Source organism: Pyxicephalus adspersus, chromosome 9 (genome assembly GCF_032062135.1).
Source record: "Pyxicephalus adspersus chromosome 9, UCB_Pads_2.0, whole genome shotgun sequence".
Lineage (NCBI taxonomy): Eukaryota > Metazoa > Chordata > Amphibia > Anura > Pyxicephalidae > Pyxicephalus > Pyxicephalus adspersus.
Genome location: NC_092866.1, coordinates 27,869,605 through 27,932,048, shown reverse-complemented (window position 1 = coordinate 27,932,048; position 62,444 = coordinate 27,869,605). Strand labels below are relative to the sequence as shown.

Below are 62,444 nucleotides of genomic sequence, written 5' to 3'. Positions count from 1 at the left end.
AGTTCCTCACATTTTTTTGCAATCTTTTTGTTCAACCCATTGAATTTAAGCTTAAAGTCTGCATCTGAGTTGTTTCATTTAAAATGAATTGTCGTAACGAACAGAACTAAAATTGGAAAAAAGTTGTCTCTGTCCAAATATTTATGGACCTAACAGTAGCTACATTTCTTCTTATTACACTTGATTATCATTTTTTTTTAAGTTCTATTATACCACTGTATCACACAGAATAATCTGATGCACAAATGAAAAAAAAAATTAACATGAAAGACTTTCATATCCCATTAACAAACCAGTATAATTTATTTTTTGCAGAATTATTTTTTTTTAAACATTTAAACATCGTGCTTCTCCTGCCCCCACTCCCCATCCTTTTTTATTGTAGAGAATATCACATTCCTGTCTTATAGTGACTGATCAAACAAACTCAGTACTGACGTAAGCATGCGAGTCACGCCTAGTTACACGTCCAGACACATTAAATGTGGCCTGCAGTATCATCATTTTTTTCCAACACGTTTAATTGGGAAGCATTGGGTCAGAATTTACATCATAGTTAGGGAATACATACTTTTGGTTTTGATTGTATGATGTGTAATTTGCTGTTCTGTAAAAGATTTGCAGTGCTGATCTAATTGGAGGCATATACTAAACACCACTTTACCAGTGTTTAAACCTAACACTCATGCACTTACCCCCTTACTCTTTAAAGGACAAAAAAGTCTTAAAGAATTTTTAAAGGATTTAATATATTTGTGCTTAGATTACACATGGAAGTATACAAACTGACATTTTTTTACTGTGATTCAGCACTGTGACAAATAATCACTTCCTCTTAAGCACAGTTTATAAGCTGCTATGAAGAAAAAATACCAGACTGCCCTTTGCTCCTGGAGCTCACATGCCGAGCTTACAACTAGGAATCTGTTGCCACTTTTTCCCCTGACTACTAGGTAATACATGTATCAAGCAGGGGCAGCATATGCAACCAATATCCCTAAATACAAATAAGTACTAATATGTATTAATATATGTAAGCATGCTTTAACTCACTGATAGCAAAACATGATATAAGCACATTTGGATGCTTAATGAGTCTTATTTTATGTACTTTAGACCAGATCCATTCCATGTTTTTGGATCACCCAGGTTAACTGATGAAAGGGTATCCTCTCCAGCCTTGGAGAGCTTTATTAAATCAGGCCCATAGTGTCCATAAGTATCCTCTCTTTTGTAATGTTGAAAACTAATAAAAAAGATTGAAAGAAAACTTTGTAAAGTCATCTTTTGCTGCAACTAAATGTGCAGATATTTTGTTGTCTACCCCTACTAGCTTATCACATTTAGCCCTTGAGATAGTGGCCCAATTCACCTTTAGGTTTGATAAGATGTGTTGGTGTACAACAATCTACAATTTATGCTACAGATTCCCACAAGTCTGGGCCTTGGCCTTTCTAAGGCTTTAAATGTTCCCTTTATACCACTCCAATGTACCATTATCTATATGTCCAGAGTCCCGCCGGATGGCAAGTCTTTGTACCAGTCTCAAATCCTCACCATAGGAATGATGTTCCCAGGGTAATCGGAAGTGTTCTGTTTCTACTATACATGGTATTTCCTATGATAGTCAAAAAGTTCAGTTGTACTCTCAGCTGACTAGGTAAACTTCTTTGCATTTGGAGAGTCCTCCAGACGATTTTGGACAATTTCAAAATAATTTTCTTTGTTTTCTTTTTCACAAATCAACAGCTTTTTTCCTGATAGTCTTTATAATGTCCTGCTCAGAGCTTGAAGTGATCCTTTAGCCAGAGGCCTTTTAGAACAGGTCTATTGACACAGGTATACCGAGATCAAGTAATTCTTTGATTGCACACTGGTGGAACCCAGTCAGCAAATTTCACGTTTTCTGAATTTCATTGATTAGACCAGATTTTAATGCATGCGCTCACAACTTTTTTCCAAACCACTTCCACAATATAGATTATTTATGTGTATTAACATATATAAATGTATATATGTTAACACATTACAATACACAGATATGAATCATCAGCATTGTGCTGCTGTACAATGGGACAAGATATGTGGATTGTTGTACAGGTGTTTTTGAAATATTTATTATTGTGTCAATAGTTCTAGGGTAAGGGTAGCCAGTACTTATTCACTAAGGTGAAGGGGCAACTGGAGCTGGAGGACATCTATTAAGGGCTTTTAGATTCCAATGACCCCTCTCATGGACTCTCCCCACAAGTATATGAGGAAAGGTTGTGGGGTGGAGTTCAGAGCCTGATGTGGACAGGAGGTAACACTTGCATACTACATCCCCTTTTTATAGTAAATCCACATCCTATGTCTATGTCTATGTCTCTGTCTCTTCTGGACAAGAAGGGAGTGGAAAATCTACTACCTTTGTGTCTAAAAGGACACAGCAACATTTACAGATTTTAAGACACGCACCAAATATGTCTTTTAAAAGATTTGCTTATGTTGACGTTGAGGCCATATGGAAAAACCCACTCTCTCATGAACTGTATTTTTTTTTCCACCATTGGTAAATGTCTTCCATGGCAGTGCTCTGCAACCTTCAAAGAATGTTTGCAGAATATTTGACTAATGTTACACAGGCAAGTATTCTCAATACTAATCAAGACCTTTTCAGTGCTTGTTTAAAATGTATTCAACTAGAATAAAAAATCATGCATTTTATATTTTCGTTTTTGGGTTTTGATAAAATGTATTCATGTAGAGTTTACTAGGGGAAGGATAGAGAAACGAACGTGTATACAATACTGATGAAAGAGTTGTGAAAGGTCAACTGTCCTTAAGGAAAACTATAGAATGTGTGTATTAAAATTTGAACCAACGGTTTTTACATTCTCAATTGCACAAAAAAATATTGCGGACACAGATTCTCTAAATGAAATGTTGTCCTAATCTGTTGCCCATGGAAACTGCAATCCTTTATAAACAAGCAAATTTCTTGTCTTACCAATTGTATTCACAAAACTTCCTTTACAGAGTGATTTAGGAACCATTGCTTGTGACCAGTTTTATAAAGTATTAAACATTAATAAATAAACAGACAAATTGTTTGGCTTAAATACAATAGTTTATTGCTTTCTAATTTAATTGGTTAAAAAAATACATATTTAACTTGTGCAAAAATGTAAATATAGGAAAATAACTATTTTTGGAAACAGCACCTTTACTAATTTCAAGCTTTTCCCCTAAGTGTTCGGCATTCACGCATTTTATTTACAATATCCACATAGATACAGAATCCTAAGGCTTAGTCTACACGGACGTTTTCCCTAGCGTTTAACCTGAGGCTTTAAAAGCCCATGTTTGAAATGCTCATGCATTGTAATTGGCTAATCTACACCAGGACGTTTCCCTTGAGGCACGTTTATGAACGTTATCTATAACGCTGCTTGCAAAGTTTAAAAATGCCAAAAACGCAGGAAAACGCGGGCAAATGCTTCAACTGATTTCAATAAAGGCGTTTTCCTGCGTTTATAAGCGCTTCAAATGTAAACCTGGTAAAAACGCAGGAAAACGCGGCATAGACATTTTCCAGCGTTTTAAAGGTGAGCTTTAAAATGCTAATAAAGTTGCATAAAAGCGCATATGAACGCAGTAGTAAAGTTTACATGCGTTTTTCAAAACATCTGTGCAGACCCAGCCTAAATGTTGCAAAAATGTCAAACACACATTACTCTAAAGCATCTTGCCCTACTCTAAAAATCCACCACCATTTCATTTTTAATTAATTCTCTCAGGTTTTATAAAAAGAAAAAAGAATGGATTCTCCTATTTTCCAGCTCTTCTCACAGAGTATTTGCCTTTCTGTAGCTGAGAAACATAGATCTTTGTCTTGCTGCTGTCTCCTCGCCTCAGCCAAACTTCTCCTGTACTTACTGCAGTAATCACAGCTCTGCAAAATAAAATTATATATACATTTTTATTTTTTTATCCTAATTCCTACAAGGTCCTTCTAAAGAAGGTAATCTATTTTTAAATCTGCAATATTGAAGGACTAAATGCCCTTAGCTTGGAAGAAAGCTTGACCCAAGTGGTCTAAAGTAAATGTTTACAATACCAGGCTAAGCCCATGTACATGGGGCTTAAAGTGGAACTAAACTTCCACTTTGAAAAATCCATGATCAGGCAGATGTTTATTGCAAAAAGGAATACGCAATGTCTCTTCTGCAATAATTATTCTTACCTGCCTGATCACTGCCCAGCTGTCAAATTTTTGTGAGCTGGGCATGTGCATCCTGGCTTCACTTTTGCATGCTAAGAATCGATGAACTCTTGTGTAGGCATGTCAGCTTCATCAATCCGGCACGGCCAATCAAGATGGCCACAAATCATCTCCAGGAAAAAGAGAAGAAGCAAGATGGCAGCACCTTGCTATGGAACAAGGATGGGCGAGTATCATGGGTTCACTTAGTTCTGCTTTAACTTCCATTGTCTTTCCCAAAGACAGTGAAAAGGCAGTGAAATAATACTAATACATAAACATTTTTGCTTTCTTCCACTGGACCAAGCCTGGTCATATATAAAAAACACACACTCTGTGAATAGGCAAATAGGTGGTGGAAGGAGGCTTGCAGTTGAATAAAACAGCAAATGACACAGAAAAAGTGACCAGAAAAGAGATCATTTCCTTACTGTGATGGTGGTTCATCTTTCATGTCAAGAATAATGGCTTCTCCTTTGGTGAAGCTCTCTCCTTCATAATATAGGCAGCCATCTTCACAACGAGCACTGAAATGCTGCTTCTCAACCTTTACACCTAAAGGCAAACAGCAAAAAAGAAATTTTGAATATAATTTTAGAATGCAGGCACTTACAAAAAAAAGTATGTCAAGAACTTACCTTCAGATTTCCTCTTCTGAGGAGAAACTGCTGCTTTAGCCTGTATTAATCCAAAATTAAAAAACAAAAGAAAAAAAAAGTAAACATTTTATCAAAACCTTCAATATATCTAATACAATATGAGGTATATATGTAGTGAGCTCAATTGCCCTTTGTCTGCATACAGGGAGCTATTTATGAGCTATTGAAAAGCACAATCAAGCCAACAGGAGAGTAAATTCCTAATGAATATGCTGCTGGTCCATTATTATCCAATTAATAGATTGTTGGTCTGCTTATGTGCACTACAACTGCAGTAGAGAGACAGCAATAAAAGGATACCAAGACCTGCTGCACAAACCTACAAATCCTTTGCATACAAATTCCCATATCTAGCTTTTAACTGTCTCTCACTTTGTTAAAGCATAAACATGAATATAGTTAAAACACAACATTTTTACATGGAAGCAAGCTTTCCTGAACAAAAAACAGTACTAAAGAAGAAAAGCTGAAAACTGTCAAATACCTTTTTGATAGCAGTCCAGTCTTCAAGGATATCCAAATCCCGTAACATATAAACAATATATGGACCTAATGGTTATGTCAAGGAGAATTGAAGACTAACAATAAGTGAGCTTTAAAATAAACCAGCACTTCACTCCTGTCAATTTATACTTGCCCATAGGCAGGCCACACGTTATCTTTAAATCAGAGGGTTTTATCAACTATTAAAATCACAACAGAACTATAAACATTAAAAACACATTATGCATAGGAGAATACTTTCCAGTTCATACAGTAAGTCAGCTCAAAAAAACAATCTATAAAAACTGGACATAAACCCATGTATCTGAAAATGCTATTTATTGTTAGGAATCATACCATCTACCGATCTCTATACAGCCAGCCATCAACAAAACACCTCATCCACAAGATATGAATTTGAAGTTTAGTGTGTAGCCAATCCAGAGTTTCAAGCAATGGACTTCCTTTTCCATTCTAAATCCGCCTCGGTGAATATTATCTCTTTAAACTTTCTACTTATATGATATACATGCAAAAGAGAAAAGGAAAAACAAAGCCTTGAAATTACTCTATCACTCTATCACTTAAAATTTGTTGTCAAGCTTTACTTGAACCATAGATTAACTCTGCAAAAGCATTGTAAAGCAAGAGGAAATAGTAGAGGGTAGACCTTTGTAAAACATTCGATTACTTAACCCACAACAAATTCTAATAAACAAGCACCAAGAAAGTAGGTTTTAGTCCAAGCATAGGTTGCACCTATACAAAGTTGGCATCAGCCATCTGGGAGAAAGCAAGATGAATGAATTGTAAGGAGGATTGAGGTTATCTCTAAAAGTTGTAGCAAAAATGCCCACATTTTATTACTCATGAGTTCGCATTTGTGCACAATAGTAACTATGTAGTTCTGAAATAATGTCTCATTTTTAACCACAATTACTGGAAGCCTGACACAATTTTGAGACCATAAAGTGTATAAACTAACACATGATCCTAGAACTAACTTCTAACCCTCTCTCACTCAGTTGTCAAATAGCAGAATTAATTTTGCCAGTAGAATACCAGCCATTTAATAAATAAAAAACACGGTATATAACAAGCAGATAGAAATGTGTTATTGTGAAATAGACATAGTATGTCACTTCTGCAATAAAAAAAAAAACTGAAACAGCCAAATACACAGGATAAATTCATATATGCTGTTATATATATATCTCCCATATATACACACACACTAGCGGATTACCCGGCGTTGCCCGGGTATTTATTTTGTGCAATTTTATATTTTATCAGATAAAGCTATAGTGATTTTCTTGTCTATGGTGACATTTAATTTCCTTTAATTGCTTTCGGCCAATTGCCTTACATTTTCCCAAAGGCATTATTACAGGTCAATAAACTAGCAAAAAAAAAAATCCAAAAATAGTCCAAAAAAAAAAGTATGTAAAAATTTAAGCAAAAGGGACACTGTCACTGAGCAATACATACACACATACATGCAAATATACCTCTGACATATGTCTGAGTCTGAGTCATATGTCTAGCAAGTTTGGTTTAAATGTCTTCTTGAAATTTCGAGTGATGGTGGAACATACACACATACATCTAGTTTTATATACCGGTATATAGATTTATATAGCTCCGACATTTACCATAGTGCTGTACAACAAAACACTGAGCTGGACCCATCAATTTCTGTACAAAGGAGTCCCCCCACAGTCTCTGTACTAATGTCCTCCCACAGTCACACACTATTATCATACATTTATATACCTCTGACATATACCACAGCGCTGTACAAAGATCAGTGGTGTCATATGTGTAGCAAGTGTGGTTGAAATGTATCCATGCATTTCCTAGTGATGACATACACACATCCAAATATAGCTCTGACATATAGCACAGCGCTGTACAAAGATGACTAGTGAACTCACATGAGTCTCAGTCATATGTATGGCAAGTTTGGTTGAAATGTCTCGCTGCGTTTTCGAGTGATGGTCGAACATACACACATACATTCATACATACATCCAATTTTAAATATATAGATTTATATAGTTCTGACATATACCATAGTGCTGTACAATGAAACACTGAGCTAGACCCATCAGTCTCTGTACAGAGGAGCCGACACTCTAATGTCCCCCCCCAGTCACACCCTATTATTATACATTTATATACGTCCGACGTATTCCAAAGCGCAGCAGTACAAAGATCAGCAGTGTCATATGTTCAGCAAGTTTGGTTTAAATATCTCTATGTGTTTCCGAGTGATAGTGGAACATACCAAGTTTTGTTGAAATGTCTACATGCGCCGGGAAAAGGGGACACTTCCTCTCCTCCGTATGCGTTGCGGAGGAAAAGGATTTCCCTTCAGGGGCGTTCCTGGTGGGAGCCAGAGCCATCAGCACGGGACTCGAGAGAGTCCCTCGCTGATAGGAGTCCCACGTGTTCCCAGGTGCTTACACGTGGGACACGGGAATGGATACAAAAGCAGTAACAGAGAGCCAGGAAAAAAGAGGTAAAGTAAGTTTAAAAAGAAGTTATATGAACTAATGATGCATAATTTATCAGATGAATAATATATGATTAGTTACCAATCATATATTAATCATCTGATATTTATATAGCGCCATCATATTACACAGCGCTGTACAAAGTCGATAGTCATGTCACTAACTGTCCCTCAAGGGTGCTTACAAAAAAAGGTCATTTTTTGGGGGGAAGCCAATTAACTTTTAAAAAATAAAGAAATGAAACATAGAAGTGAAACCTGCCAGTAGCTGCAGCAATTCCCACCTTCGGCTTATACTCGAGTCAATCAATTTTTCCTGTTTTCCAAGGTAAAAATAGGTACCTCGGCTTATACACTATATATTATATACTATACATATATAGTATATAGTATATATATATAGTATATTATATACTATACTTATACACTTATATACTATACAGTATATACTGTACACACATACAATTTTTTTTTATATATATATATAGATATATATGCCTGCTATTGGGATACTAATTTTTGTGATTCATATGACTGAGCAAATAAGTTTATTTTAGTGTTCCCTGATTTACATTACAGCTTTTTAGGTAAACCCTCTCCCAAAGTAAAGTGCAGCTGCTGATTTACCCTCCTTTAGGCATACCAAGTAGAGAGGTAACGCAGGAACTGCAGTTTGAAACCATAAAATTGGTGAGCATTCTATCTCAACCATTTTACTCATGGGAAACCCTTGAAAATGTTTCAAAATGTTCTAATAAACAGTTTGTGGTACATAAGTGACCAGTGAGGAAGAGGAAGAGGAATAGGAATAAATATTTAGATATAGCTAACAGAAATAATATTAATTGTTTACGGTTAAAAACAGTTAGAAAAACACTAAAATTTGCACTAATGCAAAGTGGCAACACTAACTTTTCATTAATGTTCAATGCAAACTTTTAACTTTGATAAAGGTGTTTAGGGGCAAACTTTAACAGTGTGTTCAAATGTGTTTTGGCCAATAACAAAACTCCAGAGCAGGACTGAATCTGAAAAAAGGTTGGGAGAAGCTTCTTAGGCTACATACAGACACTAGATGATTGATGCCTTGTGAAGAACAACCATGAATGTCTCAAGTACAAATCTACTGTGTGTACAGGCAGAAACCACAAATAAGTGGGGACAATAGCTGTTTTTGTCCTATGGAGGATGCAAACAAAACAAAAATGGGAACAAAAATTAACATGTTTTTCACATTAAATGTAGACAAAAACAAAATTTTACTTTTAAGGCTGAAAGCCACAATATGGTAAAAGATGATAATTGTTTAGATACACAAAGTTTGACTTTAAATAAAGGATACCAGAAACCAGTGGAACTTTACGCTTCTTCTCTGAACGAAACGGATCCCACTTTTTTCGACTTCTTTTAGATCTTAATTCTTCATCCCACCACTCTGAAAAAAAAAGAATGGGGTTTTATTAAAGGAAACTTATGCTCTTACTAAAAATTCTCAATTAAGCTACCCCGGCCACATAGAATTTTCTATAACATGTTGGATAGAGAAAGAAAGAGACCTGGGATTTAAAAGGGATTGTGACTTAGTTTATAGAAATACTGACCTTTATTTAAAAAAAAATGCATTTGTATTTGGTGGGCTCAGAAGGCAATGGCGGCAGTAAGCCTGACAAACTAATATAACAGCTGACATCTGGTAGTCCTGTTAAGTAGAGATAGGCATAAGGGCCACAAAACACTTTGATTTAGTGCATGTGTGACCCTGTAAGAGAATTATTTGTAGGTGTAGCTGAGGTTTGGAGGCATGCAATATCACATTTCTATGCCGAAGAGTGAGGAAGTACCACATAATTGCGGCTGATACTGTTGGGATGCGAACTGTAAAGAATAATGTCCTGAACACTCACTTAAAGAAGAGCGGATATGTTGCTGTGTGATATTTTCTGATATTTGTCCATCTTTGAACAACCTTAGTCTGATGCTTTACAATGAAACTTTAATCAGAAGCTGAACAGCAGGCTATCATATACTTAAGAAGACAAATAATTATTGGTAGTAAACTGGTAAAGGTGCTTTCTATTTAATGTAACACTGATAATCATCTTCAATATCTGTCTAACTGTATAGTGGTTTTCCATCATTTGGACATACCATTTAAATAAGCAAATACATTTTCCCCAACACTTCTATAGGTATAGTAAACCATACCAAACTAGTATGAAAGTAATCAAAGTGTAACGAACCTGTAGCACCAGATTCTGTTAATTCTGGACAATATGGAAAAAAAACAGGGTCCGCTAGAACAGCGTTTGGCAACCGAGAAAATTTTGTCAGTCCCGGTGCGCCCTCCATCGGGGTCCGGAGACTCATATGGATCACAGGCTCAGGACGGGTTGTATCTCTGAACACAACCCGCCCCCTCTTCCATCCCAGGTTCAGACCTGTGATGGGTGAGTGGGCGGGTTCTTGCATAATGATGTAACTCTGGGGGAAGTTCCTACCCCTTTAAGTGGCACACGGCTCCCCACGCATGTGTGGTCTGGAATTCGTACATTTAGTGGTGCGCTCCAAAAGGTTGCAACCACTGAGCAAGATTATTTAAATTGCTCTTTTGGTGTTATTTTAGGTATCAAACAGCTATTCAAATTGTATTGATACATTGAAGGTTTTAATTTGACTTAATAGGTACAACAGACAAACAAGTATATGCCTCTTTATATAAATTTTTTAACCAAAGTATTCTTTCCTTTTTTTTTTGCAGACAGTTGGAAACAGCAGTTTTTGCAAATGTTACATGCAGTAGTCAGGGGTGGTTTGCTACCCCAGATGCCTCCATAAAATTGAATTGGAACTACTTATCACTTCAACATTTCTAACTCATTATAAATTGTGCAAAGAATTTTGCTGTTCTGCTTACACCATAGCAATAAGCAAGGTAAATAGTACAGGTGACTGAATTATAGTAGATGGAGTGATGGGTGCTCACTATATTTTGATAGGTACTTTCCCATCAATGACTGGTATAACACTACCTATAGATGTTCAGATGTAATGTTCATCTATAATGCTGGCAAAGAGCAAAGTTTTATTACTACAAAAAATTGTATTGTTTTCTGCATACCTGAAGAGATGTCTATGCTTTGACGATCTTCCTCCAGTCTTTGTATCCGCTCTAAAAGTTCACATTGCATGTTGTCAAATAGAAGAACTTTTTCACTCTGTAGACATAAAACAAAAAAGTATAGCTCTGAATTCATATTTGCTTTTAGTATCAGCAAAAGGTATGCAACATCCATACAAATGAGGTCAGATGTTTGCATACACCTAGGGCAAAGTCTTTAAAACCAGTAGGTGTTACTCTTTATCTACAAATCAGCCACTATACAAGAGCTGTACCCATAGTCATGTACAGCACTGTACTTTGGGTACGAATGTCATTAAACGGCTGATTTTTAGTTAGCAGGAACACCTAGTGGACGCATCCTGATTGACACAAATAAAAAATTATTCCACATTGCAAAGCTCCTAAAAATAATCTAGGTATGCTTACTTTGCCATAAGAAAAAGGATTCATTCGCTGTGTACTAAACAGGTGCACACTTTACATTAATAAAAAAAAAACAAAACAAAAAAAAAAAAAACAATATCATATAATTAAAATGACTTGCCTCTAAATGTTGCTTAGCTCCCTGAACCTCACATTCATAGCGGTGTTTTATAACATCCAGGCAAAATCCCTTATAAATTCCTACAAAGGGGAAAAAACATGTATTTAATTTTTTTAAAGCTAAAAATAGGTTTTGGAATCAGACTCTTATATCATACAAAAAATTGCAAATAGGCATATTTTATATAATAAATGAGGACAGCACATGTAAGTTGTTTTAGGACCAAAATGGAGTGGAGGGAATCTCCCTTTCATTGGAAAGATATCCTTAGTCTACGAGAAAAAAATATATAAATAAATACACTGGCAGTGATGTTAAGCCTCCCTTATGATATCCCCAAAAATTGTGTTGATTTTAGATGGATCTTATAAGAATCTCCACTAGAGATGAAATGGAATGTCGTGGTATTTCAAGTACTGATTTGTTTCCAGACGGGATGTTCCACAAATACATGAACACGATAATACTGTTGGGAGAAATAATTCCTGGCATTACCATAGCATTTCACCATCAAGCAAATGTCTTATCCTAAAAAACATTTCTAACCAAGTCATAAACATAAAGCAAACATACCTATTTTAACTTCAAAACAAGGTGTATATTTAGCGCCTGCAAATGAAGGCTACATATAGGGCACTATCAGGAAAATAAGTACTTTTCAGTGCCTGAAGAAATGTTCTTAGCAATTGAGCAATTGGAAATTGAACATTAGCTCATCCTTTTTAATTAGAAAAAATTAACAAACCTTTCACTGCATTTGTGTTGAGCCAACAAGAAGACCCTGGTGATTCAAAAACACATACAGGGATGACCAGATTACAGGTTCATGACAATCTTTTACTGCAAAGGCACCATCATCTCTATTAAAAAAGAAATGTTATTTTCTCTCAAAGTCTCTCAAACAAATTGCTGAAGCCAAGAAAAGGCATGGATTAAAAAGTGACCTTCAAAAAAAAAGTTAGGACTGCTTTTAGGAGGTCCTTGTATCCAGATTCCTGTGTCTTTAAATGGCCAGAAACAACAAAGAAGCAAGAGAAGACAAGGGACTGTGCGAGTTTATAAAGGGAGGCAAATTGGACATTTGCAAAGTGCAGTAACCAATAGAAATAACCTGAAAGTTTCATTCATTCATTTAATTTTCATTATAAAACAAATGACTGATTGCAATAATTTTCTGTACTTTGAAAGCTGCTTTTACAAAACAAGTAGATTTTTTGAGTATTAGCTGGCTGGAGTTCTGGGCCTTTTTACAAGAGAGAAATCAGCAAACACTCCAGAAAAAAATGAAAATATGCAATTTAATAAAACAAGTTTCAACTGCAAAACACACCTTCAAGTCCCATGCACAACATATTTATTTCGTGAAAGAGAAGCTACAATTTTAAGGATTTACCTGCAACTTCAATGCGGATCTTCATGTTCTTCTGTAGGTCAGCTAGAGGGTTAATATATTCCATAGCTCTACCAGAAGTTACCTCTTCCAATTTGGCTTTAAACTGGTTCAATCTTTCCTTGAATAACCTATAGCAGCACAGGCACAGAGACAAAGGAGGTATGCATAATGATAATTTGCACTTTCCCTGTAAAGTAAATAAGAAAAAAAACACCAAGGTTCTTTCTGTACATTACCAGACAGAAAACACTAGATACAAGCAGTTGTGGTGACTGCAGCACTTACTTTTCTTTAAGCTCCGAAAAATGTTTTTCTAATTGACACATTTCATCAAGACACTCATTTCTGCGTCGTTCACAATCCAAATCATCCATGTCTGCCAAAAGATGTAAAGAATAAGAACACAGGTCAACAAAAAGTTAGTTTTGATAATCATCAGAAACCACAGCGAACTTTTTTAAATCAGTTTTTCAAGCAGATTTCGGATCTGTTTTCAGTTTTTCCCTAACACATACAGGTCCTGAGTGATGAGTACTATTATAGTTAACATTGTAGGTGCATGTATATTGTACTAAAACATAAGCACCATTGAAGTGAATGTTAATACACTTTCAGTGTGAAGTAAAATGGGGCACATTGTGGTATAGATCCACTGAATCGTGTCAGTCAGGTACCAGTTTCCTGAGAAATGCTTAGAAAATGATTTTCTTATGTATTCTTTGTCTGGATTGTCGCGGTACAGCATCCAGCAGTAGTCAGCCATCATATTTTATTTCCAGAAACCTTGGTAGCGGTGCTCCATTAACAATGTCCTGGTGAAAACGTTCTCCTTGTTTGTCACTCACCATACCAAGATTTTCCGAGAAGAATTCTAGATGTGAGTGCAAGAAATGTAATTTTAATGACATGCGACAACCCAGTTTCTGGTATGAATGAAGCAGATTCTGAACTCCTTCCTTGCAGGAGACTTATGGTTGCTCAGGAAATTTTCACACAGCCACTTGAATGCATCCCAAGCTTCTAGCTCAGATGCTGAGAGAGATTGTTTGAAAACATCATCCTGCAAAACAGACTTGATCTGTGGCCCTATAATTATCCCTTCCTTCAATTTTGCAGTGCTTATGTTTGGAAACTTCTTACCAAGGTACTGAAAACACATGGAGTTTGATTTACCCAGGGCCTTTACAAGGTTCTTCATCAAGCCTAACTTGATATGGAGAGGTTCCAGAAATATTTCATGCAGATCAACCAGAGGCAGAAACTTGACACTGCTTGTCCCAGGCTTATAGATATCTCTTGGTGGCCAATCACGCTTGACATAATGGTCTCCCGTAGATCGGCTGTCCCACGGGCATAGAAAACAGTAATGTTTTGTGAATCTTCCTTGCATTCCCATCAGCAAGTCAGTGACCTTTGGATCCCCACAGATGTTCCATTGGTGTGTTTTATACCGGATTGCTTCAAGTAGTAACTTCATGTTGTAATAGGACTCCTTTAGGTTAACGGAATGGGCAATCAGTATACTTGGTATGGAATTACCATTATTCAGTAAGACTGCTTTCAAGCTTCTTTTAGAGGAATCAATGAAGATACGCCATTCAGATGGAACATGCTCTTGTGACAAACTGTTAAAGAGTTCAGGTATATTATGACAGTAGCACAGTGAGCCATCACTAGTGAAGAACGTTGTCATGTTATGATTTCGTTTTCTGTAATGAGTTACAGTTACATCCTTTGCAAGTAAGTGCTTCTGTTTAATCCTTGAAGCAAGAAGTTCTGCTTTGCCTTTGGAGAGATTTAGATCACAAATGAGATCATTCAGCTCTGCTTGTGTAAAGGACTCTGGTTCTGAATCTTCATCGGCCAAGTAGTCAGGACCAGATGATTCGGGGTTGTAACTGGCTGCAACTCCAGTGTATTCCTAATCACCTTCTACAGAAGCAAGTCCATTATGTGGTGTTACCAGAACTGGCACTGAATCATCATGGTGAAGAGGCCTAATTGCAGAATCGAGGCTGGGATATACGATTATGTGCCTAGTTTTACCTGAGAATACACTTTTGTTGACGGCAACAAAATAGCAATCTATTGGGTGGTCCTGTGGTTCTCTCAACACCATCGGGATTGCAAATAGCATTGCTGCTTTAGCCGATTTAGCCAGTCACGCAGTCCATTGGAACAACTGGTACAGATTACACGTGGAGCCCAAGATTTATCCTGGTCACCAAGTGGACAGCCGAAATATAATTTGTATATCTTTTTAAAATTCGGTGGTAATTTGGCAACATTGTGCTTTCATCGTAAATGAACTACACATGTAACAGAAACTGTCTGGATCATTAAGGCAATTTCTAGGCATGATGACAAATGAAATCAATCGCAGTTAGTGCTGTCTCTAACCTTAAAAAAAGAAAACTGTTGTTAAATGTTGTAATATGCTAAGGCTATAATAAGGAATTTCACTTAATATATAATTAGCTGCATCACAAAAACTAGACGTGCTAGAGAAAAACTGCACACAGATTTGAAATCCGCATAAAAAAAAAAAAAACACAAATCCCACACAAAATTATATCTGATGAAAATGACATGTTGACCTGTGTAATTTACCCTGTATATCTGGGGAATGTCAGTAAGTCTTTGCAAAGGATGCATTTCCAATTAAATATTTTGTAAAAAAAAAAAAAGGGATAGAGGTGCCCCTGCCATAAATGCGAGAATTTCTAAATTCCCTTTTGAGTTTTCAAACATTGCCTTTGTTAAACTGAAATAATCTCAAGAAGTATTGCCTTGCCTGAGTTCTCCCATGCTGGACTATAGAACTTCTCCTCCATCATCTACAAAATATATATCAGGAAGGTTTGGAGATCAAGCAAGGGAATACTCAGACACGGCTGACAACACTGCTTGAGACTTCAGTGTAGCAGCAACAGTTTTCAACTGTAAACACCAAGTAGTTTTCTGTACTTGCAGGGTTTTTAAAAGACATAAGACAAGGACTTGTATTGCAGATATTTACGGTGTATGTTTGCCTGCCCAGATATACACTTTAATAAAGGACATTCAAAGGAAAAAAAAAAAGGCACATACACAAGTTGACCTAAACTAAAAGTGCCTCCTCAGTCTCTCCACACATACAGTTTTATCCTCCTTTCCCTTGATTGCAGAATTAAAACAAGCTTATTTAAAAGCATGCACTGCAAGTGAATTATGAATAAAAGTATGTGAACCTGTAGGATGATGACAAAAAAAGGAACAGAAAATTGAAGCCAGTGTTACAAACAGTTCAGATGTGTGCTTGCTTCTACTTTGCCACAAAATCTTAACAACCTAAATCTGCTTAAGGTTATGTACACATATCAGATGATTCTCGCCTGATAATCGCCTCAGGGATGATATCGGATAAGAATCTGGCACATGTAAAGTGCTTCGCTTTCTCCTCTTCACTTTAATTACGAATTTGTTTGTTGTCCATGGATCTGCCAGGACAGACAACCAACGATCATAATGAAAGTCAAGGGGAGAAAGGGCAGTAGGGTACTGCTCTGTCATTCTCCCCCTCCCCTCTCTATGAAGCAGAACGACACTGTATGTACAGTTCATGCATCATGCAGTCTTTTGTTGTTGGAAAGGATCCTTCACAATCCTTTACAATGACAAATATTGCATGTGTGTGTATCCAGCCTAATGCAGACGAAACCCAGAATATGTCTTGGAGAACCTCAGGGAAAGACAGAAAACTATTCCCAGATCCAGCAGACAAAAATGTAGGATATAAAACGAATGCATTCAGCACTATAATTGCCCTGCCTAGGGGTGTGCAGTCCACTTTGCCATAGATAAAACCATTCTCCAAAAACAAAAAAAAAAACAGACGCCGAGCTCTAGTTTGCTAAAGATTTGTTTGGCCATTCACAACTCTACTGCAACAAACAAAGACAGATAAAATAAAATTACCCTTATACCAGATAGAGAAAATCTATCTGGAAAAAAGAAACTATTTTAAAAAAAGGTAATATATATATATATATATATATATATATATATACATACACTAGGATCAAATCCCTATGCTGGCTGTGAGGCATAGTGGTTGGGGTATGATAACAAGCTACTTTACTGCCTCAGGGTGTAGACGACTTTCAAAATAAAATCCAAGGTCCGGTTAAAAATGAACATTCAAGGATTTCTAAAATTGCAAAGCTATGGTGCTGATCTCATCCCTGATGAAAGTTGTGAGATGATCTGGTGTAAAGCAGGTAGTCTAAAGCAAGATAGCTTTAAAATATACATGAACTGAAACAAATAGGTTTATAGAAGCAGACCTAGATATTTTGTGCAAGACTAAAAGGTAAGGGCTCTATTTATAAAACAAGGAATATGGCATTCCCCTAAACATTCCCTTGTGAGAATCTTCCAGGTTCATGTGTTAAAATGGCAGTAATTGATTCTCCACCAGGGAATGTTTGAGGAAAGTCAGATTCCCTGCTGTAAAAAATATGTATGTTGTTTGGTCATTGTAACAGTCTTCATTCATTATCATCACACAATATTTTAATACACATAGCAATCATTAGGAGATACCAACCAGAACTATCTTCCTCGGAGTCTGACTGGCTAGCGCTATCTTCCCCATCACTGTCGGCCTCTTCTTGACCGTTCATTTCTGCAGCTGAATCTGCTTCAGCCTCCATTGTGGAGGAAACCTAATTTCAGAAAAAACAAAAACATAAATGACAATTTAAATTCAATTATTAGGGCAAAGATCGTGTCAAATGGAACCAATATGAATGCACTTTGCACTCGTTTAACATTCATTAGGGGTTCATATTTGTTGCTATGTTGGTGCTTGCTGCACTTTGGATTGTAAATTGTCAATATGACACATTGTATCAACCATAATGCAACAAACATGCAGAAAATTATAGTAAAATGGTGTATGGGAGAACAAAACAACTGGCACATGAAGAGCAAATCATTTTCTTGTCAACAATCTATAAACACATTTATTGACAAACAGAAAATTGTGTCACAATACAAAACATTATCATCGCTTCTATTCAAAGCATGAAAGCGAACCTAAAGTATGCAACTTGGATTTATGTGTTTCATTAGCCCAGGTTCTAATCAATTAGCTGGGTTAATGGCCATCTGTAATAAAGTTTCCCACCTCACTGGGGCACATCTTCCTTCTGGCCCTTCCCCCACTGCCTCCAATCTCCAAAGAAGTGTCCTGCAGGATGCTAGTGCTGCTGGGAATGTGTGGGCGTGGCTTCAGGTCATGGGGGGATCGCTGGGTGTGGATTTAGGTTATATGTCATTTGGTAGGAGTGGATTGAAGCTCATACATGATCCAATTGCTTCCATACATATAATGGTTGTTTTATTTTTCATGCATGTTGACACAGCCCACACCACTAAGGAGACTGAAAGTTTACTGCAAGAAGGTGAGAATGGCTATCTAATATTAGGCCTGATGTTAGAGTTTAGGGCCACTTTAAGCATACAGCAGGTCAGAGGCTCTCAGGTGTGTATGATTAGCAGGTCATTGCTGCATGGACAGGTGAAGTCCCTTCTGCATGGTGTGTCTTACCTGCCTGATCATTCACAAAAAGCTGAGCTGTGCATGAGCCGTTTTGGCTACCAGGTAAACCCAGCATCCTTGTCTTCCCTTGTGTGTGCCAGGATTAATGATCTCCAGCATGGCTGCACCGGAGTTACCTCATCCCAACATGGACAATCAAGATGGCTGAGGATCAGCTTGGTTTAATTCTGCTTTAAGTGACACCAATAATTTTTTTGGCCATCTGTAAGGTGACATTCTTCTCCCTGCTTAGCAATGTGGGAGGCATTGTTCCCAATGTACTGTGAGCTGTAGCTATAGTAATTATGCCAGGGGTTACTTTAAAGCGTACCTATACTCAGAATTTTCATTTTACATAAATTCTGTTTTGTTTTTTTTTGTTTTGTTTTTTTTGATGCAACACCTTTTGAAAAAAAAAAATAAAAAAAAGTGCTGCACCACCCACCGCCCTGGCGGTTGAGAATGAATGAGAGTGCAAAGCCTCCTGGGATACCTACGTCAGGTATCCTGGGAGGCTCTTAAGCGCTCCTTCTATGCATGCCCGAAGCCTTCTTGCTCAAAAAGAAAAATTCGGTCATCAGTGAGATCAGCAAATTTTTTTTTCCTTCACGTCACCCTATCTTGCGCCTGGGTTCGGTGACATAGGATGAAGAACCAGAAAGAAAAGAGGAAGATGGTGGCGCGGGACCAGATGCCGGACACCCCAGGAGTGATCTGTCTGCCCTGTGCGATTGAAGGTGTGTTTTTTTTTTTTTTTTTTATATAGTTCCTTTTTAAGGCCTGAACAGGATTTTGCAGCGTAGAAAGGCTGCCATATAATATGTAGAGTAGTGTGCTGTGTATACAAAGTACAGAGCAGTGATGAAGAATCGGCCTGGCTATGTAGCAGTGTATGCTATGTGCCATATGTAAGGTAATACACTGTATGGGGTATACAACATATCATGCTAGGTGTGCACATGTCACAGCATGGACAGTATTATGTTGGTTCTGAAGAACGCTATATAGTGCTTAATCTGAATTGGCTAAAGTTACCAAATGAACACACCATATTATAAAGATCTTTATTAAAAAAATGACAAATTTATCCATAAAGAACTATAAAGTAAGATTTCCCCTGATGAGCTTCCCCCATGTAATGTACAGCATGTAACACGGAGAGTGGCAGCACAGAATATCAGCGCCTATAATGGGAGTGACACACAATGTATAACGCTGCACATACTGGGGACCCGAGACCCAGGGAGGAAAGGGAAAATATAAATTGTGTCACACAACCTCTCACATATTTCATGTTCCCTGCCACCCGAGGTAAATAATACCAGAATAGTCACTAACACCCCGCTAACATAATCCCCCTCTATTCTCTACCTCCTTCCTGCTTACCTTCATAACTCTCCAGGCCGCTTCGTATTGTGTCTTCAAGAAAATGTCAGTCGAAAGTGACAGCAACTTTGTCCTACGCAATATGGCAGCGAGAGACAAAGCTGCCGTCACAATAAACCGCTGTTCTAACGAATAAATCTTCTCCAGAAATAAATCCAGCAGGGGGCGTGCACTAATGGGCGTGTGCAATGACGTCATCGTCAGGATAGATTCACAGCTGTGTGTGTGTGTGTGTGTATGAATGCTGCATGTCTTGTACTGCAGCCTTACATCTCTCCCAGTACAAACCTCCATATCTCCTAAACAGTATGTCCTACTGACCTGAGATTTCCAGGGTACACAGGGGACCCTCATAGCTAGCAGTACCCTAAATTTCATCTCCCCACCTTTAACAAGTTTTAAAATACGGGGGTCATAATTATAAAAAATATACAAGCCTCCAGTATACAAGCCTCCTCCAATGTGTAGGTGTGTAGATGTGTGGGAGATTTTTTTGATGGGCAGAGTTCTTTATGTTCCTGCAATGCCATAGCAATTAATTTTTTTTTTTTTGGGGGGGGGGGTTAGCCACAAGTATCCCCCAATTGCACCTGTAATTTTGTTCACCTGTACCCCCGTGTTCCTGAGAATTTGGGGTTCAGGTGCTAAGAGCCTCCAGTAATGTGTAATAGGGTAGATTTTCTTGTTGGGCAGAGTCTTTTATGTTCTGATGATGGCCTAACAATGAAATTTTAGGGGGTGTTAGCTACAGGTGTCCCCCACTAGCATCTTTAATTTTGTTCACCTGTTACCCCCCCTGTTCCTGAGAAATTGGGGTTCAAACGTTAGAAGCCTTCAGTAATGTGTAACGGTAGATTTTTTTAATGGGCAGAGTTTTTCCTGACAATGGCCTAACAATTAAATTTTAGGGAGTGTTAGCCACAGGTGTCCCCCACTTGTACCTCCAAATTTGTTCACCTGTAGCCCCCCCCCCCCCATTCCAGACAAATTGGGGTTCAGGTGCTAGAAGCCTCCACCAATGTGTAACGGTAGATTTTTTAGACGGGCAAAGTTCTTTATTTTCTAACAATGGCCTAATGATGACATTTTAGGGGGTGTTAGTCACAGGTGTCCTCCACTTGAACCTACATTTTTGGTTTTGTACATCTCCCTGTTCCAGAGAAATTGGGGTTCAAAGTAGGTAAGAGGACAGAGTAGTGTAGTATGACATTTCTAGTTTTATGACAGGTTGGTATAAATTTGGGGTTCACACCTCCTCCATGTATGTCGCCCCTGGGGTCCATAATTTGTATGTTTAATTTCGGGCTTCTAGACACACTTACTTTTAAAACAGCAACCCTGATGTTCAATTTTAACTATTTTTATAATTATGACCCCCATATTTTAAAAGTTGTTGAAGGTGGGGAGATGAAATTTAGGGTACTGCTAGCTATGAGGGTCGCCTGTGTATTCTAAAAGTTTCAGGTCGGTAGAACATACTGTTTTGGAGATATGGAGGTTTGTACTGGGAGAAATGTAAGGCTTGCAGTACATGATATGCTGCATTCATACACAAACAGAGCTGTGAAAGTTTCCTAATGATGACGTCATTGTACACGCCCCTGGTAGATTTATTTTTTCGTTAGAACACCGCCATAAAGTTTTGGAGTAATAAAGATACAGAGTTGCAGAAAATGCAGACACAAATATCAGGTGACTTAAAACTGAACTGCGCATGTCTCCTGTCACCGTGATGCGGAAGTCAGGGCTCTAGTTGGTGTCTTCCGCCATTTTCTTGAAGACCGTGTCCCCAGACGCGAGAAGAGAATAGGAGTGGGAGGGGAGGTGAATTGAAGTGCAGACAACTAAACCTTTTTAGGTATGGACGGGGCTTAGAAGTTAGGCTTTCATCAGAACTATTTAATTAGTTTTTATTACGAACGCTTTACAACCTATTTTAATGGCATGCTATTCTGAAGTGTTAAAAAGTTTGCTGATTTGAGTTTACAACACAGTAATATTACAATATTATGAATGAGGTATACAGGCATACTTTATGGACTTTAGGAGTTATGAAAAAATTGATGTTTATTTTAATAAAGAGGAACTAAACTCAAAACTGCCCAAAAAAAAAATTACCTTCAATCCCGCAGAGCAGTCTGATCCATGCGGGGGTGTTCTGCATCTGGTCCCGCGTCGTTCCGGTCGCTGCCATCTTCTCCCCTTTCTTCAGGTTCTGCATCCTACGTCACTCAACCCAGGCGCGAGATCGGGTGACGTAGGATAAAAAAAATTTTGCTGATCTCACTACACGTGTGTGAGATCGGCAAATTTTTCCATTGCGTAAAAAGGCTCCTTCACATGCCCGAGATGCTTAGCCATGCACAGGAGCACCCAAGAGCCTCCTGGGATGCCTGACGTAGGTATCTCAGGAGGCTTTGCGCTCCCATTCATTCAATTAGGTGGCGGTGCGGCACCCTTTTTTTTTTTTTTTTTTCATAAAGAAAGGGTGTTGCACCTAAAACAAAAAAAAAAAAAAAACATAATTTTTACCTTACATAAAAGGGTTGTCTACCCTTTTATTAAAAGGCAAATTTCTAAGTTTAGGTACGCTTTAAGTTGTCAGATGTACAGTTCATCATGTATGAATGTGTGTGTCAGAGGAATACTGAAGTCACCATTGGGCAGGTCATACCCTCCATACTTCCTCACACTTTGGCAGAAAGATGGCATGTGGTGCAAGCCGGGCATACCTGAGCACTGAGCTTTGGATTCTCCCACTGGGGGTAGAGTCAAGGGGAACTGGAGAATCAAAGGGTTGACAGGATAGCTAAAAAGCTGGCATTGCTAGGTTGGTCCTGGGAGATTCCCAAATCTGCTGGTTTATATTGGGCATTGCTGTAAATGTCATACATTGCTTGAATAGAATCTACATACTGTCTACACAAAATCCATTCTGCACACCTTGCACCTAAAATATGCCATCAGTGTTATGAAATAAAAAATATCTTCATTGAATTGTAAGCAGCTTTAAAGTTAATGCGTGTGGTCTAAAGCAGTGGTCCCCAACCCCTGGACCTGTGCCGTCAGGGGGTAGAAGCTGCCAGCGGCCCTCCTTATACTTCTCTAAAGCTAGTGACAGTGTGACTGCAGGAGCGCAACAGGGGAAGCGCAGGCGGCTCTCTTTACTCTGCTTACACAGGGGCTGCAGAGAATGGCAAAGCGATGTACCTAAGGCTTACACTTCTCCGCCATTCCCAGCAGCTCTGCCACCTGACAGCACACCAGCTCTCTTATGCCTTAGTAATATTTTAGTACTCTTTCCGCCTCCCTGCTCTCTTTTTTCAATTCCACTTGTGGTGTTGATGTAAGTTATCAACAAGGAGAATATGTATGGTGCTTTTAGGATTAACAGTTTTCAAAAATGTACAGAATATACTTCTTTACTAAGAGACATGTAAGGGCTGTGATTGCTTTGCAGATAATTTACATCAGTTCAATCAGTAAATTCAGTACTTTCTAAATTGCTGAACTGGACAAAGTATGTAGATCAGAAAGTGCAAAAGGAAAGTCACAAGTCCTTATTTGCATATTTGTTCAGGCATAGATTACATATGTGCCATTTAAACCGGGTGATTACCATTTACAAAATGAGAAGTCAGTAATTTCAGGATTGATTTTATATCAGGAAAGGTTTTCTTTAGGAATGAATTCTCGTTGTAGTACTTTGTAGTACTTGATAGTGGAGTTGCTTTATTACATTTTTGTCCAGACATTTTATTATTCAGTATACACACAAATAATATAAATATCCTTTTGAAAGTCTGTTACAATAAACAGTATGGAGTTTATTGGTTGCTTTTAGTTTATGTTTTCCATTTAAGAATGTTCCTCCTTTACTTTAGCCAAGCCTCATAAAACTATTCTTCAGAAAACATTGGTTCTCTGACAATGGCCTAGGTGTTTAAGGGTCATTTCTGACTTGCAGTTGACTGCAACATTCTACTGCAGGCTCAACCATGTTGTCAACAACACCCACTGAACTAAATGAGAGGTGGGGAGCCAATTTGTGCATGCTTTTAATGGTGGTTGCAGGTGATCACAGCACAGTTCGTAGAAGTGACACATCTCCTCTGGAGAACAGCTCCACCACAACCAGGTAAAGCAGTTATCAAATGCTGTAGCACATATAAAACTACAAAGTAGTTCAATAGGGGTGCCTAGTGATGGCTAATTACACTTTTTGTTTTTTTTTACTACAAGCCTGAAAGGGTAATAACGCATCGTTTACTGTTTTAGGTAACATTGTAAAATATTCTTTATGAATTACCCAAGGCACAGGAATGAAAAGATACTAATGCTCAATTTTGTGACTAGATAATAAATGCTTTTCTTCTATTGGCACCTGTTCTCTGCAGGTGCTTCACAATGCAAAAAATATAAAATGTGCTAAAGAGAAGTTTGTTCTTTGATGCTCCATGAAAAGAACATGCTGGTAATAAAAAAAAATAAAATAAAAGCAACATAAAAAAAGGACTGGTGTTGGATGAAATGTTCGAAAATACACTTATTTTCAGTGATGACAAATATGCCCTTTTTTAACCCCAGTATGATTAAAGTGGTGTGGAGATGAAAGGACAAACAACACAGCCAATAATGCAGCTCCATCATATAGTACATGAAAAGGGCCTAATTCTACTTATTAGTAAAAAGTAAAATACGTGGGTATAGAATGAAAAGGGGGACAGTAGGGGTTTTGTTGGCAAAATGTGAGTCATTATATTAATATTACATATGAAAATACACAAAAATTTACATATAAAGGAAACTGATCATCCCAGGTCCACTTCATTGGTGGAACCTGTTTGGACATCAAGACATAATATACAGACACGTTTCCCCCCGCTTGGGCTTCTTCAGGGGGGAGTATGAAAAGGTTGTACTCCATGAAATGAGCTTTAAGATATAATAACTCACATTTTCCCAATAAAACCCCAATGTTTTTCTTTCTTTATCAATTTACATTTTTATAGGGGCTGGCAGCACAAAATAATTTTGAAAAAGACACTCACAATCCTAATACAAATTAAGTGGGTTTTCAAGTAGAATTCAGATAGAGTCAGGCATTGGGACCTGACATGTTACACCACTGTATACAGTGAATAAACAAAAAAGTAAAATTAGGCCCTTTGCGTGTAAGTTCAGGTAAATTTAGGGCTTGCAAATAGAGGGAGGTGACCAATGTATGTGTAAAAACTTTTACATGTGCTATATACAGTGCAACATTGCTCTAAGAAAGCAATAACTTCATTTCTCAACTTCCCTCATGCTATGCAAGTCATATATTTAAAATTTGCACTGTTTACAGTGAGAGGTAGAGGGGGAACTCCATGTTATATGTTATGTAAAAGTTGCAGTGTTTTTTTGTTTTTAAACCAACGGCAATTTAGGCCATGTAAACACTTAAATTTGTGGCTTGTTACTCTGCAAAGAAAATACAAAACATCTGTGCTAATAAAGCCAATGTTATTATGTTGGCATTTTATTCCTTGTTCTGTATGCATTTTTAAATAAAACTAATACAAATACCGGATTTTAACTTGGTAGCTGCACTTTGGGAGTGCAGGCCTAAAGGCCAAACAGCTGTGCTGCATGCAATGATGTGAGAGCAGAGTGCTTCCTCACCCCTTAGCTGCTCCTCCTTTACTGTCCAATCAGTTTGAGGCCAGGCAGACAAAAATGCTCCAATATCAATATTCAATTGGCATATTTAGCAGCTCAGTACGGTGGAATAGTATGCTTCAACTGGGGTTTGATGCTATACATTTTTTTGTATAGACATCAAGGCTATTAGGACAACACAGCAACAATGGATTTTGGAGTGTTACATTTTATCAGAAGACAGAAAAACAAACATAACTCCATGTGTTATGGGTACAGTGTAAGTCTACCAGTAGTGGCACTTAATAAATATAAATACAAACTACATAATATTGGACTTTGTTAAATTGCTAGGTGTAGAGGAAATACAAGGCAGCAGAATCTCCACACATATTTTGTTCTAAGAGCACAAATCACACACCTAATAACTGATGTAATTCTCCAAACACAAATACCAACTCATATTACAGATAAGCTGTATTAACAACGTCTGGTGGATTCTGGGTATTTCAGCTTTAGTTCCTCCTTGAAACCTCTGTAGAGCTGACGGTTTCTTTTGTTTTCTGCATCTTTTTGACTGTGGAAGTCCCCAGGTAGCTTGTGGCCCTTGTGGACCAGGAATGCGGAGTCCAGGACTGCAAACGAAAAGCCAGCTATATTCAGTTCACATGCCTTTATGAAAGGGAAGAGAAGTGATTTGATCAGTGTACACACTTTCATAAAATGTTTTACTTTTTCTTCAAATAGATCATTTTTCCATACATGTTTTTTGAGTTTTTCCATTGCCCCTTGTCCTTGTTTTTATCGAAAGGTTTGTAAGGCCAAAAAGTTCATGTCTTCGTTTTGAATAATGGAACTGTTAAATACTTACAGCTTTCCAGTGTGGTGTCAGAACATATGCATTACCGCAGTGCAAACTGTGGTTCAATTCAAAGCCAGTTCAATTCACAGTCAGTGGCACCCCAGCATACATGGATTGCAGTACACCACAATGTATATTTGATGATGTCAGGAAAGAAATGATGCATGTTTTTTTGTTTTTTTTGCCGGATCTGGTGAAATGGCTGTCTGTTTTTTTGAATGGCCTGCAATAACACAATGCATGTTATAATGCAGTGCACCAATACAGACAGATGTCCATGACCATCTAAAAGACTTCCCATTTATTTTCTATCCCAAAGACACAAGAGGAAGAAGCAGTACAAACCTCTCACCAGAACAGGTTTCCTCATGCAGACATTCCCACATATCTCCTCATAATTTGGATTTCTCATAACTTTCTATACCAGATTTTCTGTTGACCAGAACCAATGGGGAGGGTGAATCACCTCATCTTAGAGGAATCAGACAGCTAGAAAAACCTGGTACTAACCTTTCTCTACTAAGAGACACCTGAATATAAATTAACTATTAAATCATGTTTTAATACGGTTTTAATAATTTTCCGGCAAAAAAAAAGACATGCATGCATGTGAACAAGTGCACTATTTGTGCAGGATAAACCACAAAACAATTGCTATTCCATTAACACTGGGATTTTCCTTGCAATATGTTGTTAAATCAGCTTAGAATATTAAGAATTATTTTTCCATAATAGACTAAAGAGCCAAATCACACAAGAATTGTAGTTTGGGTGTAAAATGTGAAAAAAGCTACGCATACTGGATTAGCAATAGATAGGGAAAAAAAAAAGGCCAGTGGTAGTGTCAGAAGTCTACAGTGTAAAACTTTTTGTAACTTTTTTGGCAGCACTATGCCACAGTACGAGGGGGTGCTGAGAAGTTCCTGGCTTTGCCCCTTTTTTTAAAAAAAAAAAAAAAAAAAAAAAAAAAAACTGTTTTTAACTTTAGTGAGAAGCTGTGATGGCAGAGGCACAAGCAAGTTTCAGGTCGTTGGAGTTACAGGCCGTCATGAAGTTTTTGTATCTCCAGGGAAAGCAAAGGACATTCACACTGAGATGTCACAAACACTGGGGGAGAAGTGTCCTTCCTTTCCCTGGAGAAACAAAAACTTCATGACGGCCCGTAACTCCAAAGTCGGGAAACTTGCTTGTGCCACTGCTGTACAGCTTCTCACTAAAAGAAAAAAAACAGTTTTAGGAATCACAAAGACCTGATATTTGCACTGTTACATACTAAGATATTAGGCTGTCATATGGCCCCACAATTCTCAGCACCCCCTCGTATAGCCAGCAATATTGCAGAATAATTTTTAAATTAAGTGTATATTCTCTGTTATACATAATCTTTTACCTGGCTGATTCTGTTAAATCCATATTGCTTGAATCGCTCATCATAGAATGGCACATCCTTATTTCCAATATAAAATGGTTCCCATGGATCCCTCCATTCCACAACATAAGCCACTGCCAATCTACCCATACTCTCAGGCAAGTTCAGCCAGGCTGAGTAATTTGTAGGCGCTTGGCATCGGGGGCATAATTCTTCATAAAATGCTCGGACTTCCCCCACCTGGTATAGTCGGAGAAGTTCCTCTTTGGTTCCAGGCAGTCGCCGAGTGTGTCTGATCTCAAAGGCTGGCACCACAAATACTGTATGCGAATCTATCCCTTCAGCAGCCAAATCCAAAAATTTTGATCTTAGTCCTTCACTAGGCACCATATCAATGTCCACTACCAGTACAAAGGTGGAGCCTCCAATACCAGCCCTGGCAACATTCCTTAGCAAGTTGTTGGGGTAAGAAGCATTACCTGCATAATTAACAATATGTGAACCCATGCTTGCTGCCTTAGCAAAAACAGCCTGGCATGTATGCAGATGTGAAAACTCAGCCTGGTCTTCCAATTCTGGAAAGACTGCCTGATCCCCCAATTGGCACACCAGATGAAAGAACACTCTCTGCCTTACTGATGGGCACAACTGAGCAATGGTAAACATTAGCACCGTGGCAAGTTTGGCTTGAGCAGAACTGGAAGCGAACAGTGCCAAGGAAATCTTCCCATCCCATCGCTGAACTAGGTCCTGCAAATGCCACAGGTTATTAAGGCTGGTATGGGAGGCAAGTACCACATCCATAGTTTTCGATGGTTTCCCTTCACGTGCCAGAAGGTGGCGGTATATCCGGTACTGTCCACTTCCATCCAGAATGCCCCCGGTAGCCAGCACTGTCTTTATATGGACTTTCTGTTCCCTCTGCCATTGTGACTCTGTATTTGGGGCACCTGCTTGTACTGGATGTGCGGATCTTTGCTGCTGCTGGCCATGCAGGTTAGAGAGGAGGGAGAGGTAGAGGAGCTGAAGGAGGGCAACAAAGAGAAGGGCAATCAGGGCCACTCGGAAAAATGAGCATCGCACTCCACCTGGCATCGCCAGACCGTCACTTCTAGAACCTTCTGCGAATCTGTGCTCTATGGCAGTACAAAGACAGTAACATTAATGGTCCTATCTCACCAACTGAAGCCCCAGCATTCTATTCAGAATACTTCAGCTATACACAATTACCCACTGCTGAAATATCTCTCCATTCACTAGACTATATACAAATCCTGAACACTGCCTATGGAGCATTGTAGCTGCAATGTCCGGCTCTATAATTACTAATCGGTTATAGCCTGCTGCTCCACAGCACATCCCTGGCCGGACCGCACATTCACACGCAGCAGCATCCAATCTATGAGAGGACCCGGAAGTGACATCACAAGGAAGGCTTGGAATATTTACATCTGTATCCTTGATGGCGTGCAGGAGCGCGTTCTGGCTCTCCACCGTGTATGGCACGTGTGGAATAATAACGCGGATCAGATCACCTGACCCCGCCGATCACCTGACCCCGCCCACTTTATTGGCCTGGGGAGCTTAACCCTTTGTGGTCAGTAGTGCTGCTATACTTATGTAGAGTGTCATTTACTTCCAGTCATTTACTTCCGGTCATTTCCCTGGTCGTCTTCGGGTAACTTTCATTCTTCCCGAGTGCCAGTAGAGATCATTGGTTTTCTCTCTTATTTTTTATTACACGGTATTTATATAGCACCAACATATTATGCAGTGATGTACAAAGTCCACAGTCATGTCACTAACTGCCCCTCACAATCTAATGTCCTTAGCATAGTAATATAACTTTAATACAGTCTAAGGTCAATTTTGGGGGCAGCCAATTACCTAACCGCATGCTTTTGGAATGTAGGAGGAAACTCTAGCAAACAAGGGAGAATATACAAACTCCAGGCAGATAGCGTCCTGGCCGAGATTCCAACCTGGGGACCCAGCCCTGCAGACTGTTAACTAAGGGATGAGCCAGCGAGTTTTTAAAGCTCGATCTCACTGCGAATTCGTCTGTTCTCAAATTTACAGCCGGTGTAAATTCGCCAAACGAGATCGAATTTCAAAAAAAAAAAAAAATTTGAAAAAAGATTGCGGGCTGTGCTGATTAATGAATGCAGCACCAGCTTCAATTATTGATCAGCTCAGTGTGCGATCCCCGGCACTAGAGGTTAAATGGGGACAAGTCTCCCCATTCAAGTCTGATCCCATTCAAGTCAGAGATTCAAGTCTCCACCTCTCTGATTGGCTGAGGTTTAACCTCTAGTGCTTGGGGATCGCAAAAAGGGGGATGCCCAGGGCTGCATGAATGATTGCAACCCTGAGAATCCACTGCGATCCCAGAGCACTAGAGGTTAATTAACCTCTAGTGCCCAGGGATCGCAGTGGAACTGCAGATGAACTCTCAATGGAGTTTCTCCATTGAGAGTTCATCTGCAGTTCAGTTCCCAGGGTCACCGGGCTGATAAGTACAGCCCGGTGACCGTGGGAACTTTGCGGTCACAGCTGATTGGAGAAGGCACACAAGTGCCTTCAATCAGCTGTGACTGCAGTCCAACTCCCAGTGGAGTTTCTTCATTGAGTTTCTTCACTGTACTTATCAGCCCAATGACCATGGAAACTGAACTGCAAATGAACTCTCAATGGAGACACTCTGCCACTGTGCTCCCCATTGCGCACTGTGTAAACATATTATTGACACTATGTCTCTAAAAGACTGATATCGATAAAATGACAATATTTGATGGAAAGCATGCACAATTAATCTTATGAAAAAATTTTAAATGACTAAACTGAATTGTGTTTTAGTAAGAAATATTTGCTTAACATTCTTTGCAATTGTTTTAAAAAGATTTCAATAAATTGTATCTGTGTGTGTCAATTAGAAGTTAGCTTTCTCATGGATGCTCTCGTTCTATTTCTACAGATAGTTTTCTTATGGCTAACAAAATGTTGACCATGTAGAATATTTATCCACCCTTGCAACATTTCTGTACAACATAACATATGTAATACAAAAGATCTGTCAAAACAAAATATCCAAGTTGTTGGTTCTGTTAAAACAGGGCTGTCAAATTCTGGCCCGCTGGTCAAATCTGGCTCTCAAGGGCCTTTTTTGGCCCCCAAAGAATTTTGAAAAAAAGAACTACATCTGGCCTGCCCGTGTTACCACCTTACATCATTATTTTCAATTCATGCAATACGTAGACATTATTCCTGTGGACCTATCATGTGACAAAAAGCCTAGGCAATGATCACATGGTGCCTGACTACCAGGGGGATTGTGTTTGTTTCACTCCATTAAAGACTTCATAGTGTAATATTTAGTGTCAGACAACACACAGCCTGGAAAGATAGAAATTATTCTATTCAACCCTAAAGTGTGTGTAGAGGGGTTTGTTTTTGTTAGTAATAGAGGAAGTAGTAAACTTCCTCAATTTTTCAATAAAGTTTGGCCCCTGACTTGGTCTAAGTTTTTAATTACGGCCCTCTGTATATTTGAGTTTGACACCCCTGTGTTAGAGCATGTGTGTTGAAACAATTGTACAAAGAATTACAATCAGCCATACAATTTTACAGCTTGCATTCACTCATCAGCAGGCTGGAGAATATATTTTACTTTACTTGGCTATCTCCTAGACATCATTTTTCTGTGGGGCAAATAGAAGTTCACATTTTGCTCTATCAACCTAATACCTCTATCCCTTCCAAAATATGTATCTGGGCCCATGGGAGATATGGAATTTCATAGTATGCTTTTTTAATCTAAAGCTGCATCTGGGCTTCCCAAACTATGTACCCGGGCACAAGTCTCTGTTAGTGCTGTAGAATATATCTTGCAATTTCCTGGGTTTTTCCATACATTTCTCTATAAGGGATACAGAATGTCATGGCCTGTGATATTAATGCATTATTGTTTCCTGCCCATTCATAACTTTGATTCCAACACTTTTCCAGACCAGTTACTGGAAGAGAGCTACAGACTCAGGTCTGGTCACTGATCCAGATTATGAAAAAGAGATTAAAGTCTGTCCGGAGGAGGATCACATTAATACACTAGGCCAACTTGAACATGTATTAAATGAGAAACAAGAATCACAGTTTTTATGCAAAACCTTACTATAAATAATGCAATAATGATACAATAAAAATTTGTGATTACAATAAAACATGAGATTTTATAGTGTCATCAAAGAGTGAAGCAGTACAGCGTCCTGAAGATAAGTAACTAAGGGGAGGGATATCCAATACATTATAGGTATTAAATAGAAAAGTAAATTTCCCAGGTTACCATAGGTGGGCTTCACATGTAAAAGTTGGAAACAAAAGGTGCACTAATTACCTTTCAACATAAACACATGTATATATGTTTAGGGCAACTTGGGTATATAAAAAATGATATGGATGATATTTTTCATATGTGTATTACTTTTGTCATAGACTGGTTTGGAGCATAGACATTGCCTACATAGACATTAGGAGCTTGATTTGTCAATAAAATGCACGCATGTACGCGCTGGTCGGCAAGTTCTATTTCCGCGTGTCGGGGCCGAGTTCTAGTGACCGTGCCTACCAGTTTACTGCAAAAATGAGCATCTCTAATACGCCAATTAAGGCGATTATTTTTCAGCTGCACAATTCAGGAGCAGATGTTAAACTCAATGGTGAGGTGATAGCAATTGATTAGCGCACACCTGCGCCCTGTTCTGTGCGCATCTCCAGTACATTTTACAGGTCAGTTTGAATCTTTAATGCTTGTTTTTTTTTTTGTGTAAGTGCTACTTTTTATGTTACATTCTACTCAATCACAAACTTGCTTCATTTATAGTTACATTTGTTGCTTTGATACTTTTTCTTTTCAACTTGAAGCAATATGTTCCAAAAAGCCCTCATTTCTTTCTATAATTTCTCTTTTCTATGTATATGTACACACATCTAAATGCATACATACATGTTTTGCTTCATGTGCACTCATGTCTATACATACATACATGAGTGTACACGAACCAAAACAAGCAATATACACAAAAAAATAAAAACTTACCTGAATGAGGACTGTGCAAAAGTGCGGCACATTTTCTAACTGATAAAACAGTTCACGCGCATGTAGAGGGTCCGCCTTGACGCAAACCTATGCGCAACATACTCCTGAAGTTTGGCACATAACTATGCGCATCAAACAACTGAGTTTAACAAGGCAATGCTGTTATTAGCTTTTCAAACAATTCAGAGAAAGGAACAGCTTAAAAACAAATCACAATTGACTTTTTAAACTGTATGTTCTGGGAGATTGCAAAGATCACATATCAACAAACCCCTAGAAAACAAACGACAACATTTAACAACTTTATTCAAAAGAAACATTTGCTAAAAGGTAACATTAAAATATAAAAAAAAAACATTAAAAAAAACACACACCACTAAATTTACATGACAAAAAAATTAAAAAAGAACAAAGAAAACACATGTAAACACACACTTCCATATAAAGCCAAAATAGTTCAAAAATAGCCCAACAAATATTGCATTCAAAAAATACTTACCAAACCAATATGCAATTTTGACCTATCAAGGGTGGAAAACTAGATTGGAAAATATTTTTGCAGGACAAACATTGAAGAGTGCTAATAAAGGCAGAATTTTGCAATCAAACAATATGGCCACAAACACAATGACATAGCATTAACATTGACTTCAAAATTACAAAATGGACATTGAAACATTCAAAGTTTCAAAAACAAAAGCAGCTATTGTGCTAAAGGATAAGCAAAGTATCAAATGTAGCAAAATAGATTATTTAGGATAACACAAAACAACAGCCCCTCCAAGAAAAAGGCGATACAAATTTGCTTGCAATTAGCACTTGCGCAGTCTGTCAATATTGGCTGTATATAAATTTAGATACATATATAATTATTTACTACAATAATTATATATATATATACACACACATACATATATATATATATATATATATAGAAGCAAACAAGAACGTGTGTGTGTTTGTATCTTTTGTGAAAATCTAGTCCGGTGGCAAAGCCGCAGTTTAGCCTGCAATAAGTCGCAAGATTTACCCCCAGGCGGCTCCTCCAATCAGGCATCTAAGCATTTAGACAGGCGCCTATGTAGAGGAGCTAAACTCAGTTAACTCTTGCCTAACTGAAAAATATTAGGTCATTTTTAAATATGCCGATTTCTTAGCTCATGTAGATGTTTTACACATTTGAACATCACAAACCTTTTTTTTTAGGGCTGAGTGAAAGTTGTGTGCATTTAGAAAGAATGATTTTTTAGGGGAACAGTCACTTTTAATGCCAGGTCGCCAGTCTAAAACTGCCGGGGATGTGCGTCTCCAGCGGAGAGATCATTTCGGATAACTTCCGCACGAATACGCCCCGGCCTGGAATTTGGTTGATAAATCTATCGTCGGGCTCCAATTTTGGATAGTGCATACAAATGCGCGAGAGAACGTCTGATTTTGCTTGATGAATCAGGTTCTTGGTGTCCAAGCCTCCACAAAAGGTTTACATTTTTTGCTCTTGCCCCTTGTTATCCCCTTGTTATCCTTGACCTTCAGACAGACTCTTGCCATGTTGATTAAATGCTTCTTGCATGTGGATTCTGTAGTGTAGCACTTTACCATAGGGTGTAAACATGGGTACTGACAAAAGATCCATGCAAGATAAAACAAAAACCTCCAACAGACTATTTATTTATATGACAATTCCAACCCTTGTCCCCTTTAAAACTCTCCATTCACAGTTACGCACTGATCCTAACTTGTTTTCCACTGGTGGAAGGTCAGGAGCAGGTCAGTTTCTGTAAGCTGTTTCAAGATATCTTATGTGTTTTTTCTTTGTTCCTTCAAATACCAATTTAAGTTTAGGGTTCACACTTGTGCCTTTTGGAATCCATTCTGCCACAATTAACCCCCTTCATGTCAAAAATCATGATGAACATGAATAAATTTGAACTTGCTTTCATACACTTTTTTGATTCTTGGCGATGAAAGTATTTTCAGTGCATTGACAATGCATTGTAGTTCTGTTTGACGATCATATTGGAAGATTCAGGGTTACTCACAAGTAATGACTAAAAAAAGGTTCGGGTCTACCTCAAGTTGCTGCAGAAAGTCCGCTCAATTGTTATGGGAGCATTATGCTCTGAAATCCTAGCATTTTCAGCATTGATGTGTTGCTCCCTGGGTTTTCATAGAACATTATTGTATGTTTGGCCAATACTTGGTATCAATCCACAATTTTTTTTCTTGACACAGCTTAACATGAGCTATAACAAGGGTGCCCAACCTTTGGCTGCTAGATCCCGCCCTCTCTTCATGCTCTCTCTGCTTGTTGTCTTGCGGGGAATGGGGCGTGCGAGTCCCGTTTCTCTACGGAGATCATTCTACCAGGAGAGGGAGCTTCCTCAGCATGCTCATTGTTAGCTCCCTGAGAGAGGGCGTGTACTATAGACTCCAGCAATCAGCTGTGTCTGTTCCCCGCCCACCTTGTACTATGAGATAATCCCATCAGCATGCACACAGACACAGCTCTCACGCTGCTTTCATTACCGATATCTTCTACACCCATTGTCATAGAAATGTGAAATTTTAAAAAATTACCCTATCATGCTACCCTTTCACACAAAGCTATCCTTTTACTCTCTAGGAACCCCAATTTCTCTGTAGGAAAAGGGAAATATAAATGCAAGTGCATGACTCTTGTGGGTAACTCCTCCTAACATTTAATCACTATGGTGCCATTACCAAGATTCAAAAACGGTACCTGTCATACCATGCTACCCTGTCACACATAGCTGGCCACTTACCTGCTATGAACCTCAATTTCTCTTGAACAGTAGAGGAAAGGATGTATAAGAGGGGGACTCTTGTGGCTAACTCCCTCCCCACTAAAATCTTATCACTCCTACCATACCATGGTGCCCTGTCACATATAAATGTCCGCTTGTTCTTTGAATCCCACTTTTTTCCTGAAAGGGGAGCTGTAAATATATTAAAATGTAATATAGGTGGAGGACTCTTGTGGCTAACTCCCCCTAATTTTTTTTTTGCTGTGGCACCATCACAAGGTAAAAAAAAAATATATAGATAATATACAATGCTATCCTGTCACACATATCTGCCCACTTACCTTCTGTAAACCCTAATTTCTCAGTAACAGGGAGATGTAGGGACCTGAAGATGTAGTAGTAGAACATATCCTCCTTGGCTATCTGTCACATCAGATGCATTTCTCTGGAAGTATCCATCACAGAGATTTTGGGGTACAAAGCTTTGCAGCCCCCTATAACTGACAGGACGCACTGCATGGTGTAGTTTCTGCTCTGTGTTACAGGAATGGTGAGCAAAGAGCAATGTATGACCGGCCAGCACTGTATGATAGCTTTTGGTTTGTATCTTTCATTAATAAAATGAACATTAAATGGTGATTCTTGATTTGTCATCTCTTATATTTGGTGCATATACTTTATGGTAACTAGAAACATTTAAATTTATTTCATTTTAAATTAAAGCTATTCTAGTCTTAAACACACATCTTTAATGTTTGTTTGCATTGTGGCCGGCAAATCTTATGTCAACAGCGGCCCTCAGATGAAAAAAGGTAAGGCACCACTGCTTTAGAACATTGTCAGCGTAGTATTAGATCAGGGGTCAGCAAACTCCGGCCTTTAGCCCAGATACGGCCTAGCCAGTAGTATGTTCTGGCCTATTGCCCCCGATTGATCAGGCCTAATCCCAGCTGGCAGGGGTCGGCAACCCGCAGCTCTGGAGCCGCATTCGGGGGGCGGGGGGGGGGCTAAGGAGACATTCCCTCTCCTCCGTATGCATTGCGGAGGAGAGGGATTTCCTTTATAGGGTGTTCCCTCTCCTCCATATGCATTGCTGAGGAGAGGGATTTCCTTTCCGGGGTGTTCCCTCTCCTCTGTATGCATTGCGGAGGAGAGGGATTTCCTTTCAGGGGTGTTCCCTCTCTTCCATATGCATTGCGAAGGAGAGGGATTTCCCTTCAGAGGCGTTCCTGGTGGGGGGCAGAGCCATCAGTGCAGGACTCGGGAGAAATTTTGCTGACCCCTGTTTTAGATAGAATTAAAACATAGTGTTTTATTTATATGATATGCTAAATGATCAAGCCTTTCAGTAAAGAATTTAGAGGAACTATAAATCATAAGATTTCAGTGATCCATAAATAAAATAAATAAAAATACAATGATAATTTTACTGTAAAAATGTTTTATTTATATAAAAATAAGTTGACAAAATGTTATGCATCTACTTCCAGTTTTGACCATTTACCAGATGTACCTATAATGGAAAAGTTTTGAAAGAAATGTATGTGGCTCATCAGTCAACCCAATCCTATGAAAAAGTACTGGTTCCTATTTAAGAACAAAGGTGAATGTGTTAAAGAAAAATCTTATGTCTTACATATGTATTAAACTGTTTGATAAAGAAATTGGAAATGTATCTTCACACTTTATCTACCAAAGATAGTCAAAGAGGTGTGTTTATAAATTATTCCTGTCAATTCGACCCAACTTTGATTGAAGACACAGCATTTCCTATTGTGACTGTTGTGCACTTTTGACTCGGCCACTAGCTGACAGAATGATTCATTTAATATGCACTTAAGTTACATAAACAGAGGGATTTGAACAACTGTCAGTGAACTAATCAGACGAATTGATAGGAATCATTTATAAATACACCCCAAGCTATCTCAAAAGAAAAAGAAAGAATTTATGCTATGTATATTTTAAAATAAATTCTGTTCCTGTCTGTGGTTACATGCTTAAAAAATAATGGTATTCAAATTAAATACATATATATATATATATATATATAAATAACATAGAATTCTGTTCCCAAATATCCAATGCTAAACCTCCATTTCCATAGTTCATGCTTTTAACTCAGTGTTTACAAATGTACCCCCTGCATTTTCTTAAATCTACATAATATACGTAGCAGGGACAATACTCTTTAAAATTTACAAGCTAGGAGCACATATACAAAAAATATATGCTTTATGCTTATTTAAAACATGGAAAAAATGATTACTGTTACAACAGACAAGTATATCCATAACACTTCAATGCTCTTTAAGGCATATTGCCTGCATGTTTTTTTCTTTGAGGGGACATTTTAGCAGACTTTTTAGGCAGAAAAAAAACATTCAACTAATAATTACATTAATTTTTACATAGAATGAATTTTACTGACCGAGTCTGTCCAAAACAGCCTTATGTCCTACACATAAGCACTCACAACAAAAAGGAATAGGCTGTCTTAGTAACAGCATAAACATGTTGACAGGTCAAGCTGTTTTTTCTTTGCTCTGTCAGTGGTTGGTGGTAGATGGCTGACTGAAAACAATGCTTGAAAGTTGAACTCAAAGAAAACCAACAAAAGACAAGGACTGGTCCAGATTTGCTAACCCTTCTTTTGCTAATTAGTGTTGCTGTACAAGGAATAATAGGAGGTAGATGTCCACTTAGATTTAGGTATTTATATAAGCATTGCTAAAAAATAAACCATTAAAGGTTAATATAAATAAATAAGTATATAACCTTCTTTAATGGAATGGTAATAGAATGAACCTTTCCAAAGTACAGACATATGACCATACATACAATATATATGTAAGTGCGCCTAAGTGATACTGATTTGGGAATCGGTTTCCCAGTGCTAAGATGCAGTGCTGACAGATGTGCTGAGGTTTAGGACCACTGCAGGCCAGACTGGATCAATGTTTTGACTTCCTTAATAGAAGTTTGTCATAGGAAAATCATAGCTGCCATGACTGTCTACTTGGCTGACGTACGAAAATGTGATGCAATTGAATTAAAAAAAAACAAACGATTCAATAAAAAAAAAAAAAAAGGGAAATATACTGTATCCTTGGTGTATTACATTACATGTAATACAGTATATTTCATAATATACAGTATATTTCATAATTCTTTTTTTTGATTGAATCTTTTGTTTTTTTTTTAATTCAATTGCATCCAATATATCTATGTATTTAGTTCATCTAAAAACAAAATACATGTACAATATAAAACTGTGTTGGTGACCACACACACACATATCAATATGATAATTGCATGGGCATAAACAGATCTAATCAACAAATAACCCCTGCAGTCAATTTAATGAGCTTTTTTTTATTTTAACCTCAATAGGGAACAGATCGCAATACAGATGGAATAAACAATTGAGTATGATTGCTCATTTAGATATAGGACTGTTCAAAATTTTTTATTGCATCCTATATTTTAACCGATAATAAATAACTTGTTTATGATTGACTCATCTCAAAACAATATGAGTATGATCACCATATCATTTCCCTTTATACTCCTAAAAAGAATTTTGGGGGAAAAAAAAAAAGTTATCAGTCAGCAGCACATAGTTTTGTCACTACTAAACTATAATTAAAATCCCCCCAAAAAATCAAATAAAAAAATTTTATACAATATTTAACCTTTGACTGATAAAACAACCTAACAGAAATTTTAATGAATAAAGAAATCTGTTTAGGAAAAGAACACTTGTTATAGTCAGCCTGGGAAGGTGAAATCTGGAATCAATTTTCCAATCCTAAAGAATAAATAAAAACCTGGGAACAGTAGGTGGATGGGGACTGAATCATATTCATCTCCTTTTCATCACTCAACTGTTTAAACAGATTAAAGAACAAAACCTTTTATGAACTAACTATACAATAAATAACAAAGCCAGTTAAGATCTTCTTCCCACTAGTTTTTTCAGTATTGACTAGTGTGAAAAGAGTTATAAACTGTCAAACTTTTTTCTGTGCAGAGTTCCATTTTTATCATACTTCCAGCATATATCTGTAGATCAGGCTCTTTCGGACTGTTGTGTTTGTTCCCCACAACCTTTGCTGTCATTTTTTCCTATATTTCATTTTTAGAATGGCTGTATGTATGAGCATATAGAATATGATGAATTCAGCCACAAAACTTTATATTTTCTTACATGGATCTTTGTATTTAAAAGCTAATCTACTGCAACAGGTGGACATATTCTCCTGTAAACAAATGGGAACAGAGTATTCCACATTACATGTAATACCTAAACACATAGATTCTATTTTGGAAAGTGGGTAAGATGGAATACTTAGTCCTGAATATTATAAAAAATGTCCAGTGCTATACAGTTTGTATATATAAAACAATCAATGGTTACAGTTAAATAACAAATGTGAAAAAGCAAAATAAAAACAAAGGCTAAAAAAGTAAACATAAAAAGTCGGTGAATGTTATAAGTAGATAGCTGGTGGCTCTTGACTGTATAAAATAGAAAACAAAGAATAAAAACCAAGTAGAATACTCTAGGTAATGGAAGAGATGATTGGTAAATAAAAGCTACAGCATCAGCTTTTCACCCTTTTATAAAAGTTCCTTGAAGCCAAATGATAACCCTGCTCCCAGTGAAAGTCCCAAAGCAAGGAAGAAGGTCATAAGAGCACCCGTGGTCTCACTCTCATGTGCCAATACTTTCCTGGGGAAAAAAAAAACAGTTACAGATTAAATAAAATAGTTACAATCTTTCGGAGCTACATCTAAATTGTTCAACAGGCTGATTCAGGGATATTAATCATCAAAATATTCAGTAAAACATATTTCAGCAAACATATAGCGCTGCATTTTTTTTCATAAACAAAAAATGGAACAGCTTACTATTTTAGAGAATAACATACAGTATTTTACTTACTGGGGAGCCAAGCACATGGGTAGGGATACAAAGTATCCATTGCTGACAGAAAAGAGCATCATGAAGATAATAAACCAAGCATCATTGTAGAAGAAGGTGGTAAGATACTGGCGATCATCGATGTTACAGAACATGAAGAGAGGTATGAAGATAAAGCGGCTGGCAGCCAGCAGTGGTGTGTACTTACAGTCAGGACCAGGCTATAGACAAAATACACAATATAGTCAACAAGATGCTGGTTGTTACAGTGTTAACTAAATCAAAACAGTAATAAAAATTACTTACTAAACAAACCAGTCAAAACAGGACAGGTGTAAGGTTATAGAATCTATATTTCTTTTCAGTGCAAATCTTTGCAAACCCAAATCTACCCAAACTGAAGTTTTATTGACTCAGTTTAATTTAATTATTTCTTTTTGTTCAGTGCCAATTCACCCTTCTTGTGGTAACCACTTAGTCAATACAGTCAGATTAGTAAAAGTTGAATTCTGACTCTGAATTCCTGTGGACTATTACGGTTAAAGACACACTCTCATTGGGCCTGATTTATTAAAGGCTGGAGAGGACACACTTTCATCAGTGAACCATGGATCTGGTCCAGGATTGAAAATATTTGCTAACAAATAGCAAATTACTTTTAAATAATCCATTCCAGGTTTGCTGGATCACCCAGCTTCACTGATGTGTATGTGTATCCTATCCAGCCTTTGACCTTTAATAAATTCCCTCTTCCTGTCCCAGATACATTTTTGTTTTATCAGCAATAGTTAACTAAACTTTCCTCCAAAGCTACCAGACAAAAAAAATACTTTTAGGTATGGAAAACATGTGACCTCCTTACATTGACAGTGCTTGAATATAACATCCATCCATAACAACAAGGTCAAGGCCTGAACAACATTGTACCCGAAATAGACTGACATCACAGCTTCCTCTGGCTTTTGACACACACAACACCACAGCTATGACAGATGCAAGAGCATCAGAGGAGGACCTCTAACATGTAACTTTCTCTGCAAGCCATTTGAAGGCAGATTGGATGTAGCACTGAGCGCCAGTCCACCTAAACATGACATTTCCAATATTGGCAGTTCAGTGGCTTCTTACATCTGTTAAATCATTTGGCAGTTTGAACTCCCTGAAAAGATAAAATCTCCTAATGTATTTAAAAAATGTTTATATACTTTATATGTTTAAAATTTTCATGAAAAGATTGAAGTGTCCATTTAAATTGGGGACTTTTTCTTTCTAAATATATTTGGAATTCATTTTAATTTACACACTGACATGGAATACTTCCAATATTTTTTTTGTTGTTTCAAACAATCCATTCATGAAACATTGCTACAGTTAAGATTACACTTGACTAGTTGTCATTGGTTGGTTTTTCTTTGACTTAATAAATAAAGACATGAAAATAGTTACAGATAGGTAGGAAAACTTACCCAAAGAAATTTAGAAGTAAGGCTACGTCCAATCCAGTCCATCACATTAAAAATCAAAAAGCAGCAAACAGGAGTAAAAAACTTGCCTGAAAGAAAAATTGATGCATAAATATTAATGAATTTGCTACAATACTGAAACAAATTCTGTTCTGAGGAAAAAAACAGAAAAAGAAGTTGAAACTTACTCCAGTTTTCATCATCTGTTATGTTAGTATGAACTTTTGCAGTGATTGCCGGAAACACGGACAATGACACTCCAAACGTGAGAACAATTGTTAAAGCCATTACCCAGATCTACAAGACAGGGAAAAATACAAAACCTTCATTAAAATACACCAACACTAATTTATTAGGCAATTAAGTCCAAAGATTCAGCCCTAAATATTAAATATAAATATTTCATTTTTAATTGAATTCACTGTAGTTGAATGAAACAACTACGACTGTGTGCAGTCTGTATGCTGGGAGGGCATAGGAAGTTTCCCAAAGTTTAGGTCTGGAGGACCAATAGCTCTAAAGTCAGAGAGAAAGACAGAATACCAAGTTTGTGCTTTTCCTGTCATGCTGTGATGACTCTGATCTCCTGTAAGGTAAGAGGGTAGAATGTTTTGTGTTGATGATTTTTGTGAAAAAAGTGTCCTGAAATTTGAACTGAAATCTAAAATATCACTCTGCAGCGAATAAGAGGCTAATCACTCACACCACAATAAATAAACCCCAACATGTTTGTAACAGTAATGACAAAGGACAAGTTTTATACATATTGTAAGCAAATTATTCGTTTATCCTATATTTCCCTTTTCTCTACTGTTAAGAAAAAAAATGGCTACGAGAACGGGCAGCACAGGAGCCATGGCTTTTCTGCCATTGAAAAAATAAAGGTGGTGATCTCATACATGCACAGTAAGATCGGCACTTTTTTTTTTGACAAATATGGCGGCATACGTAACGGATCTGTGCAAGTAAAGGTGTCATTTTTTTTTACATGAGGTCCACTAATAAGACAACATCTCTGATTCTTAGAATTTTATGTTTGGAACCCCGTATCTGGCAACTTGTTATATTCAGGGGGCTAAAATTAAGTTTAGTACCAGCTCCCCTGTGTACCCTGAAAGACACAGCTCTCATCCTGCTGCTGTATGAGGGGTGGGATTATTTCACAGTACAAGGTGGGCGGGGAGTAGCACAGAGATAGATCAATGAAGAAGGGGCCCTAGGCCTAGGCCCAGTCACATGTGTAGTCCCTGCTACGAAAAAATAGCAAAATTGTACAAAAATAAAAATAAAAAACAAAATATATTGCCCCTCAAGACAGAATGGGAGAGCAGAGCCTCCAGGAATATAGCCCATGTATACCAGGAGACTTCTGGCTGCTCCTTATGCCCAAACTCATAGGCAGCGCCCAGCGCTTTCTTCGTGTCAAGTTGGAGAAGGACATCAGGTCGATGCGGTACCTGATTCAGGAACCCTATCATCTAGTTTAGGCTTTTTTGTATTTTTACTTTTTCTTTCTTTTATGACAACAGCTTGACTTTCAGGGTGTGCAAGTTAGCTATTTTATTGACACAGATATTGCTAATTCCAAAACTATATGGGTTAATGTCTCAGCTAACAAAGTGATGTGCAAATGTACTTGCCTTTCTTAAAATAGTGCAGATGGAGACACTCTGTTTCTCTTCCCCTACACCACCAGCTTCTGCCTCCTTTAAAATTAACACAGCTTTCCTCTGACCTGCATCTCCATTTTCTTCTCCTAAAGAGGTTAAACATACAGTGTTATATAAATGTATTGCACCTAATAAAATAGTATCCCTGTACAACCAAAACAAACAAACCTGGATGTAACAATTCTGTTTTTGTCTCCATCTCATAGGTCTTTGAACTGTTTGTGCTGGATTTGGATAGGTAATATTGTGCAAACTCCTGTGTTGAAAAAAAAAGAAATAAACCAAACCATTCTGTCACATAAAATCATAATAAACCAATTTATTAAACCCACAGACAAAAAACAACACCTACTAGGCGAGGAAGCAGAAGGTAGCATATGATTGAAATGGTAGTTCCAACACAAGGGGTGATGAAATAACAAAGGGCAACAGTCTCTTGGTCAGCACCACCTAAAAGGTGTATAAAAGGTGGTAGGAAAGGAGACAAATAAGGCACATTTAGAGACTGAATTGATATTTTAGGAGGTAAACAGTGTATATGCTCATTAAAAAAAAAGATATAAAAACATCAAGAAATTAAATATCTAAACCAAAGAACAAAAATGTTTATCATTCCATTTCTTTTTAGGCAAATAATTTTTTCAGCAAGCACATAATATATGTTGATCTTGCTAGAAATGTAGGGTCCTTGTAACTTTCTGTGGGATGAACTGAAGTCACACACAAACAGCAGTATCTTCCTTCCAAGCCATCATCTAAACTACTAATTTACCTGTCTCGACATACAATGGTGATGGAGAGGATAGCACATTTGTAGTCTAAATCGAGAGAGCAGCCTCATATGATGTGATAGATATGCTTTAAAGCTAAGAATTTAACTGTAGCTCAGAAAATTATCAAAGTTACATGAAAAGGTTGCAGGTTATTTTAAATGAAAGCTAATGCATCACAGTGAATCCTTTAATGTACTAACACCTTATTTCAGGACACCATCAATGCACACATGGTTCATTAAAATGCAGGTTGGTTGTGGTGGTGCCTTTAAAAGGAATGACACTACAATGCACCATTTACACTGCAATTCGCTAAAGTAAATCATCAAGAGAATCGTTAAGGTACAGCCATCTACTGTGTATCTTTGGCCTAAAATGGATTCTTAGTACAGATTTGAAAGTAAGTGTTTTTAAAGCAAAACTTTATATAAATGGATCCCAGTGTGTGAAGCTTTCTCTGGTAAAACTACACTGCAAATAAACACTTATATAGTATAATCATGATATAAAGACAATATATCTTTATACAATCTAATTTGCCAAAAATATGTAATAGGAGAACCTAACTAAACTAACCATTCAATTTGTATCTGATAAGACAGGTATCGATGGTTCAACGATCAGATTACAAAATATGCTGAAATTTAAGCTAGTCACAGAACAATGGTTCCCCATGCTTTATAGGGAATGCTAACGGCTCTCTAGTGGAGTGCAAATTAAGCATTTACATCAGACTTTACAGCTACTGATAGATAATCTAGATGAAGAAATAGTGGGTTCGCTTTAGGTGATTCTAAATACTGCATAATACTTACTTGACATGGATAGTATCATAGCCAAGGCAGCAAACATTCCAGCCATTCCTTGACCACTGAGGAACATGGTGCTATACTGCTGAGGGAAAAGAGTCAGCAGCCCAAAGAGGCTACCTTGTAGAATTGCACAGAAGGCTACAAAAAAAAAAAAAATAGAAGCGGTAAGAACAAAATAAAATTATATACACCCAGTCACTCTACCTATATACAATTACACATTAAAGTGAACCTGTGCCCAGAATATTCATACTAAAGAATATGAATATTCTGAACAAACAGTAAAAATTGTGAAACAAGACTTCATTAACCCTTTGTACAAAATATGCATTTTAAGCCTTTTTGATGGAGCATAGAGCCACTTTTAACTTATAGGTGGAAATATTCTAAATATGAAAGTTCTTCTGTCCAATAATTAGGATGAAGGATACAAGATGACTACATTCAACAAAAAAAAAATATTTCTAATGTATAAAGTAGGATCTGTCAGAATATAGGAATTTTTTCATACATATCCATGGGCACTGTTAGAAGCTACACTAGAGACATTTAAGTTTAATAGGTCAAGCACTGACAACATTGTAATTCATACATACATACATAATTATTTTTTAAACATTATATAGGTCTTGGCAACACTGTAAGTGGATACTCATACACTAAAGGAAAAAAACAACTGACGTCTGAAAGGTGTGGCAAAAATAAATAATTGCCTGTGTTCTCTGTGAAACTAATATGTTCCCCATTCCTGACCTTGTTCAGTGCAGTATCAATTGGTAAAGGCAGTTGTCCCCAGCCTTTCTGACAGCAGGGCCCGGTAACATAGAATAAAATTTTGCCATGGCCCGGTATATGCACAGCCTACACTACTCTGCTTTGTCAGCAGCTCGGCCTCCTGTCAGCACACTATCTGAGAATTAGCAGAGTAGTGTAAGAGAGCTGGTGTGCTGTCAGGTGGCAGAGCTCCTGGGAATAGCAGAGAAGTGTAAGCCCCACATATATCGCTCTGGTCCTCTCCGCCTCCTGTGTCACTGTCGGTATCTGTCTGTCATTTGCAACCCCTATTTAATGTACAACGCTGCATAATATGTTGGCGCTATATAAATCCTGTTTATTGCTAATAAGGGATGGCATTCTTGGTATAGGTAGGGCCTGGTTCCCTTATGTCAGAGACTCCTGCAAGAACAGTGAGCAGAACCAATTCTCCCGATACTAACATTCAGGTACAGCAGCGTCTTAGATTTCACATTGCAGAGATACAGCTACAAGCTTGCATGCAAAGGAATGTCAATGAGCTCCGACATTCCAGGAAACGATTTGCTGTTTTAATTTTTTTATAGGAAATATTCAAGACAAAAATGTATATTTTTCATGTTACTGCTTAGACACAATAAACATTTCTTAATATTTCCGATAACATGGTAATACTTTTGCTTTTGAATTCAGTTCAACTTCAATGCATTGAATAGTCGAATGTAGTACTGTGTTTAATCTTTACATTGGCACTAATGTAAATAGCAGGTGAACATTAGCAAAAGATGCCAATAACATTTGTTTTTTGTTTCCTCCAAGAAGTATATGCATACATATGTTAGGAACACGTATTTGCAGAGGTAACAAAAAAAAAAATTGCAAAGTAGATGGCAATATTTATCCCTCATTGTTGGCAGCCTCAGAATGCAGCAGCAGACTCGACCATCCATAGACAGCCTTGTCATTATTAGACTTATTTTAAATCTCAGGAAAGTAATCATTTGTCTGCCTTTACTGTCTTGTATAAAAATTTTAACCCCAATTGTCCAATTAAGGGACACCAGATGTTTTCACTGACTACAAACAGTATAAAAATTAAAAATGCACATTGTTGGTCTACCAAAACCAGTAAGAGTTAAAAAAAATAATAAAAAAACAAAACAAAGAGAGGAGTTACCATTGATAAACCAAATAGTGGCCAGAGTCAGATTGAAGAAGGTCTGCGCAGTCATCACAATTTTTACCAAAACAGCAGTGAAGATAAATAGAGACAAGATAGCCAACATGCTGCCTGCTATGCGAATTCTTTCAGAAATACTGGGGTGGGGGGAGAAGAAGACAGATTATACAATAAGCACTTCAGTAGCAAACATAGCATGCGCAAGTCAGCAAACTATTTTGACAATCAGGTCATCCTCATCTATGTTTTAAATTTTCAAATTATCTAAATACGCAGATTCATTTAGACTTTAGACAGGTAAACAACGCAGTATCCAAATATATAAAGAATTGGCCTATTGGAATTTTTTATGCACATATTCCCATTGAAATTTTTAATTTTTCTAGAAATTATTTTTCTTTTCTCCAGCTAAAATTATAATTATGTGTCATGTCTTATTAGCGGGAGGTGCATCTGTTTCTGGACTACACCAAGGTCGGGGGCATGTATAAAAAAATGTAGAAACCCAGACGCACATGAGGCTGCTTCTCCCTTTACATAAAGTCTCTATGACAGGTTTAGAATGTATTTGCAACCTTCTTAGGTAGCCAAAGGCAACAGATTTAATAATGAAGATTTAACATACACAGAAATAAAAAGTATTAGAGGCAGACTTCATTTAGACCTAGTTCAACTTTAGAGCAGCCAAAGAAAGAATTTATTAGTCGCAAGTTGTAATCTTGAAATAAATCTGTCTCAGTGCTCCAGTTTGGGATTGTCTTGTGCAAATTAATTACCAAATGTTTCACAGTGTGTTCTTATACCTCCTGTTGGTCATGCAGACAGCAAAAAGCAACCCTTTAAGGATTTTTAAGTATTTTTTTTTCACAGAAATACAAATTCTGCATATACTCATTTTAGCCACTAGGTGTCACTACTAGGGAAAAAAATGCCTGTTTACCCTTTTTTTTTTTATTAGAATGATGGGTATTTAGTGGAACTGCACACTCCCTGGTCTGGGGACCCATAGGTCATATAGGGTAACAGGGATATAATATGTATATTATGTATATAGCAATAATTACACACAGTGGGCTCTGAGTGTCAGGGATCAGTTCAATATACAGTATCTTTTTTTAAGCTGAAGTTTTTGAAAGCAGTCTCTATGCTCTACTAAACCGCCTACGCCGAAATGAGAAGAGTATCTATTAAAATTATACAATCGCCAGACACTGTAATTTCCTTGCAACAGAAATGGGTAGAGCGGCGTGAATTATATGTATGCAGCCAAGAACACACCACTGTCCTTATCACACAGGATTTACTTAAATGAATATTTGAGTCAGTCCAGTAAAAAAAAAAAAAAAAGACTCTGAATAATGCCTAAACAAAGATGGCACCTGTCTTCTGGGATGAAAGGAAGATGCGTAATTTGTCAGGGTCATTACTATGATCTCATAGAGAGGTCTTTAGTACCTGTATATGCAACAATTACATAATGATTTGAATACATGGGTTTAATTTGAAATGAATTTTGAGGCTAGATACTTGATTATCTTTTTCCTTATGCATACCAAACCTGCATTTTTTCATTCTAGTCCAATACACATTAGTAACATAGTATCTGGTGTTAGAAAAAAAAGAAAAACCAAGAAACCAGCTACAAAACTGAAAAAAAAGTCTGTAGCTGGTACCTGTACACATTGACAGCAAATGTTCTGTGGTTAGGTTTCACAGTACATTTGCTAAGTTTCAATTGCTCAATATTGCGGATAGTGGATATTGCGGCACAGTTCCTGGAAGTGACATGAAACTTGTGTTGCTTGTCCTCCTATGCGGTGCACATAGAAGCAGTTTGCTATGTACCTGAGAGTGGCTTATCTTGCGATTTGCAGCTGCAACTGTGAAAGGGGCCTAAAGAATAACTACCTTTTTTTTAAAAAAACTAAAACTGTAATAACCCCAGAATGCTTAATAAATCTGCAGTGTAATTTACATACCTTTCTTCAATAAAATTTTGAAATGGTCTGCTAAGCTGAACTTTTAAACCGAAATGGTGGCCCCTTACTTCTCACTAACTGCCAATCCAGGTATAGTGGAGGAACGAGTACTCTCCTAGTTTTCCTTTTCATTACTCCATGGCTCTCTTTTGAAGTTGCCTTTTATTTAAACACTCATAATGTTTTCCAAGTCCTGGCTTTCTCTAGTACAGTAAACAGGCGGCCATCCTCAGAAAATAACTATCAACTTAGTTATGATGTTTAAGTAACAAATGACATCCCCTCCTATAAAATAATGCTGACTGCTCACAAAGGTTGGCATACTATTTAAGCGACTTTGTGATTGCAGTACATAATGTTAAAAACAGACAAATATATCTTACCATTGATAAATGAATGAGTTCAGGAGTGTACAAAGCAGCAGAGGCAGCTGCGCTAGGAGGGTCATCCAGTTATTAAAGTTAAATTCGTCCTTTTCAACTTTTTGGTTTTCTGAATCTGACGAATTCCCATTCACAGTGGAATTCCCATTATCATACAGACGGCTGTGGAAATACTTGAGACAAGAAAATTTATTGTTACTGAATAAATACAATAAATCCAATATTTTAATTAAAACCAAATAAAATTATATGTTGGTCCCACACATTAAATTGCGATTTTAACATAAAAAAACAATACTTGTTTATGCTGAAATTTAGTAAATTACACTTGCCAATAATATCATACAGTGTTCTCGCCATAACTTCATTTTAGCCAAGTGGGGGTATGTTTTGTAAAGGGTGCAAACTTCTGTAGTAGAGTAATCAATATAGTGCAATAAATTAACCCTAGTTCACATTAACAGCAAAAAACTTGGTGCTTACTGGCAACCACTAGGCCCCAGGAGTGGTAACAGTTTTAGATTTTTATTGAACCTGCAAGGAAAAGAAATTGTAAATGCTTCAAAACACTTTTATTGCGGAAACAAGTGGTTCCAATTCAAGTTTATGGAGATTGGTTAGAGTAGCAAACCTCTTTAAACATTGAATGTACTGTAGTAATGTAGTAATGCTGCTACCTCTACTGCCTGAGAAGGACAAAAAACTAAGCCATTTATTCCATAGTAAGCATTCAAGCCCTGATGTGAGCTAAGCCTCATACAGTAAACCTACATTTTGGTATATCAGGGCTCTCCTGTGGGCAGCAAATAGTTACTGATCTGTACTGCAGCTCTATAACCCCCTTTCAGCTTGATGATAGCTCCTCCTAATGCAAACTTACAGGGGGAGCTGGCAGCTTCTCGGTTGCCAGAGCTATGAGAGCTGCTTCCAGAAAATGGGCAGTAGAAAAGAAATTAGTAAATCTTTCCTACTCTGCCAGCAGAGCTGGTAGGTTGCTGTTTCCCACTGACTGCTCTTTTACACAAAGCCCAGCCTAATGCCTCTGTAATGATTTGGGCTGCTATCGGATTGGAATCTGACGTGTGTACAGTGCTCGTCCCAATTTTTTTTTTTTGTGGATCCACAAACAACTGCAATACAAGTAAAGGGGAGAGCACACTCGTCCGCCCCCCCCCCCCCATCTACAAGGCTTATTCATGCATCTTTCAGTCTTTTGTTGTTGGAAAGGATCATTAAAGATCCTTTCCTAGGACAAAAGTCTAACGTTTGTAGGGAGCCTAAATCAGCGGTCGGCAACCGGTGGTCCGCGGCTCTGACCGATGCACCCTCGAGCAAGATCAGGAGAAGGGCCCTGCTGGGGGGACGCACTGGCCAGACCCGTGGACCATGTCCCCTGTACAGTTCCCAGGCTTAGGGAAGTGGGCGGGCTGTGTCCCTGGACACAACCTGCCCACTTTCCCAATGCATTCTCAGATCTGCGATGGGAGCGCGGGCAGGGTTTTGCCATAATGACATCATGGTGAGAAGAAACACAACTCAACACAACTAAACCTGTTTGTTTGGAACTCTAAAGATCCACTCTTGTTTTAAGGTAAAGAAGTTCTGCTTTGTCTTAATAAAGAGTGAGCTTGTCAAGACCTATCATGCAAATTGAACTGTAAGCATAAACAATATAAAATCACTATTGTGTTTTTTTTTTCTAAAATAGGACTTCAAATACATTAACTCTACCAGGTTAAACCTAAACCACCCACTAGCTTATCAATCATTGATGTCTTTTTATAAAACAATGATTGACATTCACCAAAATTTTGTATTCTTGGGGAAATATTTTCAATAGCAAGGATGGATTCTCCACCAGGGATTTTTTTTGGTGAATGTCAGATTCACTGTTTTATAAATAGACCTCTTTCTGTAGTACCACAGATAGGAACACCTCACTTGAAAACAGTAAATCTTCATAGCGACTGTTTACATTCCTTGATGTCCTAAACTATATATTTCAGGTATGTTACTACTCAGTAAAATAAACAATTAAAAAGTTATACCAAAGTTTAGCTACAGGCAAAATCTGATGCAAAGCATGAAAGCTGCAAGAAGCGGTCAGTAGCAGGTAAAAATCTGATTAAACTAGAAAGTAATTATACATGCAGCCTACTTAAAAGATGATACAAGTTTACATTACACTGAGGTAACCACATACTTTCATACTTAATGATCATTTTTTTAAATATGATAACTTACTGGAATAGCTGTGATAAAGAAATTCCATGGCAACAGGGTTCCAAGCCCCAGGATAAAGCAAATAATCCTGACTAAGTAGGCCCTGTGAAGGAACAAAATAATAAGTTAGTGGTTTATTTAACTATTTGTGTGAGATCTTCTAGAGACAAAACAACATTGACAGGGGTTGGGACAAACATTAAGGGGTCAATTTATAAAGCAGTGAATCTGACATTTACTGAAACAATTCGGAGGATGGTGGAGAATCATTCCATCATTTTTTGTGTTTCATTGTCAGTAATTGATTTTCTACCAGGGAACGTTTTAGTGAATACCAGATTCACCTCTTTATAAATAGGCCCTACATGAGCTTTAAGTGGCTACCTATAATTTACATGGCTTAGTTCTTAAAAAAAAACTTGCCACAACTGATGAAATCATTTTGTTTGTCCCAAACTCCTGTCAACTTTTATTGGACAGTGGAATCTGTAAACATGAAGAAATGTATGTAAGAAAAAAATAAAATAATGCCTAATAAACAGAAGAGTGAAATTACAAGTATGTCATGATTACATTCAGTAACCATTTTGTAAACCGTTGTTTTTTTTTAATGATAGCATGAATCTTGAAAAGGAAAAAAAACTGCTGATCAAGATTGCTTTTAATTTTTTTGAAAGGAGGTTGGCATACAGCCCTACTCCTCTCCATCAACAATGCATTTGTTCCTAACAAAATTACAACAAATAGAATAGATTGAGCTCTACCTATAAAAAAATACATGCACACACTTTTTGTTTATTACACAAGAGAGTATTCATGCAACTTTGAATCCCCCCAGCATATCGGTTTTCACAATATCACCTGGTTTATGACCAGGACACTGAAGATGGACCCTCCAATCCTATAATAGTAGTGTGGCACATTTTTTCTGCGGCTCTCCACTGAATACTGTCCATTTATTACTTGGGACTGCCATTGAGCATTGAGCTCAATTCATCTAGATGTGGCAAGTCTTTTCCTATTTGTTAATGACTTGATATAAATTACAAATTTAAAAAAAAAAAAACTTTTCCTTTTGCCTAATGGCAAAACACTCGCACAGGAGCACTGGTGTTTGCACATTTGACCTATTACTGCTCACTTCTGCCCCTATTCATTAGCTATGGGTCTGCCATTGGGTGATGCGACATGTAGAACCTCCCCGAGAGGCAGCAGTTCCTGGCATGAGGAAGCAGTAAACGCACCACAACCTCACCGCGAGATGAACCTGCCCTTACTGTATAGCTGAATATGTCCCATCCTAATGGTAATTTAAGTCATGATGAAACACTGTTTGTTACCTATATATGAAAATTTACTATGAACTGAAAGAGTTACTATATTTATTACCTAGTGTACACCCAACAAGTGCTAAATCAGACATCATTTACATGCAGGATAGAATACTTCCGGGCTGAGCGTTCCCATCAAAACACAGCAGTCATGCAGCACCTTTAGTGCAATGGAACACGATGGCGAGTTACCGACCGCCAGCTCAGCTCAAATGATGTGTGCAGCACCGACACTCAAGGTCACAAATAGGAAACTCATTTGTCCAATGGAATGGCAGGTGAAAGAAAATGAATGACATGTTTTCTTAAATCACAGGACAAAGGGAAACTGGTTTATCCGGTTACAGTTCCAATTACCTTGGTACTGATCACACAGTGGAAAACAACCAAGCAATACGAAGCTGAAAATGTACTGTGAGGGATATAGGTATTGAGACATAGTGTAGCAGGAAAAAAATGAAAAGGGGAAATATTATAAAAAGTCAGTGAGGATACAAAAAAACCAAGGAAAAATTAAAGAAGATGTGAACAGCAATGACATAGTTGAGGATAGAAACAGTTACTCACTTGTCCTGCGGTTCATCTTTTCGGGACATCTTGCGATTTCTGTTCTCTGGATGCTGTGGACTCTGGGCTATTAAGCTGGAAAGACTTTCAGAGGAGGAGAAAAAACTGTCACGTGGATATTTTCTAAACCCTGGAAGTGATAATAATAGGCCTAGCTGTTTCCAGCTCCTCCCTATCTGCTTCTCTGAATATTCCTCTCTGTGAAGCCTCCCCTTCTCTCTTACCTCTTTCCTAGCAAATCTGTGAGCCCCTTCTTTATTGCATATTTCTTGCCTTTCCATGCTACTAAATGTCCCTTTTACTGCCATAAACTGAATGACCACTTTCTAAATAGTGGCCTTTTGTGTACTGCCCTTTTCTCACACTCCTATTCTGCTAAAAGCAGCTTCCCTACCCCCCACCCCTACTCAAATTCTCACCAATGTTACTGAGCCATTTCTCCAGTACACATCTGTCCCCTACACTAACTGCTGCCAGTGAGCAGAAGTATAATGTCCTGCAATTTACATAGGGTGGGAAAGGGGCTGGTAGATGCACAGACATACACACAAAGGTGAAAAAGTTCTGCAACTATTTACACTGTAGACTCACACATGTAAATGTCCATATCCTAAATACAACATTTAGGAAAACACAAGGGATGGTACGTTAGCTTGTAATCACCATAACAAATTCTTTTTGAACAGCTTAATTTGCAAACAAGTAAGCTCTGTTACTGGAAAATTGAATAAGTAAATTGCATTTACTTGTTGTTCTCTGCAAACCACAGCTGCATATACCCCAAAACAATAAAACAATTGTAATAATGTCACCCTTCCTGATTCAGTTTCACACATGAAAAGCAGTAAATGTTATAATCTCTGTAATTTAAAACACAGACACCTGGAAGATAGGGCCACAGTAGTGTTTGATGAATTTCACATTAATTGCTTTATAAATACACAGAAGTCTTAAGCTGCGTACACACGGCAAATTTTTCTCGCCCGATAATCGGTATAGGCCAATTATCGGGCGAAAATCTGCCGTGTGTACAGTCGGTGGTCGTCCATCGTCCGACGACCGTCCTGGCGGATCCATGGACGATGGACGACGACCGATCCTAATGAAAGGGAAGGGGAGAGCGCGCAGCAGGGTGCCGCTCCGTCGCTCTCCCCCTCCCCTCTCCATAGAGCATGAACGGTGCTGTATGTACAGCATCGTTCATGCATCGTGCAGTCTTTTCTCGTTGGAAAGGATCGTGAAAGATCCTTTCCAACGAGAAAAATTGCAGGTGTGTACGCAGCTTTACAGACCCATTCACCAGTTTAAGGAATGAAAGCAAATAAAAATGAATGTACTTTATTAGGAGTTCATCCTTACCACATGTGGTTGTGAAAGCATTGAAGTTAGAGTTTCTGGCAGAACATTTAGGGCCATTTCAGACTTGCGACTGACCATAGCGTTCTAAAGGCTCTACCGCACTCCCTACTGCTTACATTCAACAGAATAGGAGCAGTTAGGAATCATCACGTGTATGTGTTAGTGAGTGGCCAGAAGCCGCTGGTCTGTGGTTTAACACTAAAGTAGATAAAGGGGAGCAGCTGGAAGCTTTGGTTTTCAAATGCTGGTTTTCAAATGCAAGTTTGAAACTAGAAATTATAAACTACCATAAATCCAACCACACATGAATGCAGCGATAGCCCTCCGGAAAGAGAGCGAGAGAACAAAAGGACTATACAATACCATAAAGTACAGATTAAAATATGGTCTAACCTAAACAGACCCCAGTGTAATTTTTAATAAGGACAACGTTCATAAAACAAACTTATCAAACCTTGTGCATATGTAGGAAGGAGTCTAACGTGTTTAGAAACATTTGTTGTAAGAGCCAGGGTACATAAGTGATGAGGACATGTTTCCATGTTTTGTGATATGTTTGCCTTGTATTCCATAGACTTTATAAATAAATAAGAGCAAAGCACCTCTAATCTCAAACCCATCAAGTTTTATTCTTTTGCTGTTCATGTCACAGTGGGAAGATTTCTCTTCACTTCCTTTCACCTCTTTAGTGACATTTGTTGAATTTCCAATTATCTTCAGTCCATGTAACAATGGTCACTAGGGCAAACAGAAAAAGAGAATCTTCCTGGCTGATACACAGACAGCAATAAAACCTGACAGAGGTTTAATAAAACTAAAAAATAACAGCAGCACAATCAGCCTGCCCTCCAAACTCCAGAACTTAGGCTGCGTACATACGTATAATAATTGTCGATGGAAACGAATGATTAATGATCAATCGTTGGATAATCTTTAACAAGGAATGTCGCTGGAAAAGAAAAGCCATCCTGGCAGATTTGTTCGGGCGACAATTGTTTGGTATCTATTGTGTGTACAGATGTGTAATGATTGTGGATTGTTCTGAGATACACTCTCTCTGGTACACGTCACTTCCTGCATCGCTCAAACGATTGTATCTAGTGTGTGTACATTATTGGTGGATTATATTTGAAGGATCGTATCATTACAGCATGTACAGAAATGTGCACTATACCAACGTTCAAAATAAACCTTGATCTGTCGTTAGTTGTTCGTTTTCTAACGACAAGAATTGCACGTGTGTACCTAGCCTTAGCTGTTAGGCTGCCTATCTGATAAACATACTAGTGCCTCTTATGTATTCAATAAACTAGTAACACAGCAACTACCACTTATCAGTTTGAATTTATATATATGGTACAATGTGACCGGGCAAGGTCTGGGGTCTATATTTACGTCTGCACGGGGAACCCCCTAAACAATTAGGAGACTCATATCACAATGTTCATAATGTTGTTCTGCTTAGCACCATGTAAACACTGCATTCAATCATAACTTTGGGGTCGTCAAAATATTAAATATGAAGAACCTTCTTAACGTTCGTTTTGTCCTAACCCATGGCCATCTTCTCTCCTGCTCAAAAAAAACCTGGACAGGACCTTGATGTTACCACATAGTGGCTGCTGGCCCTGCACTGTGATGACTTCCGAAAAGAGGACAGAAACCTAGCGCATTTTGCTTTTTTTTCCAAGTTCATGAATGGCAATGCATAGCTGCACATTCCTCTGCAGAGCATTCCGAAGGTGCATTCACAACTAATATAAACATCAAAACTGCAAATGGCAGGTTAGAAGCCTGCAAAACTGCAGTTTAAGGTAAGAATCCCTATACAAAACAGATTTTAGATTCCTGTACAGAAGTAGATTCATGTACATCAATTATGACTGCATTTTTTGGTGGAAAGAACGACAAAAAAAAAGGGGAGTAAGTAGTGAAAAAATACTCACAAAAGGTCCCTAAGGCTGGGTCTACACGGACGGTTTTAAAACAGCACGTAAACGTTTCTACTGTGTTTGTATGCATTTTTATAATCGCTTAAAGCTTGCCTTTAATTTGCTAGAAAACACTGGAAAAACGTCTATGTCGTGCTTTTCTGCAATAAAATATTTTAAAACATTGCAGGGAGCGCTATAAATATTGATCAAAAGCGTTACTCAAGTAAACTCCCTGGTGTAGATTAGCGCATTGGAATGCTTGGGAAATTCAAACATGGGCTTTTAAAGCCTCAGGTTAAAAGTCAGTGTAGACTAAGGCTACGCACACACCTGAAATGGTTCTCGATAATCGGCTGATATCAGACAAGAATCCGGCGTGTGTACAGGGCTCGTCTTCCATCATCCAAAAGACCGTCCTGGCGGATCCATGGATGATCGTAATGGAAGTGAAGGGGATAGAGCGCAGCGGGGTGCCACTCCATCATTCTCCCTCCCCTCCAGCAGAAGGTGCTGTATATACAACTCGTTCATGCATTGTGCAGTCATTGGAAATTATTGTGAAAGATCCTTTCCAATGACCAATAGCACATGTGTACATAGCCTAAACCTGCATAACCATTTCATTGTTTTTCAGTTGAAGTGTTTGTGTGCATTTTAGTTATCCAAAGCTTTAATGTCTACCCACACAATAGACAGAATATACACAGCTTTACATGTAGACCAGGCCGTAATGGTCCCAGTCCCTAGATAATAGACATCTTGTTAGTTCTTTGTATGAACATATGTGTGTTACAGCAGCTGCTAAATTCACCTTTTTTTTCTTTGGTGAAAAAGCAGATGGCAGCCTCTAGTCAGACATGTGCTGAAAGGGGTCACAATGCCACAGCTCATGCTGTCACCCCATGGAGGCAGTGCTTAGGGATACATTAGGCTTGTTCAATATAAATGCTAGCCATAGAAATTCACATTTTAACACTGCAGTCGGTGCACTTCATTGGTCGGATATTTGGGCTTTATACATTTATCCACTTTGGATCTCAGCTGTAATCCCGCCCCCCACGTGTGAAGGAGGAGCCATCTGAACCCGGAAGTATATCACACACGTGCTGGGCAGTGTTATGTAAGATTATAATACAGAACCTGCGTGCATTGTACTAAAGCCTGTCACCTTCACGTCTATGGAGGAGAGAATGTCTCTAGAAACAGTAAAGCATCACATGTATAAAGGGAAGCTGCGTACAGAAAATGAAGTATGCAGCTAAATTTAGACAAGCAGAGGAAGATGAATGGCTAATCAGCATGAGGAGAGAAAGAAGCATTCTAATGAAAGGGAGCCGTGCCGCGGCTATTTATAAGAGGAATAGCTATAAACAATGCCGAACGGGAACAGACTTCCGAAAATAAAGGCGCCTCATATAAATGGTCACCTACCTGGCAATGGCCTCGCTTATCAGAGGAGAGACTGGGAGCTTCACTTATGTGGAAACGCCGAGCAGTAATACAACCTCACACTCCCCTTCCCACGCATGACATGTGCGGAATTTCCATCCTTCATAACACTGATTACACAGCACTGCAGCCTGGCATGGCTCCCCATAGCACCAACATTATTAATAATAATAAATCAGGATTTATCTAGCCTGAGGGTACAACTAAGAATCCCCCATCCTCAGGCAGCTCCCATGAATTACCTCACACAGCAGCTCTCCGAGTCTCGCACTTGTTTTCGCGCGGAAATTTCCCGCTCTGTCGCCTCAGCTGTGTTCAGGGGTAATGCGGAACATAAAGACAACTCCTGTGCTGGAATCAAAGCATTCTGCCCCTAGTACTGAAATACAAACCATGCTTTATCCTGAGCCTCTACCTACCTCAACACATTACATTTTCATTTTACCATTTTTATTGAGCATTACAAGTCAGAAAACCATCAAGGCATATAAACATATATAAAGTATGTGTACTGGCTGCAGTCTGACAGAGCTGTCCTTGATGACAACTTATGCTGTACATCATTGTGGCTTGGCTGACAATTTTAAATCAGTTTTATTATGTATTTCTCCTATTCCAAGATTTTAAAACTTGTCAATTCTTTGATCTTTATAATATTTAATTTGTTATAATAAAACAGGGTTTATATACCACCAACATAATATGCAGCATGGTATATTAAATGGGACAAAGGAGGAGAGGACCCTGCCCCAAAGAGCTTACAATCTAGGAGGTGGGGGAATTATCACACAATAGGAGGGTCTAAGTATTGCATCTGCCAGGGCGGTCGTTTGGACAATGGACGACAAGCGCTGTACATGCGCCAGATTCTCATCCGATATCTCATATTGCACGTGTGTGCGTAGCCTTAAGCAAGCCTAACTATTCAGAACAAAGATACAGATGGAATGGTCTTTCATTGTCTCCATACTTGTTTTATCCCCCCCTGGCGATTTGAATATAAGTATTTTTAAATGTCAAAGCCGTAAATTTAAAAATACTTATTTTAAATTACCCGCCATGTCTCGCCCCCAGCACGCTCACACGTCCCCTGGCCTCACATCCCCAACATTCACATGCCGAGGACGCAGATGCCAGGAAGGCTTCACCTGGCGACACAGATGCCGGGCGAGCATCGCAATGGGACGCGGGTGGTGGGCATTGCTGGAGGAAGCCATGGGGACCAGGTAAGCTTTACCATTCCATTTAAAATTCCACCTTGAGTGTGGCTCGAGGTTTCCGCTATTGGTACTGAAAACTAACCCTGAGCCACACTTAGGAATACCGCCAGAAAGGTTAAATTAGTGAGCATGTTCGAAGCATGAGAATTGGAGCTTGTTTTTTTTAGCAGTGCGGAGTTCATGGCAATTCTGTTGTCTCTTTTTACCATGGGGTAACCCTTGAAAAAACTTTCAGGTCTTCACCAAAGTTTTGCCATAATTAAAAAATCCACAGATCACAGTACATTATTGTGGTGGTCTGTGGGAAGAATGGCACCGTTACAGACAGCCATGATCATTAGTGTCTCTTAAATTAGCCTAACTTGACCTGCTCATTGCTCAAGAAATCCCTGGATGAGAAACACTGTGTTATAGGGCAGCAGTCGCCAACCGGTGCACCCCTGAGCAGGGTCAGAAGAATGAAAGACCCCGCTGGGAGGACGCACCAGCCAGAGCTGTGGACCATGTCTCCCATACAAATCCCTGGCTCAGGAAAGTGGGCAGGCTGTGTCCCTGGGGTATGCCATCATGACATCACTAAGGGGGAGGTTTCTCCCTCTTTGAGTGACACCCGGCTCCCTGCGCATGCGCGGTCAGGAGACGGTAATTTTAGTTGTCCACGGGAAAAAGGTTGGCGACCACTGTTTTAGGGTAATAATGGGCACTTTAAGCAGTAGGAGGTGTCCTATAATTAGCCCTCTACAGACCTCAGATGATTGCTGTGGAAAGCCATCTTTAGTGAGTGACAGATGGACAAAAAGCACTGTACAGACAACAATGTTCTGTTTTGAGGAAAAGAGAGGGGGAGGATGAGCATGCGGTACCCCACTGTGATCTCCTCTATTGAAATACATTGGTTTATCAATCTACCATGGTGGATTGATAAATGACATTGGGGGACCACTGTGTGGTCAGGTTTTTCCCCAAGATAAGTACAACCTTTTGTGTCAGGCAAAAATCATCATACATAAGTTTACACAAAAACCTTTTTTAACTTCTAAACATGACCACCCCGTCACTGCCTTACTGGCCTGGGATAGTGCTATTCAAGCTAATACAGGAAAGACTCCATGGAAGGTAAATGGTCTATTAGGCTATGCTCAGATGGACATTCAGAAAGAAGTACTGTCCAAACAATAGTTTGTCATTCATTAACATTTGTGCTTTTCATTGTGTATTTTGCTCCCTTTTTTCATATAAACACACTAAAAACTAAAACTAAAAACAATCATCCTTACAAAATTTCTAGAGTTGTCACTCTGACTTCTTCAATGTTCCCCCAAGCCCCTTTGAGCTGGGCACACCACCCAACACTTTTCAGTAACCATAGAGGGGTTGCCACCCACCTACAATTTCCTCCCACCCAGCTTAAAAAAAAAAAAAAGGGTTGATCACTGTTCTTTTACACAGTAGCCTCATCAGTGAAGAAACCAAGTATTAGATGGCCTACTAAGGAAGCTGGGTATACATGTAGGCATTAAAGACATGCTCTGCAGACACTTCAAGTAAGCCATTAGTGTGTTATAAGCTGTGATAAGGGTCTTAGATCATGTGTAAGAAGGTGGATTCATTCTGTGTGCAGAAAAGCATCTGTGCGTCATCCAGCGTTCTTTTACCTTATGAAAGGCAAATTTTTTTGGTGTCATTGCTCTTTGCCCTTTAGCTTTTGCTTATTTGCTTTACATACTGAATGGTAACCTATCCATACAAAAAATGTAATACATGTTCAAATAGTCTAAATTAAATGGAATAATGCATCCTATTTTTTAAGCTTCCAAGGTTGTTTTGGGTGGTAGAACAAAAATTGGATCTCTTACGGTCTATGCTCAACTATATACAAAAAAGTAATGGAAAGTAATACACGTCCTAAAGTGGAACTTTACCTGGAATTTAAAATAATATGCAGGCTTACTATGTCTTCTTTGCAATAAAGGATTTTTGCCTGCCTGTTCTCTACCACCTTGAATAAACATGAACTGTGTGTTATGGGGCTCATTGTACACATTCAACATCCGAATGCAGCCAAGTAAGATGACCACAGAAATCAGTACTGTACCACTTGGTACTCTTAGATTGTAAGCTCTTCCAGGCAGAATCCTCTCCTCCTCCTGTGTCATTGTTTGTATCCGTCTGTCATTTGCACCTATATGTTGGCGCTATAATAATACTATTAAGGGAGCTCTCATATGTTGTATTGTTGTAAGTTAGGCGAGTATAATTCCACTTTAACTGTCTCATATGGTCAGAGCTGAAGTGAATTGGAAGTGGGATGACTTTCAAACTGATTATTCACCCCTCAACCAGTAGTGGAGTGATGGACATGTTGGTAAATCTCAATCACAAGGAAACATGTTGTATCAAGTCTACAATGTTGCACATCCCACAGATCACTTTTTTACTTCCTCTTAGAAAGTGACAAAATCAGGGCAGGAGGCTGCATGTGTGTCCACTGTTTTAGTGGCATCTAAACTATTAATTTCTGATTTAAAAGTTAATTGGCTCAGTTGGTTGATGAAAAATTGGCAGTAGATCTGCCTATGTGTGTTCAGCCTTATGTTTCTCTGCCGTGTTAATGGTAGAACTAAACATTGATATTCCCAAAACCTGACATTAATCTGGAATGTTTTCTGATTGAAAACATTTGCCAAATATTAGCAAACACTTTTAAAGGAATGCATTCAAAGTTTGCTGGATCACCCAGGTTTTCCCATGATAGTCTATCTTCT

The 62,444-nt window shown here is 38.2% G+C and overlaps 3 protein-coding genes across 6 annotated transcripts; all 3 read right to left on the bottom strand.

Moving 5' to 3' along the window:
- Positions 1 to 3,087: 3,087 nt before the first annotated feature.
- Positions 3,088 to 20,162, bottom strand: BRMS1 (BRMS1 transcriptional repressor and anoikis regulator). Of its 2 annotated transcripts, none has more exons than XM_072422992.1 (11): positions 19,929 to 20,162; positions 17,547 to 17,664; positions 13,244 to 13,334; positions 12,959 to 13,086; positions 11,566 to 11,645; positions 11,019 to 11,115; positions 9,243 to 9,335; positions 5,387 to 5,451; positions 4,882 to 4,921; positions 4,675 to 4,798; positions 3,088 to 3,934 (listed from the first exon to the last, which is right to left on the bottom strand). In XM_072422992.1, exons 1-11 carry the CDS (start codon positions 20,124 to 20,126, stop codon positions 3,811 to 3,813), a joined length of 1,158 nt encoding a protein of 385 aa, XP_072279093.1. In that variant the 5' UTR covers positions 20,127 to 20,162; the 3' UTR covers positions 3,088 to 3,810. The 2 variants fall into 2 exon arrangements, with proteins under 2 accessions (XP_072279093.1, XP_072279094.1); XM_072422993.1 differs by lacking the exon at positions 19,929 to 20,162 and adding an exon at positions 18,129 to 18,158.
- A 5,252-nt stretch (positions 20,163 to 25,414) lies between these two features.
- Positions 25,415 to 29,318, bottom strand: B4GAT1 (beta-1,4-glucuronyltransferase 1). Its single transcript, XM_072422991.1, has 2 exons — positions 27,821 to 29,318; positions 25,415 to 26,240 (listed from the first exon to the last, which is right to left on the bottom strand). Exons 1-2 carry the CDS (start codon positions 28,892 to 28,894, stop codon positions 26,049 to 26,051), a joined length of 1,266 nt encoding a protein of 421 aa, XP_072279092.1. The 5' UTR covers positions 28,895 to 29,318; the 3' UTR covers positions 25,415 to 26,048.
- Positions 29,319 to 37,080: 7,762 nt separating this feature from the next.
- On the bottom strand, positions 37,081 to 58,762 carry SLC29A2 (solute carrier family 29 member 2). 3 transcript variants are annotated; one of them, XM_072422990.1, is made up of 13 exons: positions 58,702 to 58,762; positions 53,718 to 53,801; positions 51,841 to 51,922; positions 49,597 to 49,769; positions 47,232 to 47,371; positions 45,305 to 45,439; positions 44,069 to 44,166; positions 43,885 to 43,972; positions 43,687 to 43,802; positions 42,235 to 42,343; positions 42,050 to 42,135; positions 40,605 to 40,804; positions 37,081 to 40,391 (listed from the first exon to the last, which is right to left on the bottom strand). In XM_072422990.1, exons 2-13 carry the CDS (start codon positions 53,744 to 53,746, stop codon positions 40,280 to 40,282), a joined length of 1,368 nt encoding a protein of 455 aa, XP_072279091.1. In that variant the 5' UTR covers positions 53,747 to 53,801; positions 58,702 to 58,762; the 3' UTR covers positions 37,081 to 40,279. The 3 variants fall into 3 exon arrangements, with proteins under 3 accessions (XP_072279091.1, XP_072279090.1, XP_072279089.1); XM_072422989.1 differs by lacking the exon at positions 58,702 to 58,762 and adding an exon at positions 58,442 to 58,694; XM_072422988.1 differs by lacking the exon at positions 58,702 to 58,762 and having other exon boundaries at positions 53,718 to 53,999.
- Positions 58,763 to 62,444: the final 3,682 nt, after the last annotated feature.

Bases quoted from the DNA above. Each gene is read 5' to 3' on its own strand.
- BRMS1 (XM_072422992.1), bottom strand. From the start codon at position 20,126: ATGACGTCATTGCACACGCCCATTAGTGCACGCCCCCTGCTGGATTTA. The intron at 11,646-12,958 runs GTAAATCCTTAA...TCCCCTTTGTAG, and splicing joins GATCCGCATTGAAGTTGCAG to GAATTTATAAGGGATTTTGC. The intron at 4,922-5,386 runs GTATTTGACAGT...GGATTAATACAG, and splicing joins ACTGGACTGCTATCAAAAAG to GCTAAAGCAGCAGTTTCTCC.
- B4GAT1 (XM_072422991.1), bottom strand. From the start codon at position 28,894: ATGCCAGGTGGAGTGCGATGCTCATTTTTCCGAGTGGCCCTGATTGCC. The intron at 26,241-27,820 runs GTAAAAGATTAT...CCTTTCATAAAG, and splicing joins GATTTAACAGAATCAGCCAG to GCATGTGAACTGAATATAGC.
- SLC29A2 (XM_072422988.1), bottom strand. From the start codon at position 53,998: ATGGAAAGGCAAGAAATATGCAATAAAGAAGGGGCTCACAGATTTGCT. The intron at 45,440-47,231 runs GTAACTCCTCTC...TTTTTTTTGTAG, and splicing joins CACTATTTGGTTTATCAATG to CCTTCTGTGCAATTCTACAA. The intron at 42,344-43,686 runs GCAAGTACATTT...CCTGTCTTGTAG, and splicing joins TCTGCACTATTTTAAGAAAG to ATCTGGGTAATGGCTTTAAC.